Raw genomic sequence first — 60948 nt, 5'->3', positions numbered from 1 at the left:
AAACTATTGTTGCTATATCAATGAGGACCCCCAAAATGATATGCATTTGGCCACGGACCCCCATCTCAAAATATGTTGTTCCAGGGACCCCCAGAAGTAAAGATTTGAGTTACAAATGTTCGCTTTAAATAATATATATATTCAAAGATCTGCACAAATTTTCACGATTTTTCAAAAATAGCAGATCTATGCACTCAGTGCCGTGCTTGTAGATTTTTGCTATTTTTGAATAACCAAAGTATAACATAATGGTTTAAGTGGTTACCCAGAGTGACTGGTCCAATAAGGATCAACCTCTTAACTTCAAAGATGAACAACACTCTACTGATCAGAAGTCAGCATGTTAAAAAACTTGATGATTCCACATGGATTGTATGATTCAATGACAAATTAACTAAATAGTGTTCATCCTCTCTTTCTACCAGGGTTCATCAGCAGAGACCAGAGTCTCCTGTACCCAGCTGTGTCTCCATGGAGAGTGACTGGTCTAAGGATGAACCTCTTTACTTCAAAGATGGACACCACTCTACTGAACAAAGGTTTGAATGTACCAGGCAGATGATTGAAACAGTGGTGAATGTCTGGTCTATAGATCAGTAGGCTATATCAACTTTAAAGAATAGTCATCAAAAAAGTATTAGATTATTTAATATTAACAGAAGAACACATAAATATCCGTTGCGTTCATTATGTGTTTCAATGAGGGTCTATATCATGAGAAATTAATATAATATTGTTTTATCATAACAGCGTTCATATTTGGACATTTTAAAGTGACAAACAAGATTGACCAAATGAAGCAGACTAAAGAGATCACATCATTTAAATGTTTTTTTTCTCTTTTTTAATCAAACAGCACAGAGTTGGAGGTGAAAAATTGAGTACCATCTGTTGAGTCTGTTTTTCTCTAACAAGACACTTCAGAGTGCAGTATATTGTGTTTATGCCATGGCCATACAAATACAAATAGTAACAGGACATGAAGCAACTGAACAATGTGGTTGTAATGACTAATGGATCAATTGCAATAATTGTGTGTGTGTGTGTGTGTGTGTGTGTGTGTGTGTGTGTGTGTGTGTGTGTGTGTGTGTGTGTGTGTGTGTGTGTGTGTGTGTGTGTGTGTGAGTGAGTGAGTGAGTGAGTGAGTGAGTGAGTGAGTGAGTGAGTGAGTGAGTGAGTGAGTGAGTGAGTGAGGTGATAGTGATAATGCACTATGGCTGCGGGTACATGGACCATCATGTATTCATTCAGAATGAATTCATTCCGAATGAACTCATTCCGAATAGAGGAATCCGTTCCACTTACCTGTTTACATGGGACCTGAATAAAAGTATTCCTCGTTTACATGACCAAAGCATTCATTCGGAATATAACTTTTGACATGCGCAAAGTGGTTCCCGCCTACGCCCGGGCATGGACCAGGGGCCACTACCCGGAGCAGAGCTTCCCCTGGTGGGCATGGGGAGGAGGCAATAGCCCCCTTGTGTCTCCGCGGCGGAGGTCTGTCGGTCGTAGGCAGGCCGGTAAGCAACGCACCGACTCCTGGCCAGGCAGCGTTGTATGCGGTGCAAGCCTAAGTTCAGACCAGTTTCTTTTTTTGTATTGGTACCAGACACGGTAAAACGTAGGCTAGCCTATACGATTTGTCACATTTCTCATGTAGGTACGATGATGTCATCGCGCATTCTCACATGGTCATTATAATAATAAATAATAATACATAAACACCGGACCGCTCATGGTCATTATAATAATAAATGGAGAGAGAGAGAGAGAGCAACACTTACAGTCTATGAAACAAGGCACGCTCATTTATGGCAAAAGTACAAAAGTATTCATTTGGCATCAAAATATACTTAAGTAGAAAGAATAAGCTACTCATTATGCCGAGTGTCACGTTTTTCTTGTATTATTATGAAAAAGCTTTGAAACATGCTGTAACTCATTCACTGTGACGAAAACCCTCTTTCTGCGCCGAGTAGCGCGCGGAGCGCACACGGGTTGAATGCGGGGTCTGTCGCCCTAAAACACAATCGCCCGGGTCAAAATCCAGCGACCATGGAGCAGTCGTGGATGGCCCGCTCAAAAGGTGCGTGGGGCGGGGTGTTTTGAGAACCGTTCCGGCTGCCCATGTAATGAATTGATGAAGTAAAACTCATCTGTTTGCGCTGCAGCTGCGCCCTAATAATGTTGTTTTCATTTATTTTTGTTCACGTATGCTATTAAAATAATGCAGCTATTGCAGTATTGGGCCTTAACATGTGATTAAAATGTATATGTATTTGGCCCCTCATATATAAAATAAATACAAATAATAAAATAAAATCTGATTTAAAATTGAAACTTGCAGCTGATCAATGCGTTTCTGTGTTTACGTGTGGACAGGGATTTAAAAATCTTTGTCATGTGGCCAGGGATTCTTTTTAAAAACTGAGGACTAAAATACCTGTTTAGAAAAAGGCTTATTAAATGACGCTATAGAATAGAATAATACATTTTATCCCGCAGGAGCGAGCGCTTCTCAGCACCAACCGTGGCCGAATTAGAGATTTGATAGGTCATTTTTGGACAATTCTGACAGCACTACTAAGCACGGACATGCGCAAATAAAATGCATGTATTCCAAACAGAGAGGAGCGTTCGGAATAAAGTGTTTACATGGTCAATTCCGATTGGTATATCCCGATTCAAACGGTCTATACCACCCCTCCATTCGGGTCAGACTGGAATGGAATATTCTATTCCAATTGAGGTGTTTACATGAGCATTTCTATTCTGACTGAATTCATCCATTCATTCATTCCGAATAGAAGTGTATTCATTCCGAATGAAACTGTCCATGTACCCGCAGCCATTGAGGTGTCCATTTTGCAAGGGATAACCAATGTGGAGCAGGTCTTTATTGAGAAATAAACCCTGACAGGGTGATTAGACCCCGATGCGTAGCGGAGGGTTTTTCAATATTAAGCTGTAAATGACAATATTGTATAGAGGTCATTGTTAAACAAGACCAGGAGACCTGGTTCTGCCAGACCCAGAATGAAGTCCTAGTATGTAACACACCTACAGTACAAACCACTTTATAACTGAAGTTCATGATGTCATGAATAGTTTGTGACGAAAGGGGACGTCACAAATTTTTTTTTGGCTGGGGCCGGAGGACAAATGGCCCATGCCCATGTATGGACGAAACAGGTACAAAGCCTCATGGTACAAAGCCTCCATACATGGAGGAAACAGGTACAAAACATGCACTACGTCACGGCTAAGACGGACTTCACATGACGTGTCAGCCTGTGTATACCCATGTATGGACGAAAGGGGGACAGACTTTTTTTGGCTGGGGCCGGAGGACAAATGGCCCCTGCCCATGTATGGACGAAACAGATACCCATGTATGGACGAAAGGGGGACAGGCTTTTTTGGCTGGGGCCGGAGGACAAATGGCCCCTGCCCATGTATGGACGAAACAGATACAAAGCCTCATATAAGCCCGACCCCTTGGGTCTGGCAAAAATAACAGACCACTGAATACAGTGATTGACCAATCAGAATCAAGCACTCAACCAAGCCGTGTGATAATAGAAAATAATGGCTGAGTTGGAGGTGAAAATTTGAGTTCCATCTGTTGAGTCTGTTTTTCTCTAACAAGACACTTCAGAGTGCAGTATTGTGTTTATACCATGGCCACGAAAAAAAAAAGACTAAGGACCCTATCTCCATCCTCGCCCGTGTCGCGGATGTGGCAACATTTGTTTGTTGCGCGCACATGTTTTGATCATTTTGACGTTGCATACATCCCGGAAGTGAAAGTGCGAGCTGAAATTTTGCAGAAACTTTATGATTTTTAGAAGTGGAGACACATGTGAAGGTGGAAAAGAAAGTATTATCTACTTTTGCATGAGCGATTTTTGTAGCAAGTTGGGAGAGAATTGGACCACTGCTTAGGCCGTGAGTTTTGGGTCCAGGAAAGGGCCCCTCTCTCTGATTGTGTGGCAGGGATGTTGCAGATGTATTTCAATTAATACTGCGCATATGTTTCTATTTTAAATAAGTTCTATCACCAGTTTTAAGTAGAGGGGTTCTGTATCATAAGAATCTACTTGTGTGAATCTTCCATCCTTGGATGAGAAATAGCTGTTGACGTCACTGTTTGTTTTTGATGTTCCAGGTTGACTGTATGAGACAGTTTTTAGTTTCTATCATTTTTAGATTGCTAATATAAGAGATTTGTGACTGGTTGCTTTTGATTTGACATGACTTATATGATTCAATAAACATAAACTAAATGCTGTTCCTCATTTTTCTACCAGGGTTTATCAGCAGAGACCGGACTCTCCTGTACCCAGCTGTGTCTCCATGAAGAGTGACTGGTCCAAGGATCTACCTATTACCTTCAAAGATGAACAGGACTCTACTGATCAGAGGTCAGCACGTTAAAACACATGGATGATTCCACATGGATTGTATGATTCAATGACAAATTAACCAAATATTGTACATCCTCTCTTTCTACCAGGGTTCATCAGCAGAGACCAGACTCTCCTGTACCCAGCTGTGTCTCCATGAAAAGTGACTGTTCCAAGGGTCGACTTATTAACTTTAAAGATGGACACCACTCTACTGATCAAAGGTTTGACATTAGCAGACAAATTATTGAAACAGTAACTTAGTCATCAGTTGATCATGATTTTAAAATAGTGTTATTCCTGTTCAACGCATTCTCACACTAAAAGTATTAACAACATTGGATAAATTGGAGCACCGTTTTTTTCCCTCTTAATTTCCTGAAAAGTAACAGTTTCAGACATACTAGATTTCCTCCCGGCAGTAACAGTCTGTTGTATCCCCGGGTGCATAAAAATAAAAAGTAACAGGACATTAAGCAACTGGACAATATGGTTGTAATGACTAATGAATCAATTGCAATAATTGTATGTGTGTGTGTGTGTGTGTGTGTGTGTGTGTGTGTGTGTGTGTGTGTGTGTGTGTGTGTGTGTGTGTGTGTGTGTGCGCAGTGATAATGCAAAATGAGGTGTACATCTTGAAAGGGATAATCAATGGGGCGCAGGTCTTTATTGAGAAATAAACCCTGACAGGGTGATTAGACCCCGACCCCGTCATTTACATTAAGCTGTAAATGACATTGTTTGTTTGTTTACATAGCCGCCATTTTGGATACAGCAGAAAATCAAGTAGCACGAGTAAAAAATGTGAAAAATGTAGTTCTATCTGTTGAGCCTGTTTTTCTCTAACAAGACACGTCAGAGTGCAGTATTGTGTTTATACCATGGCCACTTAAAAGAAAAAAAAGACTAAGGACCCTATCTCCATGGAGATTATGTTGCAGATTTATTTCAATTAATACTGCGCATATGTTTCCATTTTAAAATAAGTTCTATCACCAGTTTGAAGTAAGAATCTACTTGTGTGAATCTTCCATCCTTGGATGTAGTCCAGTACCTGGCCGGTAGACCTGTTTGCAATTTGGTGTTGGGGGAATTTCTCACCTAAACTGAGTCAGTGGGTCCCTAGACATGAAAAATCACGGAGGTGCTTGTCCGCCAGAGTGGCACGAATGGCGCAATGGCCAAATCAAGAATGGCCGCCATCGACTATGATCCAAAAAATCCAACTTTTTTGTTTTTGAGTGTTTAAACACATGTAATACCTCCATTTAGACTAATTGTGGTGTGTGGAATTCATTTCTGATATTGTTATGACCATTTTGGGTGATTTTGACCTTGAAAGGTCATGGTCAAGGTCATTTTGTTATTCTGAAGACCTTGGCCATAACCTGGCCATTGTTAGGAGTAAAAACAGGTGCAATAAGTCTTATCCAACTAATTCTGACATTTAGAATTCCTTTCTGGTATTGTTTGACCATTAAGGATCATCTTGTCATTGAAATGTCAATATCAATATCATTATTCAATAACTCGATTCTTTTATTGTACTTTTTCCTTTTTTTTCCTCTTTTTTTTTTTAACAAAAGACATGAACCTGACATTTTTTCCAATTCTAAATACCCCCCTTTGATTTTTATTTGAATTGGGTGCTTTAATTAGAAAATAAGACATGAAAATAAAATTGATATACAAATAAAATCAAGACAAAAATCAAATTAAAAATTTTCTCATACAGTGCAGCATATGTGTGCATGCAGGTTAGTGTGATGGGTTTTTCCATGAAGGTTTTTCCTGTTTTCCATGGCAGAATATAATGCACGGAACTCCAGCAGCACGGCAGCCACATCGCAGAGTGTCACACTTGCCTGCACACTTGCATACTGTGAGCAGACTCGGTGGTAAGGGCTTCAGACATTTGGATGGCAGGAGTGTACCAAAGTGCTCCTCCCATCCATGTTCCATTGCCTCTAGTCTTGCCTCAGGTTCCTTGGCCGTCACAAGCAGGTGGCAAGCCCTATGCACCAGAAAAGCACCTCGTTTGATGTGACCTCTGATCACACTACTTGTGGGAGGGAGAGCATCAATTCCAGCACTGGCACTGGTATAGCTTTCTACCCTGAGGTCATCAAACGTCTCAGCAGTTGTACTTGACCTAGCCCCTGCCCAGACACGTACCAAGTACTTCTCTGCCAATGCTGTGTCTTGTTCTGTCAAGGTGTCTGCCTCTCCAAAGTTTGTTAAATATTGTACTGGGTCAGAAGTCATAGCTGCATGTTTGGTCCCCACCTTGCTCATGCAGTCTTCTCCAGTCAGGATATGTGCCTTGATCACTGTCTTGGCTAGTGGTGCTCCAAGATGAGAGACTGCTTGATGCAGTGGAAGCATGCGCCGCTTCTCACCAGTGCCATACTGCTGCCAGATCTCCTTCATCCCCAGTGCTTGGAAGTATGGGGTGTAGTACAGCAGTAATGCGAAGGTGTCTGTATCATTGGAGACTATGATAACTCTCTTGCTCTGTTTCACACGAACAGCCCACTCCACATGCACCACCAGTCTGGTATCAGCCTCCTCAATCCAGTTCAAGAGGTCTGGGATCTCTTCACCACCAGCTGCCTTTGCTGGGAGCACCTCATCTTCAGAGACAACAGAGCTGACAATGATGGTAGTATTGCGACAGGCTCGACTGCACACCATATCCCAAACTAGCAGCTGGAGATTCTGCTTGTTCTCCTCAGATGCCCAGAACTTGTCAAGTTGCTGAGGGATAGGTGTGTCTCTGTTCATGCCAATGATGTCGATTCCTGTTCTTGAGTCTGTGCGCCGCATGCGCTCCCCTTCCTTTAGAGACATCTCAATGTAGGAATCAAGTATGAGATGGATGAACTCTGGCTCTTCACAGAGGGATAATGTTGAGCTGATGATGGCGTTGATGACAGCACCTAAAGTAGGGAATCGTGCAAGTGGCATCTGCCGTATTTTCGACATGAAGTCTACCACAACATGAGTGGCAAGAGTAGACTTTGGACTCCATTGGGTGAGGTCAAGTTCAGGCTCAATTTCACTGACAAGTTTTGACTTGTTGACATGAGCTGGAAGGTCACCTTCAAACAGGGGAGATGCTGAGAGCACATCATGAGTTAGTACCTGCCGGATGTTCATGCCCCGCTCCTTAGCAATGTCCATACTCCTATGTGCCTCGGCCATGTCTTTGGATGAGACTAACTTCTGCTCCTTCAGAATGGTTGTTGGTGTCTTCTTAGGTTGCTCGTTGAACTGCGGTAGCTTCCGCTTTGGTATGGTTGTGCTCATTTTCTTGGTCTTCTCAACTAACCTTTCCTGTCTGTATGAGCAGTAGACACGCTCCCCATTTGTGAGACAGTTGAGCAAGCGTGGAGCGACCCCTCGGTCAACAGCTTGTTGACCTGATCACATGCTCCACAATCAGCATCCCAGTGAGAGCCCGGACATAATGGCTGCCGTTTAACACTGACTCTATCACACCAGGTCCAAACACGGCACACTCAACCAGTGCGTCATCCGGGCCAGAACCTCGAAGCAGTTTTCCCTGGCATCTGAGCAGAACACGGGTCCAATGGAAAGGGCCCATGCAGAGAAAAAGATCCTTCAATTGTTCTGTCTCGTGCAGGTAAATATCTGCAGCCGGGGCGAACACGCCTTCATCGCACCATATCGCCATTGATGTCTGATTTAATTGTCTGCGAACACTCTGGAAGTTGGTGAGGCAATGCCTGACGGTAGCACGATCAGTGATGGGTCTTGGTATGACAGGGAGGAAGCCAACACGCATCATCGGCACCACAGCAGATGAGACAAGTGTGTGCACAGCGGCCCATATCAGAGTGTCTCCTGCTGATGCACCACAGCGGATCAAACTGATCAAGAATTCTCGCTTTGCAGATACACTTCGGGCAGTTGGCATGTCGAGTAATGTTGCTTGCTTGTTTTCAGGGTGCAGCAGCATGTCTGGTGGCAGGGCAGGTCGAACTACTGGCTTAGCATGGGGAGGTACCTCTTGACAAGGCAACTTTGTTCGCAAGATTGGATCAGCATGGCTTAATCCTGTACTTGACACTGGAGGCTTATGAAGGGGTCTGCTCACTGTGGCGTCTTGGAACAGTACTAATGCTGTGTAGTGTGAACCCTCTGTGCCGGAGAGTGATGATTTATCAGCATAATCTGAGTTGTCCATGCCTGCCATAGTATAATCCTCCCTTGTGAAAGTACTTGGTATGGGTGTCTCTCCATCTTCAGAGCATTTCACAGCATAGCTAGCGAGAAGGCTTCGGGCAGATCTGATGGTCTGGTATGAAAAAAAATACAATAAAAGGGACAGTAAAGTACAAAATCGTAATTGAATTATTGAAAAATGACATTGACATTGATATTTCAATGACAAGATGATCCTTAATGGTCAAAACAATATCAGAAATGAATTCTAAATGTCAGAATTAGTTGGATAAGACTCATTGCACCTGTTTTTACTCCTAACAATGGCCAAGTTATGGCCAAGGTCTTCAGAATAACAAAATGACCATGACCATGACCTTTCAAGGTCAACATCACCCAAAATGGTCATAACAATATCAGAAATGAATTCCACACACCACAATTAGTCTAGATGGAGGTATTACATGTGTTTAAACACTCAAAAACAAAAAAGTTGGATTTTCATCATAGTCGATGGCGGCCATTTTTGATTTGGCCATTGCGCCATTCGTGCCACACATGACAAGCACCTCCGTGATTTGTCATGTTTAGGGACCCACTGACTCAGTTCAGGTGAGAAATTCCCCCAACACCAAATTGCAAACAGGTCTACAGGCCAGGTACAGGATCAATGAGAAATAGCTGTTGACGTCACTGTTTACAACTGGATGTTCCAGGTTGACTGTATGAGACAGTTTTTAGTTTCTATCATTTTTAGATTGCTAATATAAGAGATTTGTGACTGGTTGCTTTTGATTTGACATGACTTATATGATTCAATAAACATAAACTAAATGCTGTTCCTCATTTTTCTACCAGGGTTTATCAGCAGAGACCGGACTCTCCTGTACCCAGCTGTGTCTCCATGAAGAGTGACTGGTCCAAGGATCTACCTATTACCTTCAAAGATGAACACGACTCTACTGATCAGAGGTCAGCACGTTAAAACACATGGATGATTCCACATGGATTGTATGATTCAATGACAAATTAACCAAATATTGTACATCCTCTCTTTCTACCAGGGTTCATCAGCAGAGACCAGACTCTCCTGTACCCAGCTGTGTCTCCATGAAAAGTGACTGTTCCAAGGGTCGACTTATTAACTTTAAAGATGGACACCACTCTACTGATCAAAGGTTTGACATTAGCAGACAGATTATTGAAACAGTAACTTAGTCATCAGTTGATCATGATTTTAAAATAGTGTTATTCCTGTTCAACGCATTCTCACACTAAAAGTATTAACAACATTGGATAAATTGGAGCACCGTTTTTTTTCCTCTTAATTTCCTGAAAAGTAACAGTTTCAGACATACTAGATTTCCTCCCGGCAGTAACAATCTGTTGTATCCCCGGGTGCATAAAAATAAAAAGTAACAGGACATTAAGCAACTGGACAATATAAATTGCAATAATTGTATGTGTGTGTGTGTGTGTGTGTGTGTGTGTGTGTGTGTGTGTGTGTGTGTGTGTGTGTGGTGTGTGTGTGGTGTGTGTGTGGTGTGTGTGTGTGTGTGTGTGTGTGTGTGTGTGTGTGTGTGTGTGTGTGTGTGTGTGTGTGTGTGTGTGGTGGGGGGGGGTATGTATGTACAGAGCAGTTACAGAACAGCAGTGATAATGCAAAATGAGGTGTACATTTTGAAAGGGATGATCAATGGGGCGCAGGTCTTTATTGAGAAATAAACCCTGACAGGGTGATTAGACCCCGACGCGTAGAGGAGGGTTCTTCAATTTTAAGCTGTAAATGACATTGTTTGTTTGTTTACATAGCCGCCATTTTGGATACGGCAGAAAATCAAGTAGCACGAGTTAAAAATGTGAAAAATGTAGTTCTATCTGTTGAGCCTGTTTTTCTCTAACAAGACACGTCAGAGTGCAGTATTGTGTTTATACCATGGCCACTTAAAAGGAAAAAAAGACTAAGGACCCTATCTCCATGGAGATTATGTTGCAGATTTATTTCAATTAATACTGCGCATATGTTTCCATTTTAAAATAAGTTCTATCACCAGTTTGAAGTAGAGGGGTTCTGTATCACTAAGAATCTACTTGTGTGAATCTTCCATCCTTGGATGAGAAATAGCTGTTGACGTCACTGTTTACAACTGGATGTTCCAGGTTGACTGTATGAGACAGTTTTTAGTTTCTATCATTTTTAGATGGCTAATATAAGAGATTTGTGACTGGTTGCTTTTGATTTGACATGACTTATGATTCAATAAACATAAACTAAATGCTGTTCATCCTTTTTCTACCAGGGTTCATCAGCAGAGACCAGACTCTCCTGTACCCAGCTGTCTCTCCATGAAGAGTGACCGGTCCATGGGTCGTCCTATTACCTTCAAAGATAAACACGACTCTACTGATCAGAGGTCAGAAATAAAACAACATGAGTAACATGAGTTACGGTAGTTGTTCTTAGACTCTAATCAGCAGAGGTCAGAGGTCATGAGATTTTTTGATTGATTGTCAGGCCCTTCCCAGTGCTGTATAGGCACTATTAATAACTTTAATAACTTACAATAACTTTTCTTGGTTGGTTATTTTAATAATTCCACCACTGTCTGAAGGAAGATTTTACAAAATAAAAAAAATTAATTCGGGCAAATAATTTTCCATGTCAAGTACTCATTCAATTCTTGAAAATAGCCTTTCTCTGCCTGGAAACTTAGCTTGCTATAATGGAAGCCATTAATATTGCATTCATTTAAAACAAATCACTGATGATGCGTTTTTTTTAACTGTCCACAGCCCTCCTTTGAGAGACAGACTGAGTATAGACAGAAATAGTACCATATTATAATGAGCATTATTGAGGACCAATTTACGAAGATTGGTTGAAAATGGCTGAATTGGTCCTTTAACTATCTTGATCTATCAGAAAGAGTGGTGGGGGAATCAACTTTTAGCAAGTTGGCAACAAGTTGATAGCAACAAGGTTTTGTAAGAGAGACTTGGATGTAGTCTCTCTCATTTTAAACTTTGCAGATCTCTGCCAGCCCTGGTTGCCTATAAGCAGGGTTGTGTCAGATGTGGGTTGCAGCCATCAGGGCTCAAGGAAGCTGTGGGGGGAAATAGAGTTTGTACGACACAGACTGTTGTGGCGGTCCTATATGGGCAGAAGTGAAAGCTGTTTTGGAGTTGAGCTCCATAGAGGCCCCTCAACATGGAATTTCAAGTGGGGTATGATTCGATGTTTCGTTCATGATATAGGCATCTTTTGTAAGAAATCGTAGTATTAAAAAGTGTGTTTTGAAGAAAACACAAAATGGTGGAAAATCTTGTCAGGCGGAAATGGGCCTGTCCTATATAGTTGTGTTATGTTCAAAGGAACCCAGGTGAAAGAAATGTGATTGTATGACATATGGTTCAAGAGTTATACACCAACACATGAAGCGGTCTGTTATAGTGCCACCATGAGGCCGAATTGAAAATAAAATTGGAATCGAGGTTCACGCAGATCGGTCTAGTGGTGTCCGACATTAGCTGCTCACAGATGCACACATACAGTAGATGGAGAGACGGACGGACGGACAGGGGCGAAAATAAACCCCAGACCATGGCCATTACCGTATGGCAGAGATAAATATGTATCTTCCAATCATGTATTTATTTTCTTTCTTTTTTCTAGGATAAAGAGTGCTAATATGAAAGAGGTTCATAGAAAAGTGGCTGTGGATTCCACAAGGATTGTAACATTTGTTAAAAATAAACTAAATAGTTCATCTCTCTTTTTACCAGGGTTCATAAGCAGAGACCAGAGTCCACTATACCCAGCTGTGTCTCCATTAAGAGTGACTGGTCCATGGGTAAACCTATTAACTTCAAAGATGACCACTCTACTGATCAAAGGTCAGAATATAAAACAGACAACAACAACACCAAAACATGTGATTTAGTTATCAGACTCCACTAAGTTATCCACAGCTATTGACTTCAAATGGACATCACATCACTATTCTGAACAAAGGGGTGAATTTACTAGGCATAGCATTGAAACAGTAACAATTGTAACTGTGTGGTTTACAGGTCAGGATATACATTTTAAATAATCGTCTTAAAAAAATAAGTGAGATTGTAATTGTATAACCACTAACTAAACATGACTAAAGATTGTCTTTTCAACAGAAGGAGACAGATCCTTCCATTTTCTTCATTATGTGTTTCGATAAGGGTCTATCAAGAGAGAGTTAGAGAGAGTTTAGTTGTTCTCAGACTCTACTATGATTAGTCTGGTTCTTCATACTCTGTTTATTTATCACATCCAATAATCAGGGCAATGTTTACAGTGGGATTCAGCTTGTTTTTCTTCCACCAACCATTATGAAATAATGGACCTCATTCACGAAACGTGTGTACGACTAGATTTGATACTAAATCGCTCATGAGTGTCTCCACGAGCGTCTGATTCATCATTCTTATTCCTAGTTTAATTAGTTCTTTAGGTACACACAAACTCGTATGTAAAATGGTAAATTAAAGCAATAAGCCACTAGATATCGCAGTTTACCTCGTAATTTATAATTATAGTTCATCCTTTTTCTACCAGGGTTCATCAGCAGAGACCAGACTCTCCTGTACCCAGCTGTGTCTCCATGAAGAGTGACTGGTCCATGGGTCGTCCTATTACCTTCAAAGATGAACACGACTGTACTGATCAGAGGTCAGAAATAAAACAACATGAGTAACATGAGTTACGGTAGTTGTTTTTAGACTCTACTCAGCAGAGGTCAGAGGTCATGAGATTTTTTTATTGATTGTCAGGCCCTTCCCAGTGCTGTATTGGCACTATTAATAACTTTAATAACTTACAATAACTTTTCTTGGTTGGTTATTTTAATAATTCCACCATACTGTCTGAAGGAAGATTTTACAAAATAAATAAATTAATTCAGGCAAATAATTTTCCATGTCAAGTACTCATTCAACTCTTGAAAATAGCCTTTCTCTGCCTGGAAACTTAGCTTGCTATAATGGAAGCCATTAATATTGCATTCATTTAAAACAAATCACTGATGATGCAGGTTTTTTAACTGTCCACAGCCCTCCTTTGAGACACAGACTGAGTTGACAGAAATAGTACCATATTATAATGAGCATTATTGAGGACCAATTTACGAAGATTGGTTGAAAATGGGTGAATTGGTCCTTTAACTATCTTGATCTATCAGAAAGAGTGGTGGGGGAATTAACTTTTAGCAAGTTGGCAACAAGTTGATAGCAACAAGGTTTTGTAAGAGAGACTTGGATGTAGTCTCTCTCATTTTAAACTTTGCAGATCTCTGCCAGCCCTGGTTGTGTATAAGCAGGGTTGTGTCAGATGTGGGTTGCAGCCATCAGGGCTCAAGGAAGTTGTGGGGGGAAATAGAGTTTGTACGACAGACTGTTGTGGCGGCCCTATATGGGCAGAAGTAAAAGCTCCATAGAGCTCCATAGAGGCCCCTCAACATGGAATTTCAAGTGGGGTATGATTCGATGTTTCGTTCATGATATATGGCATCTTTTGTAAGAAATAGTAGTATTAAAAAGTGTGTTTTGAAGAAAACACAAAATGGTGGAAAATCTTGTCAGGCGGAAATGGGCCTGTCCTATATAGTTGTGTTATGATCAAAGGAACCCAGGTGAAAGAAATGTGATTGTATGACATATGGTTCAAGAGTTATACACCAACACATGAAGCGGTCTGTTATAGTGCCACCATGAGGCCGAATTGAAAATAAAATTGGAATAGAGGTTCACGCAGATCGGTCTAGTGGTGTCCGACATTAGCTGCTCACAGATGCACACATAGATAGAGAGACCCCAGACCTTGGCCATTACCGTATGGCAGAGATAAATATGTATCTTCCAATCATGTATTTCTTTTCTTTATTTTTTCTAGGATAAAGAGTGCTAATATGAAAGAGGTTCATAGAAAAGTGGCTTTGGATTCCACAAGGATTGTAACATTTGTTAAAAATAAACTAAATAGTTCATCTTTCTTTTTACCAGGGTTCATAAGCAGAGACCAGAGTCCCCTATACCCAGTTGTGTCTCCATTAAGAGTGACTGGTCCATGGGTAAACCTATTAACTTCAAAGATGACCACTCTACTGATCAAAGGTCAGAATATAAAACAGACAACAACAACACCAACACCAAAACATGTGATTTAGTTATCAGACTCCACTAAGTTATCCACAGCTATTGACTTCAAATGGACATCACATCACTATTCTGAACAAAGGGGTGAATTTACTAGGCATAGCATTGAAACAGTAACAATTGTAACTGTGTGGTTTACAGGTCAGGATATACATTTTAAATAATCGTCTTAAAAAAATAAGTGAGATTGTAATTGTATAACCATTAACTAAACATGACTAAAGATTGTCTTCTCAACAGAAGGAGACAGATCCATCCATTGTCTTCATTATGTGTTTCGATCACTATCAAGAGAGAGTTAGAGAGTTTAGTTGTTCTCAGACTCTACTATGATTAGTCTGGTTCTTCATACTCTGTTTATTTATCACATCCAATAATCAGGGCATGTTTACAGTGGGATTCAGCTTGTTTTTCTTCCACCAACCATTATGAAATAATGGACCTCATTCACGAAACGTGTGTACGACTAGATTTGATACTAAATCGCTCATATGAGTGTCTCCACGAGCGTCTGATTCATCATTCTCATTCGTAGTTGAATTAGTTATTTAGGTACACACAAACTTGTATGTAAATGGTAAATTAAAGCAATAAGCCACTAGATATCGCAGTTTACCTCGTATTTTATAATGGCACGAGTGCCTCCGACCCTCTCAGACATTATAAAATAGAGGTAAACTGAGACCTTGTGTGGCTTATTGCTTTTCTAAAATCATAGACATGTCCCAATTAAAACAGTTCTTAATAATTCACTACAAGAACAATTTCTACAAGAACGTAGTTCCCGGCTACCAGGACGAGCAACTTCCTCCTGACAGAGACTAGTTCCTGTTTACTCAGCCAGTCCGTGTTAGACTTTCAACTTTTCCCAAACCTTCACATAGAGAAACAAAACGTAATTGTTAGATCTCGTTGTTACTAAAATATTAAATAGAAATGTATATTTGATTAAATACAGATTTAGCTACTACTCTGTGAACTTCCTGTGTAAACTGTTAGACAAGCTACTAGCCGAGACTCAAGAACAGATGGTTTGCGAGGGATGGGGAGCGCTTGTTTTCTTTACAAGCCCCGCCCGAAGCCCCTCAGTCACTCGCAGTCCTACACGGGTGGTGCTTAAAGGTTTCATGACATTCAGTTTTACAACGCATTAAAAGTATTTATCATGTTCCTTCAAACGTGTGTTAAAAGTTTTAACTGAATAATCCACTCCAGTGATCCATGGCAGGATTTTTTCTCTCTGATTTCTAAAGCCTTTTCAACTGCAATGAAAAAAGTAATCTTTGCCATTCATGGCCAATCACAGATTACTTTTCAGCCTAATTATTCAGAAAACCCCAGACCACAGAAAATCCACTGAATGTTCAAAGTTCTGTTTTTTTGGGTCTAATTGAGGTCATAAAACCCCCCAAAAAACACAAAAAATAAAAAAAGGGAATTAATGTCATAGAACCTTTAGACGCCTGCACGGGCAGGGCTTGTAAGGAAAACAAGTGCTCCCCATCTCTCATCCAGCTACAGATCAAAGCAGTAGATTATAGTTTTAGTATGTCTACTAAACGGAAACCAGCCAATCAGAATCAAGGATTGGGACTAATGGGTGCATTTATATAACGCCCTTATCCAAAGCGCTTTACAATGTGCATTACATTCACCCATTTACCACGCAAGGCACCAACCAGCAGTTAGGGGTCTTGCTCAAGGAAACTTCAGCACTAACCCAGGGGGAGCCAAGGATCAAAACGGGGAACCTTCAGATTCCAAGAGGGCTGCTCTACCTCCCCATGTATGTGTATGTGGCAAGAAACATTGGTGATGGCATGAATACTTTAGAATGACTTATTCTTAATGCAAAATCAGTTACAGTATAGTGCCAAACCTCAAGCAAAATTTTACTGTGCCCAACTTTTGTCAAAACAAAGAAAATAATAGAAAAAGATTTGTGTGAAGATGCTTATCTTTAAAGTAAGGATGAATTGTGTGTAAAGTTTAAGAGCTGAATATAATTATTATGTCCCTTGTGTGTTTCCTGTTTCTGCCAGTGAGAACAAACACCAAAACAATTTTGGTGACGTGTTTACAATATCGTGTCTTATTAGACTGCAGACGTCACATTATTTATGTTTTAATTTCCAATAGCAGTTATGAAACTTATTGTAGAATGCCATATAAAGACAATTCATAGACTTACCAGGAACATGCATCTGTGTCCATTCCCAATGCAGGACAGCAGATGGAATATTTAGGATGGTAATGCATGAATATGTTATATGTATGATGTTAATGCATTTCCCCTCAGTGATTTATAAAGCTCTTATCCATAATCCATATTGAATACCAGTGTTACAGTGTTCTGCATGACATCATCATTTTCACCACAACAGTGGTGAGCAAATATTCTGTAGAACAATTGGCTATTATATTAATAGGCCATTATAATATCCTGCTATGCTTTATTATTTGGTCCCGTAACCTTGCCCCTTAAAGGGATTGTAGGCGATTCAGAGATAAACAAAGAAAAAACTCCAGCAGTTCGTTTCCCCGACCACCAGGGGGTGACGCACGGAGGACTTCCATAGAGTTAAGGAGACTTCTAAACGGGCCATGCCGAATATAGGTTACTTCATTCGGATACAATTCGCGGAACTGCCCGCCCCTGCCGGTTCTCTGAATTTTTATTTTTAAATAGGCTCTTTCATGACAAATTGACCACATATATGAAGTTAAACAACTAAATTCTATCCTAACGCTATCTGAAAAGTAAATTATGTGCCTCAAAAACTAAGTTTGAGAGCATTTTAAAACCGAAAGTAAAAAGTTGACACGGACGCGCACGGACGCGCACATGCGTGCGTTCATTTACGGCCCGCCACAAACATAAACAGTAGGGAAATACGGATTTCAGAAAGAGGACTGTGTTTCAATGCAGGAAAACACCCCAGCATCATTATATAGTGGCTGATAGAGGGGAAAAAATGCAAAATATATATATAGAGATATTTTTCAAATTTAGGCTTAATGTTGCCAACAATCCCTTTAAAGTAAAACTATCTTCTCATTTAGGCTACAAATTAGAGCAAAAGCAATTTTTTTTTTCACTTTTGCAAAAGTTCAGTTTATAGTCCATCACTTGCCAAAAACGCCAGCTAACCTATAATCATGTACCTGCCCTACGCTACAAGCTGACAAGACGTTGTGATGTGTTTGCCAGCTTGTACTGTAGATCTGCTCTTTTGGACAAGGGACACTGTTGTACTATTGCTGTCCTCTTCTTTGAACATTGGCCTTCCACATGCTTTCTATGGTGTTAAATGGGGCATGGAACAATTCAAATGATTCGAACATGAACACACATTAGATTTATGAACAGGTGGAATTCATCATTTGATACACCTGTGCTGTGCACAAATCAGTGTGTGTGTGTGTGTGTGTGTGTGTGTGTGTGTGTGTGTGTGTGTGTGTGTGTGTGTGTGTGTGTGTGTGTGTGTGTGTGTGTGTGTGTGTGTGTGTGTGTGTGTGTGTGTGTGCGTGCGTGCGTGCGTGCGTGTGTGTGTGTGCGCGCGTGTGCGTGTGTGTGTGTGCGTCTGACGTTTCCTCCACAGGGACCACCGGGATAGATCCCAGGTTTTCATTGGTGAGGAGCTGGCTGACACTCTAGAGAGCAGTAAGAAAGCCTTTATTCACAGCTTTAATATGATGTAGGGCGATACTAAAGTCTGTATTGACAGCTTTAACATGATGGAGAGCATTAAGAAAGACTTTATTCACAGCTTTACGTATAGATATTTCTACAAGGAGATTTCTACCATTCCAAGCAATTCACACACTGTAAAACTGCAGATTGACACTTAGTATTGAGGGTTAATTATTTTTCATGAAAGGATAGGTTTTACACTATGTAACACCTGTATAACAATTATACATTATTAACTTTTTTCCCCAAATTAGATAAATAGATTCTGCATTAAAAAAAAAAACTTGAATGGAAGAGTTTCCATGATAAATGGGACTGAATCCTGTCATGGTTTAATGGCATTGTAGTGGACAGTCAAATATGCTGTTCAGACTGTGTGCTAACGTTTCTCAACATCAGTCTGAATCAGACCAGAAATATAATTCTGTCATTTTAACAAAGTCATCAATTATTATCAAAATTGAACAGCCCTGGTATTAAAAACAGTTGTTAAAACAATAATGTATATAATCTTCAAAGGGAAGACTGTTTCATAGTTCAGTGGCTACGTGCAACATCACCATGCAGTTTTAAAGTAGTATTGCCAAACTTTCTCACCAAGCACAATATGGTGTTTTTACCCCAAATGGCTTAAATGTCAGTGCTTAATGGAAATACTATATAAACATAAATATGAAAATTAGGATATTTATATGTCCCTCTTTACCTGTTTAAATCATGAATGTGCGACTGTAGACTATTTATTAACTATGTTGAATTCACAAATTATTATCATTATTATTATTATTATTATTTAACACTTGACACCTGACGTGGCACAAATGAACAGACAGTTGAGTCCCCCCTGATCCAAGCAGTGAAGCCCGACAACGCATTCCACCGGGGATTATTTCTTATATCATGAGGGAATAATCTTTGTCAAACTATACAAATAACACCAAGGTGCATGTTATGATTGCAATACATTTTACATTTTAGAATTTTAGAATTTGTGACTGTACCTGCCGTGCGCCCTGGGCTGGGAGACGTCGGCATCAGGTGCAAAATGAAAATTATATACATCTTATAGCCTACTGTAGGTCTTAAAGCTGCAACTTTCCTCTTCTACCCCGCCATTTTCACCATTGAGCTAATACGTAGCTCAATGGCGTAAATGTAATATTGACCATCAGAGACACATTCTAAATCTCTCAATAGAAGAGCAGGGAGACAAAATACAACCACCCCAATGGTATAAGTTATAATGTATTAATATATTTACATATAGTGCCGCTTTAATAGAGCCAGATGTCGAGATATCTGAATGACTGTTAAAGCTTTAAGCTTATAAAATTTTTAAAAAAAGCATCTAAGCATCTAAGAAAAATACAAAATCGAAAAAAAAACACTTTGAACATTTTTGAACAATTCCACCAAGTGTTTGAGGTGCCTGTTTCACCCACTTCCGGGGGGCGGAGCCAAAATCCGAGCCCAAAGTATTTGTTCGTAGACCCCCACTTAGCACTTAGGCACTTTTCATTTAACATTGGGTTTGCCATCATTAATGTTTGTGACATCAGAAACATTTCCATTCTGAGATCGCCTGTTCAGACACGCCCATTCTGGAAATCCATGAAATGAGAAGGAATGACTGAATTTAAAAAAAAAATTTTTTGGGGTACAAGAGACACTGGGGACCCCAAAAAATACAAAAAACCAAGAAAAAAGTGATTTTCATGGTGTAGACCCTTTAAATGGGTGACTTATCAAGCATCTAACCTAATATGCTGAGGTGCTCACCTGTATAGCGGCCCAGCGAAACTGCACATATCCCTCCCCTAAGCTCGCCGCTTGGGTCGGGAGCTTCAGAAACCTCTTCCTCGTAGAGGCGGGACATCACATCGGCATGCAGGATTGCCTTTCCGGGCCGATGCTCCACCTTGAAGTGGTAGTCTTGTAGATCGAGTGACTCGGTCATTGCGGTCTTTGTTGGTGGCCATCCACTTCAGAAGCGCGTGATCGGTGACCAACGTGAACTTTCGGGTACTAGCACAGGTGGTGGATCACCTATTTCACTGCGAGACACTCCTCCGTCGATGATTAATGGTGATTTTTTCCCCAGGGGAACGGTATTTTAATGACGTCGCGTGCATGAGCATGCGCATGCAAGAGCATGTGCATGCGCGAGCGCGCGCATGCAACTCTTCACACTGCCTCTTGTAACAGACAGAGCTTCGTAATTGGTCTCTCAAGGGTGCTGGTTTTAGTCTGCATACTGACACGACGCACAGCTCCCCTGGAATTTGGCGTGGTCTTAAGTATTCTTCCCATCATCCATGAATTCCTAGGAGCGGAGTCATCCACAATCAAAATGATGTCTACAGGTTGTAAATTCCTTCTTACTGCCGACCATTTCTCACTCATGGGTCCATCTTGACCAGAACAGATCAGAAAGGTACTGAATTTGTCTCCATCTCCGTCTCGCGTACAGATCTTCTCTCTTGAAAACACCTGGAGGCACATTTGGTTGTGTCTTCAATAACAACATCGTCCATGGTCTACTGCTTCAGCACTGATCTTAGAATCTTCCTTACCGTTCGGATCTGCCTTTCCCATACCCCTCCATGGTGGGAAGCAGCTGGTGGATTGAATGACCACCTGTTTCCCTTCTTCATCATCACATCCTGTATCTTGGACTGGTCCAGCTCCTTAATAGCTTCACACAGCTCCCTCTCCACTCCGCCAACATTTTTACCATTATCTGAACAAATTAAAGCCACCTGTCCTCTTCTGTTGATGAAGCGATTCATACACAAATCGGTATCCAGAGAGTGGGCTACTTCCATAAGAACTGCTCTGATTATAAAGTAAGTAGTAATCCACCCCTACTTTCGTGAAGGGGGGTTTGTCAGGCAGCAAACGCTCTCCAACTTTTGCATTCAATCATCTGCACACTGTGCATTCTGAGACAATTCTTCTCACTGCAGAGTTAGCTTTAGGAATCCAATACTTCTGCCGCAACTTTGCGAGCATGTGATTCCTACCACAATGCCCAACCTCCTGATGGATGTGTCGAAGGATGAGAGTAGCAACTCTCTGGTGCTTTGAAAGGATGGCGGGGTGCCATGGCCTCTTCTGGCATAGCAGACTTACTCAACCGTCCACCTACTCACAACACTCCATCCTGCAGAATCGGGTCCAACTTGTAAAGTGGGCTACTTTTCTTGACATTAGGCTTCTTTGCAAAGCTTTGATTTCCTCTGGGTATGAATGCAAAGGTTGAAGAGAATTAGGTATTTTTCAGCTATGTTTCAGATCTTAAATTGTGACCGGCTTCTTTCCCAACATTGTTCTATGTTTCTCCATCTGTACGTCACTTGCTTTACATGGTCATTTTCAGAGTGACTGATGGTAGCTTGTAGCTCTTTCCTTATGCCACTTAGGTGCAGCAGCAATTCCCCTAGCCGGAGAAACCATGCCACTGCTTTCTTCAGCTGATGCCAGCTTGAGTAGTGATCAATTAGCTTACTTAATGTAGCAGTGTTCTCATCTGTGGTAAGAAGACTGACTACAGCTGACCTTTTGATCTCAATGTCATCTTCCTGAACATGACTTGACTGATCTGGTCTGTCTGGCCAATCACTTTTGTCTGGCACAATGTTTTGGCTTTCAAGCCTCTTGAAGCTTGATCTGCTGGGTTAACTGAGGTGTTTACTTATACCTCCACTGGGCGGGTGTAGTAGCCTCACGGATGATCGAGATTCGGTTGGAGACAAAAGACTTGAAGCGAGCCGTATCATTCTCGATGTACTTCAGTACAGTGGTACTATCTGTCCAGAAGACAGGAGGGGTTGGGGGGGGGGGGTCATCTGTCTAACAGGAAAATGGTACTACCTCCTCTTTTGTCCTTCAGAAAGGTGAGTTTTTAGGGCTGTTTTAAATGAGCCCAGCGAACTGCATTTCTATTCCAACTATTCCAAACCTGGGTGGCAGTGCTGTAGAAGGAGAATGTGCCCATGTTTGTTTTATGGTGGGTGGTACCAGATTGGTGTTAACGCTCCCTCTAGTTAGTGACTGTGGGTGTCACTAACTTTTTGGAGGTATTTCGACAGATATGTGGGTATGGGGGGCATTTCGGGCAAATTAGCATTTACAATTTTGAAGACCAATCCCATTTTTTGTTGTTTAACCCTGTCTTCTACCCTGAGCCAGCCTAGGCTGGCAAAATTAGTGGGAAAGAGGTGGGTCATGGGCCCCAGTCCGAGGAGTAGTCGAGTCGGTTTGTTTTGGGAGGTTTGAAGCTTTGTCTTCAGTGACATTGAGGTGTTGGAGTACCAAGAGGTGCAAGCATAGTTAAAAAAAGGCTGAATATGGGCCCCTGAGAGGGTCCTGCGGGCATTCTTGTTGACAAAAGAGAAAACTTTGCCCATAAATCTGGTTCTCTGGTTTACTCTTTTGACCACCTTTGTAGCCATGCTTTCACCTGTCAGGTATTTGTCAAGAATACATCCCAAATAGGTAATCTCTTGTTTGCTAGAGATGATTGTGTCGTCGACATTTACATTCATCTTAATGAGGGAATGTTTGGTCCCTAGTTACTATTGTAACTCTCTTCTTACTGGCCTCCCGGCATGTGCACTTAAGCCTCTCCAAATGATCCAGAATGCCGCAGCACGATGTCTCCCCCCTTCTCCGCTCCCTCCATTGGCTCCCAGTTACTGCCCGTACATAGTACAAAACACTAATGTTGGCCTACAAAGCAACCAAAGGTATGGCACCTCCATATCTTCAAACGCCTGATCCAACCCTACAACCCCTCCCGCTCTCTCAGATCAGCTAACACAGGGAAGCTGTCAGAACCTTTGCTAAAACACCTGGGACAACGCTCCACACGTCCCAGACTCTTCTCCCTTCTGGCTGCAAACTATGGAATGAACTCCCCATTGCAATTAGAACTGCAGACTCACTCCCAATCTTCTGCCGTAATCTGAAGACTCCACCTCAGCCCGTAGGACTTGCCCTAGCCTTGACGACCTTGCAGGCTTATGCAAAGGCTAAAATGTAACTTATATAGCACGTTATGTAGACAGATTGTAACAATCGCCCTTTTACATTCAAGGGACAATTATTAACTAAAGGAAATACAACAGGATCGGCAGGTTTTGAGCTTAAAATACTTTATATATTAAACCCCAAAATAAATAACTCAAATGGTGGACAAATAATACACCTCCGGTTTATACTAGGTTTCTGTCCCTGTATCTCTTTCCCTAATAAAATAAATAAACAAGCAAACAAACAAATAAATCAAAAACAAACAATAATCACTTTACACGCTCTTCCCCAACCCAAACAAACCCCACTGTCTTTTGTAACCCCGCGGATCACAGTTCAAATATAAACAATAAACAACCACGCACACGCAAGTAATTCAGAAGTCCGCTACGGCACAAACGCTATTTAATTAAATAATAAATAGTCCCCGTGACGGTCCTCTTCCTTATCGCGCTTCCGTGTTCAATAATCCAAATGAAAAGTATCTTCCGCGCGCAGCGGTGTAAACAATAACTAAGTTTCGGGGTACCCCTATGATTCGTAATCCACAAAGAAATATGACGCTCGGTTTGGTCTCACCGGCCTCGGCTCCTCATGACTCCAATCCCGACCAGCGTGTCGATCCCAGAACCGCAGCGCTCGAGTCCCACGGCACGGCAGCAACGGCAGGTCCGCTGGGCTCGAATGATCTTTGTTGGTGGCTGCAGTTTACTATATTAAGTTTAAACTTGGTTGCTTTAAACTGTATAACTGGCGCCTCGGAGGCCTCCGCTTTACACCCGTCCTCGCTGGTACACGGTTTGTTTGATCTCCCCTCCCCCCGTGTCACACCCTCTATTAGCAAAGTGGCACAAATCATTCAATCACCCACTGAATCAGACCCATTACCCCTCACGTGAATAGGAAATGTTCATATCTCTCAGAGTGTCCAACATGTCACATATCAATCAGATATAATAACGTGCATAAGTACATCAGATGTTACATATCAAACAGATATAATAACACCCCTAGATCAAGCAGATAAATATAATAAATATAATTTGCATTTGTCACAAGATGCCAGGTCATTGTTGACCTGGCATCCTATAGTGTGTACAGTTTCAATGTACAGGCTGATGATAGGTTATTGGTTTACGTATGTATTAGTTATTATAAGATTATTGGATAACTTATGTGTTACTTTCAGTGGCGTAGCGGAGGGGTAGCAAGCGACGCACCGCAGGGGGCCCATTTACCGCACCATACCCAGCACCATCTCCATTGCCTTTTGCGAAATCCCCCCCCCCCCCGTCCTTGCGGGGGACTGCCCATAAGTCCGACATCCCATTACTCCGACTACGTGGCTTCCGCGTCCGGTTAGGGTTAGGGTTAGTAACCGTCGGAATAATGCGCCGTCGGAACAATGATATGGACCCGTCCTTGCATCGGGGCCCTGTGATTTTGCGCTACGCCACTGGTTACGTTATTATTAAATTACTATTTCTATGCATATGATGTATTATCTTTTGTTGTCCTTGCTTACTGCAAGTCGCTTTGGATTAAGAGCGTCTGCTAAATGCCTAAATTGTCAATTGTAAAAATGTAATCTTTGTAGATCCAAACCCTACAGACTTGAGGCATCTTTCCCAGCGAAAGCCTGAGAGTTGCTCAAGGTCGGATAACCACTTCATCCATCTTTTTGCCTTCTCCCCCTGGATTTCTTCATCCCAGCCTTTTTTCTCTCCACACATATCTCTTAGTAAAAGCTTCGCAGGCAGTACAAAGGGGGCCAGAAAAGGGAGGGGTTTGACCACGGAGACAATCCCTCGCCTTGTGGCTTATCTTGTGGCTGCATCTTGAACTGGAACATATCTGATTCAGTGCACCACTGGATACTACGAGCTCTCTCCATTGGAAGCTGGTTATGGCTCATGTCTACATTTTCTATCTTCTTCTGGGATAGATGACAAGACAACTCTGCTGTTGCTGATCCACTTTGTCAGGCGGAAAACTTCACTGTTACACAAGGCACTGAGGTCCCTTGCCAGGGCAACAGCATGACCTTCTAAGGACACAGACTTCAAGCAGTCATCAACATAGAAGTTTTTGAGGACTGTGTCCACCACTTCTGGTGTTGATTCGCTCCTTCTGTCTCCAGCTGTTCTTCTTAGGGCATATGATGCACAACTGGGAGACGATGTGGCTCCTAACAGGTGCACAGTCATTCTGTAGTCTTCTACGGGTTGACTCAGGTCACCATCCGGCCACCGTAGAAAACGTAATTGATCAGCATCTTTCTCTGGAACCCTGACCTGAGAACATCGCTTCTATGTCGGCCATCATAGTGACAGGCTCCTCTCTGAACCTTGTCAGGACGCCAATGAGGGTGTTAATGAGATCAGGTCCCTGAAGCAGCTGATCGTTCAGTGATGTTCCTTGGAACCTTGCAGTGCAGTCAAAGACTACCCTGATCTTGTTTTTCTTTGTATGGTAAACCCAATGGTGTGGTATATATTGACTCACCTATTGTGTCACATTTTGGGAGAGCTGACAAGTTGCTTGTGTGCTCATTTTCATCTTTCTTTGGCCAAACTGAAGCAAAACTTTGGCTGTGACTGGGCCTTGAGCACGGTCATGTCTATCAGTTTATTATACGGCTGGACATACATTTCCAGAGCAAATACAAACAAACATCTGGATTGCTCCACTGCAATCAACCTGTGGAGAAGGCAAGAAGCACACTTGCTAAGCACTAGTACCTGCTGATACTTGTAAATATATTTCAACAAGTGGATTTGAATATTGACCTGGGAGCCAATGTGAGAAAAATTTGAACTGTCTACTACAACAGTGCACACAACCCGCTAAAAACAATCCACTTCCTGTTTTCCACTGCACCAGCTGATCACAGTAAAATCAGTTTTTCTAAATAGTCTGATTAGTGTTACGATGTTGTTCCCCTGGTTTATTAAAAATCATTAACCATGAAATCACATTAGAATGACCAACCTTTATTAGAGGGAAGAACTTTTTTTCTTTCTTCTACTTCTGTGGAAACTTAAAATAAGGAATTTCACACCTTCATTCACGCAAAGTAATGTGCAACAGTATTATAGTCTCTGAATAGTGTACATCGTGTATCTCATTATTCAAATTAGTTTTTGTCTCTTTGTGTTCTTTATTATGTTTTATCTTTTTATTTAATTAATTGTGTAAAATGTGTTTTATTATTACAGATTACTCTGGTCTTTAAAAAAGTAATAACACTCAGAGTTGCTGTAGCAATACTGGAAATACTGATGGGCAGTGGCCATGGATGGCTACAGGAGTAGACCCATGATCCATAATATGCACTCATTGATGTCCTCTGTTTTTTTTTTGTAATTTAGAAACTCTTCCTGCTGTGTATCAACTGCAACTCAAGTCTAATCTGAAGAAGAAGTTTGAGTGTTTGTTGGAGTGGATAACAAAACAAAGAAACCCAACACCTCTGAATAAGATATTCACAGAGCTCTACATCACAGATGGAGCGATTAGAGAGATCCATAATGAACATGAGTACAAACATATTGAAAGAGCATCCAGGAAACCAGCCAAACCAGAAACGCCAATCAAACTTGAAGACATCTTTGAACCTTTACCTGGACAAGATGAAGATATCAGGACAGTGATGACGATGGGAGTGGCTGGCATTGGTAAAACAGTCCTAACTCAGAAATACACTTTGGACTGGGCAGAAGACAAGGCCAACCACAATATCCACGTTGTGTTTCCATTCACTTTCCGCAAGCTGAATTTGCTGAATAAGAACAATTACAGCTTGGTGGAACTTCTTCATCACTATTTTGGCGAAACCAAGGAAGCAGATATCTGCAACTACAAGTCCCAAGTTGTGTTCATCCTGGATGGTTTAGATGAATGGAGGTCTCCTCTATACTTTGATGACGTTTGGATCTGGACTGATGTCACAAAGCGAACCTCACTGGACGTGCTTCTGACAAACCTCATCATGGGAAATCTCCTTCCCTCTGCTCGCATCTGGATAACCACACGACCTGCAGCATCCAATCAGATCCCTTCTGAGTACATTAACAGGGTGACACATGTGAGAGGGTTCACTGACCCCCAGAAGGAACAGTACTTCATCAAGAGATTCAGTAATGAGAACAAGGCCAGCATAATCACCTCACACATCAAGACATCACAAAGCCTCGACACCATGTGCCACATCCCAGTCTTCTGTTGGATCACTGCTGAGGTTCTGGAAGACATGTTGACAACAGAGGGAAAAGGAGCACTGCCAAAATCCCTGACTGAGATGTACATCCACTTCATGATAGTTCAGTCAAAACAAAAGCATGTCAAGTATACTGACACAACTCAGACACATTCTGACAAGAATCCAGAGAATAGTCAGGCCATTTTGTCGCTAGGGAAACTGGCATTTGAGCAGCTGGAGGAAGGCAACCTCATCTTCTATGAAGCAGACCTGACAGAGGGTGGCATTGATATCAGAGATGCATCTGTTTACTCAGGAGTGTTCACACAGATCTTTAGAGAAGAGTGTGGGTTGCATGAGGACAAGGTGTACAGCTTTGTCCATCTGAGTGTTCAAGAGTTTCTGGCTGCTCTTTATGTCTTTCACTCATTCAACAACATACTATCCAAACCATTTTTTGCAGAATCAAATGTTTACTTCTACCAGCGTGCTGTAGACAAGGCTTTAGAGAGTCCAAATGGACACCTGGACTTGTTCCTCCGTTTCCTGCTGGGCCTTTCTTTGGAGACCAATCAAATGATCTTACAGAGATTGTTGGAACAGACAGAAAGTATGACACGGATTAGTCAGGAAATAGTTGAGTACATCAAGAAGAAGATCAGGGAGAATCCCTCTGCAGAGAGAAGCATCAATCTGTTCCACTGTCTGAATGAGCTGAATGATTACTCTCTACAGACAGAGATCCAACACTACCTAAACTCAGGAAGTCTCCTGACAGACACACTTTCTCCTACTCAGTGGTCAGCCCTGGTCTTCATATTGCTATCCTCAGGGGATGAGGAGCTGGGAGTGTTTGACCTGAGGAAATACTCTGCCTCCGAGGAAGCTTTTCTGAGGCTGCTGCCAGTGGCCAAAGCCTCTAATAAAGCTATGTAGGTTGACTGTTAACTGAATATAATGTATCTCATATATTATGATCTTTCAGAAAAAATGTTAATACAAATCCATTGATTTTACCACAAATGTTTCTTCAGACTGAGTGGCTGTAACCTCTCAGAAACCTGCTGTAAGGAGTTGTCATCAGTTCTAAGCTCAAATTCTTCCAGTCTGAGACACATAGACATGAGTAGAAATGATCTGCAGGATTCAGGATTGGAGCTGCTCATTGATGGACTGCGGAGTCCGCACTGTAGGCTGGAGACACTTGGGTCAGTATTCCTGATTCTGTTAACCTGGTGAACCTATACATCTGGCTTAGAGACATGGAGTTTACCTTTTTACATTTACTCAATTCATCCAGCATATTCTGATTGGTTTGTCAAGTTGTCAACAGGACAACTTGACAAACAAACATCAACAGGAAGTACAAAGACAATACAGTTTCAACTGGTATATGAACAGCTTCATATTACAGTGCCCCCCTTTTGTATTTTTTCCCTTTTTTGATTCATTAAGTGCCTTAAAACCACAATAATTATTCTTAAACTACTTCAGCTCATTCAAGAAAGTCAAGGACCTTGGTCAAACCTAAACTAATGTAAACAGCACTTACCAATAATTTAATTAACATGTAAACATTTTTTAAGTTAATTTACTGTATATATTGAATACAATATTATTTATTTTACAGGAAAGATTAATAGAACATTCTAACATATTGATTGTATCACCAATGTTTCTTCAGGCTGAGTGATTGTAACCTCTCAGGGAGATGCTGTAAAATGTTAGCATTAGTTCTCAGCTCCGACACCTCTAGTTTGAGAGAACTAGACTTGAGCGACAATGATCTGCAGGATGCAGGAGTAATGCAGCTCATTTGTGGACTGAGGAGTACAAACTGCTGTCTGGAGACACTCAGGTCAGTATTCCTGAACGTATTCATTCACCTAGTGAACATTTACCTGGCTTAAAGACTTGGCGTTTACCTCAATTAACTCAATTAATTTAGGATATTCTGATTGATCTGTCGTCAATTGCTAATATTTACAGGAAAAACAAAGACAATTTAAAGGGAAACTAGGTAACTTTTCTGATCTGTGTGTGTACACACACTCCCCCCCCTCCCCTCTCTGACAGGTATCAAAGTGATCCCTTGTCAAAAATCCAATAGGATTTCAATAGAAAAAATCAAATTAAAAATTCTGTAACATTTTGGAACAAATCTTATTGGATTTTTTCTTATAGGAGTATTATCCTATAAAGATAAATCCAATAGGATTGTTCCAAAATCTTATAGGATTTTACACTAAATACAACGTTTGCATTAACAATACATCTTCAGAATAACTACACACTAGTTACGCTGTGAAATTTTCATAATTATTTGAATAATAACAACTCTGTGCTTACTCATACTTTCCTTGACATAAGGAACACCGATGAATGATCTCATTTACCGAATGGTGCTCGTAATAGCAATCTGTATCTGTTTTTATTGTTGTATAGTAATGATCCATAAAAGTTTGCCCTAAAGTATCTGTAATGTGGTGATACATTTTAGGCAGCTTCAGAGGAGGATCTTCTGAGGCTGCTGCCATATGCCAAAGTCCCCAATAGAGTTCTCTAGGTGAATGGATAAATTGTATGTCATCTTTCTTTAACAGGAAAGAAATTCTAACATTCCATTGATATTATCATAATATTTCTTCAGGCTGAGAGGTTGTAAACTCTCAAAGACATGCATTGAGGAGTTATCATCAGTTGTCTGCTCCAACTCCTCAAGTCTGAGATACATGGATCTGAGTCACAATAATCCGCAGAAACTGTATTCTGTTGGACTGGGGAGTCCACACTGTAGACTGGAGGTTCTAAGGTCAGTATCCCTGAACTATTTCAACAGCTGAATATTTGTACGTATATTAGCTTAAATAGACTTTAAATTTACCCTGAAAAACATTATTTGTTTTTATTTGTTTTTACAATCTTCACCAAATTACTTAAACCTGAGGGATACACCATATCATGAATGCAATGTCCTATAATTTTAAGAAAAGAATGATTACAAACTAATTTTATGATCCATGTGTGTGTGTGTGTGTGTGTGTGTGTGTGTGTGTGTGTGTGTGTGTGTGTGTGTGTGTGTGTGTAGGTTGTCAGACTGTCTGTCAGGATTGACGCTGCTCTCTGATGGACGGAACGACCCACACTGCAGACTGGAGACTCTCCGGTAAAGAGAGACTTGCGGCCACTCAGTGCCAATATGTCCCAGTACATTTAGAGTAGAGAAATCATGCTATGAACTTATATAGTATTGTTTAATGTTTAAACTGTAACAGTATAAATCATAATCATTGTTAGTATTATCAAAGAGAATATGCAGGCCTGACGTTGTCTCTCCTCCTCTCCCAGTGTCGACCATGGATGTGGAGGAGTGTACAGGCTGAAATCAGGTTTAAGGAAGTGTAAGTGTGTATTCTGTTTTATTCCTGAAATCAAAGCAGGTCACATTAAGCTATTTAGATGGTCATACATAAGCATGTGATATTATCTAATTAATGATAATAATCATAGTCCAACATGGACAATGATGTCAATTTAAAAACGTGACTAGGGTTGCCAACTCCCAGAAATTAAAATAACGGACACCTTCTGGGGCAAAACCTACAAAATGCTTGGAGCTCTATACATTTTGGCACAGTTATACCTATAAGACACAATACAAACACAACAGGCCTTTCACCTGCATTACTGCATTATTACCAGGGGTGCACGTAACTTTTTTGGTCTAGTTCTCAGGGGAGCACCTGGTGATGTTGCTTGGTATGCACCCTAAAAAGTTGCAGAATTTGTTTTATGTAAAAATAGGTCTTTGTGACCAAATAGAAAGCTACAATGCAAGTGTTTCAGTGCTGATTTAGAGCAAATTACATAGTTAAGTGCAACAGAGCCATATGAATAAGTTTTGCACATTTAAAAGCAATAAATCCGTTGAGAGAACTATGGCGGCAGACTGCTTATTTTAATTGATAAAAATCCATTAGACTGCAGACTGAACGTGTGTGTAAGACTACAGTTCTGAACGCAAGCTACTGTGTCAAAGAGATATGCGTGCACATCCAGAAGTCGATGGTGCAAGACAAAATAAATAACAGCAAGGAAAATAGAGAAAAGACGCCCGTTGTGTAACTGATAATTGCACAGAAAGCGTTTTATTGGAGCTATAGCTCTGTGCGGACGTCTTTCCTTTACCACAACGACGTTACTTCAGCCAGCATGAGCGAGATGAAATTAAGTTACAACTCACCTAGCTGCGGAGGCTCAAAGAGTTTAACACACTTCTAAAGTGTGTACATGTTTAGGTCACAGGAGTGTGGTTTTCGCATCGTAAATATGGCCAAAATCTTGCGTTTAATCCACATGGGTTCTTATTTACTTTTGAACAGCATCACGACAGCTTTTCGTGACAGTTTGGTTTCCTAATAACTGACGCTATAAATAAATAGTTGGTACTGGTGGCGATACGCAAGATCGCTTCTTTTCATTTGATTTGCCGCGCAACATTTCTTTTCACCACGCATGCGCACTTGCACACCAGTTATGTGCACCCTTGATTATTGTGGGCTTGCTGCAGCAGCAGCGAGCACACTATAGATGTTCTCACTATTTATTTACTATTCTCCCCAAAACTTTGGCACAAAGATTTTGGTGCATCCCAACTCCTTCATACTTTCACCTAGAAACTCCATTCACAATTTAAAAAATTCAGCTTACTGTGGACACACATGCCTGAACGTTTTACTTAGAAATGTTTTGTCGTTTTTTAGATTTTTAACTTTTAAAACTTAAGTGATAAAACTTTGGACCCTCCCTTTTCCTTCATACTTTCACCTAGAAACTCGATTCACCTTACTGTGGACGCTGGAGATTTTTACTTTTTACAGTTTTCGAAATATTTAACTTTAAGCACCCAATGCATTTCCATTGGGTTTTGCTAGTGGAGAGAGAGAATGACACAGGAGGAATGACCCATGTTTTTGTAAAGTCACTGCGGCCGCAATTTTTACACTACAGATATTTCTTTTACATCACCGAGTTCGCACAGATTCATTTTGAGTTAAGACCTATAATATCAACCCATGCCCTTCTGCACTGTAGCAATTAGTGCACCTGGGGCTGCTTTCATGCTTAGGCTGTCAAAGTGGTGCAAAGTAACTAAATACATTTACTCAAGTACTATACTATAATAATAATGTAGAGCGCTTACAAATCATAGTAGGCCTACAACTTTGAGGTACTTTTACTTTACTTTCCATTTTTGTTACTTCTACTCCCCTACAATTACAGCTTTAGTTACATCTTACTTTGCATATTCTATTATTAATACAAAACATACAGTAACCACATACAGGCGATCTACAATGTGACGCGGTATGAGCTTGTAGATGTGCTATTTTTTTAAAATCTGAGCACTTTTACTTTGGTACTCAAAGTATATTTTGGAGCCAATACTTTGGTACATTTCAAGCTCCACGCACGCACACACGCAAAGTGTGTCCCGAATCAGTTCAATATGGGACATGTCTTTTTATTCCAAATAATGGACGATTCCGTATTTTACAGGACGGTTGGCAACCCTAGACATGACCCAAAACTATTAAATAAATAGTAAATAGTTCTTCCAGTTACTATCATTAATGATGTCTTTATCATTATTATTATTATTATTATTATTATTATTATTATTATTATTATTATTATTATTATTATTATTATTTGATTTTAAAATGGTGCTGTATTGTATGTTGTTCTCCCATCAGATGTCTGTGAACTCACACTGGACCCAAACACAGTAAACAAAATACTTGTTCTGTCTGAGAACAACAGAAAGGTGACACATGTTAAAGAGAATCAGTCATATCCTGATCATCCAGACAGATTTGACTCCTGGCGACAGGTTCTATGTAGAGAGGGTCTGACTGGATGCTGTTACTGGGAGGTAGAGTGGAGCGGACTGGTTTCTATAGCAGTGACATACAGAGAAATCCATCGCAGAGGAAAGGCTGATGATTGTCTATTTGGACTAAATGACAAGTCCTGGGCTCTGGAATGTGACAGTGTTCAGATTGGTAGAGGTTACACTGTCCGTCACAATGGGAAGAGAACTCTCCTCCCTTTCATTTTCTCCTCCAAGAGAGTAGGAGTGTATTTGGACTGGTCTGCTGGCTCTCTGTCCTTCTTCAGAGTCTCCAATGGCAAACTTACACACCTATACACCTTCAAGTCCACATTCACTGAACCCCTTTGCTGTGGGTTTGGGTTTGGTGTGGCTTTCCATCACGGCTCAGTGTCTCTGTGTTAGGTAGATTAGGTTCATTAGCATCATGTGACCTAAACGTACATTGCAAAGATAAGATAAGGCCTTTATTGATCCCTTGAGGAAATTCAGTCGCCAAAGGCAGCACAACAGTTACAGTGCAAATGTAATGTAGATACAGCAGGGTAAAAGAAGGCCCCTCACAACCAACTTGTGCACATGGCTACCAAAGATAAAAACTAGAGGTTTACATCTGTAGCCTACAGCTGAGAGATTGTCTGCTCTGCTCTATGATATTTTAGCACTTTGGTTGGAAAGGCTTCCTCTAAGCTGAAAATAAAAGTGATTGATAATGAGTTAAAGTAGCATACTTTGATAGTGATTCTTGCTTGGTGATATCATGACATGCCCCATTACTTACGACCTTCAGGGCATAGGGTATACAATAAGGCTTGTTATCTATACCTCATAATGTACACAGACAGACACACAACCAAAGTGCACACATATAAAGATTTCTCTGAGCAGAACTATCAGAAATTGAACGCTAGAGACACCCGTTATGTAATGCATGATATCATGCCATGATGATTCATGCGTGTGAGTCTGGGTGATAGTGCAGGGACCAGCTGAAAAAGAGCACACATGCTCACTGCTCAGCATGCATAACCTGGGTAAATAAAGGTAAAAAAAAAAGCCATAGAACTCTTATCATATTTGTTAATGCATAATATGTCAAAATGAAACTGAAAACTGGACTTAGAGACAATTCTCGTGGAAAGACCGAGTAAAAAGCCACTGATTTTGTAGCCTCCATAGTCTCAGTAAATGTTGAATTGTATTACATGAATAATATGTGTTTCCGGGAGATGTTATTATGTGTTGCATTTAAGCAGGTGAACAGGATAGCTGTAGCTGACCTGTAACCAAACATCATTCATACTCAGTATCTGTACTTGGTGGCTGTGTGTTTCTGGATTTAACCAAATAAAATAATTTAAAGAAACTTTTGTAAGCAACGTTCAGCCCTAACAGCAAAATGTCTTAGCCATCTCATGTTAATCATAGAGGATTTATTATTATTCATTTTATTGTATTTTTATTGTATTTTTGTAATACAATCTAAATCAGAATAATGTATTTGGATTATTATTATTTTACGGTGCTCTGACTTAGACAGTCTGAGACAGTCCGTGGGAGGGTGTGACTTTGATCTTTTATGATTCTGCAAGCTTTACTGACTCAAGGTCAACCATACAGGTCTTGGATGGAGGGAAGGTCGTTTCTGTTGTCACTGATCTTCAGGTCAATTATTATATGAATATATCATGGCACAGAAACACAACTGTCATGTTATGAGCGTCAGGACTTATGGCACATTTACAATGACCTCTTCTCATAATGACTCATTATCTATATCAGAATGTGCACAGACAGGGAGTTGTAGCAACCAAAGTACACACGTATACGTACAGATTGTTCTGAGCCAACCTATTGGAACATGTATGCCAGAGCCACCCCTTACAGGTATAACAAAACAAAAATATGTTAATATTTGGTTAGCAATGTAGGGCTATCGTCAAAATGAAACTGAAATCAAATTGTTTTAGCTCATTTAGTCTCCAGGCGGCTGGACCAAGAGACAATTGTTGTGGGCACAGGGACCAGGCACTGATTGTGTTCTAGTCTCATTCAGGTTGGTGGAAAAGATCATTATTTTGGTATTCGTCATGTAAATACTTTAGTATATTTCCTGTGTAGTCATGTGGCAAAATTTCTGGATCAATAATGTGATTCGTTAACATCGCTTTAAAAGAATATTGAATTATCTAGGGGGAAAAAATCGAATCGCTGGGGTCAGTGCTACGGATAAATAATGCTAGTATTCATAAGTACAGGTTTGTAGTTTAGTAGCGATATTGTTGCATTCTGAAGCCTTCATAGTTTCAGTAAATATAGAATTGTATAGGCCTACATTAATAACTCAGGGAGATTATACGATGTATTGCATTTCAGCAGGTTAACAGAGCAAATGAAATGGTAGTTCACATGTTATACTTTTATTGGTCACCAAACATCATTCATAATTGTGTCTGTTTTTGGTGGCTGTGTGTTCCTGGAGTTAAATTAAAAAGCAATGTTCAGCCAGCTAACAGTATTAGCCTGGCAAAAAAAATAGACAGTATAATGGACATAACAGTAGGCCCTATAGTGGATTTGGAAAGGTTGAGAAGGTAAGTGGACCTTGAAGTGCTTTGTTTTCTCTTTTGGGTCTTGAGCTAAAACGTTTGGGAACCACAAATGGAAGTCCATAGGTCAAAAAAAATATCCATTACACGCGCGTGCGCGTGTGTGCACGCGTGTGTGTGGGTGTTATTCAGTTACACACCTCCTCCACCAGGTGGCAAACGCATAGGGCAAACGGCAACAGTGCCTGGATTCTTTCCTGCGCATGCTTGAAATACCTTGACCCGGAAGTAAATGCGTGTTGTTTATTTTCAGTAGCCGTTATGCGCTCTCTGTGGTTAGCGTAATGGTGGAATTGTTGATCTACGTGCCTTTACACACACGTATATTACAGTAGGAACAGACTCAGAGAGCTTTACACATTATATAAGTATATTACAATATGAACAGAGAGCTTGGTGAAAATGTCTCATAAAGGAGGTAAAATGAGTCAAATGGAGTCTGTACGGCTGAAGATAAATGAACACATGACGTCGGTGGGAGAGGAGATATTGTGTGTTTTGGAAAAACAGCGTGGTGTTGATGTTTGTAGTGTGAAGCTTAATGTCAGAGTGTTTGTGTTGGAGCGCCTCAGTGCGGCTGCAGAGTTCATGTGCAACCTCTTCCAGAGAGAGATGGAGACACTAGAAACTCTGCTGGAGACACAAAACAAACTGCTGGACGTGATGCTACAGCCACACATCAAACTACACAGAGCAGGTTGGTTCATGCTTCATGTCAAACACATGTTTACATACGTTCAACACAAGCTTAAAGGGATATTTCACTTTCAAAAAAACTTTCGGTCATTTTATCGACTACTCAGCCTTTTGTGAGCCCCCCAGACCGTTTTTAAGTTGCTTGATTCAGTATTTAGATATTTGATATTCATTTTATCAGACACGCCCCCTTCCTATACAAACCCATTATAACTTCAAACTCCATTTTTAACATGTTAGATTCATCAAAAACACCCGTCCTTGGTTCTGGTGACTCACCCTGCCCTCCTAATACGCGAGGGGGCCGTGTTTTTTCGATTACTTTTTTCATTTATTTTATAAATTTTGTTTGTTGTATTACATTTTTTACATTTTCCAAAAGAAATATTAAAAATAAATGAAAAAAGTATTCGAAAAAACACGGCCCCCTCGCGTATCAGGAGGGCAGGATGATTCACCAGAACCAAGGACGGGTGTTTTTGATGAATCTAACATGTTAAAAATGGAGTTTGAAGTTATAATGGGTTTGTATAGGAAGGGGGCGTGTCTGATAAAATGAATATCAAATGTCTAAATACTGAATCAAGCAACTTAAAAACAGTCTGGGGGGCTGACATAAGCCTGAGTAGACGATACAATGACCCAAAGTTTTTTTGAAAGTGAAATATCCCTTTAATAGCTCACCCATTCTTGAGAATTGGGACAAATTGTGTCCTACCAAAACCTTTCAAATTATTACTTATTAACACACTAATTAAAAAAAATGTTGGGTGAAAATATATTCTTAAAGGATGTATTTAGATGAATTTTATACGATCTACACAATGTTTTGGTCTGGTTCCCTTTTTTTTTTACTTCCACTCTTCCAGAAAACACCCTTGTCTCAGATAAAGATTCCCAAACATTTTCTTTTTTTTGTTTTGTTAAAAGCATAAAAGAACTAACCATGTGTATTGATAACATAGGTGTGAAAGTGTACTATTAATATCGTCTTTGTTTAAAAACACAATATTTTGTCAACTCCGTCAGACTCCGTCAGATGTCAACTTTAGTGTTGTCAAAAATCTTAAAAAAAATTAAATCGATATGACTAAATGCAAAATGTATCGGTGTCTGAGACCTGATGAAGTGACAAATTGCTGTCACTGCTGTTGGCGGCCAATCAGAGACAGGCGGGTCTTTGCGTAACTCGTTTGCATTATGGATATACGCCTATAGAACGGATGTCACCAGTTACAATTTAGAATAGAAACGAGGGACGCTTCCCCGTTAGCTATCATCAGGCAGCAGAGTTTCACACGCACAGACACAGAGCGTGTAGGACAGTGGTTCTCAAAGTGCGGTCCGGAACCCCCAGGGGTCCCCAGCTAAATAAGAGATAAATAAGAGATATGATCAGTTAAATTCACTTTCTTTACATTATACATTTTTACAATATAAACTGGGGTTCCAGAGATAGAAATGCCAGTTCGTAGCCTAATGCATGTCAAACTGGAGGACCTTAAAAACTTCTCTCATGGGGGCCCTTGGCATATCTTTTCAAATGGGGGTCCACGGGCTAATAAGTGTCAATTTGGCGGTCCTTGACATTAACAAGTTTGAGAACCACTGGTGTAGGACACACACACACACACGCACGCACGCACGCACGCACACACACACGTGATATGTCTCTTATATTACTAGAGATAAGATGAGAATCAATCTGTAATATACTGTAAACAACACATTCACAGCCTTTGATCAAAATGTATCAAATGTTAATGCCCTCAGTGTTGTTGCAATTCAATACCTCACAAAAAAAGGCGATATTTGTCTTATATTAGCAGAGACAAGATGAGAATCAATCTGTAATATACAGTAAACAACACACTCACAGCCTTTGATTAAAACAAATGTATATATATATATATTCAGAATTTGTTTTACCCCCGTGGTATCGAAAATGGTATCGATATTTTGCAAGATATCATATCAAAGTTTTGTAGTAGTAATAATAATATATAGTTGTATTTGTACCAAATATCAAAGTGCTACATATTAAAACTAAAACTAAAATAATAATAATGAAACAGTGAAATGAATAAAATTCAGATCAAAGTTCAGGTATACACAGTTAAGAAAAAAACACATGGCATCACTGAGTCCATCTAGGCAAATGCCTTGTTAAAAACAAAGGTTTTTAGTTCCCTTTAGTCCCCCTCAACTCTGTCAGATATGCCATTTCATGGAGTTGACATATAAAAGAAAAGGGTGTGGGAGGTTGGCCCATTACATGGCTTAATAGTCAATTTTGATCATATAAAATATATTTTCCTGGCATAATTGAACAATTTAAAAAAATAAAAATAAAAGAATTGTCCCAATTCTTAAGAATGGGTGATCTACAAGTAGCTAAGCTGCAAGTTAGTTAGCTGCTAGCTGAACTACACTTTGACTTGTGGTGCTTATTTGACCTCTTCTGTCCTCCTCCTGTCTGTGTGTAAAGAGGTTTACTCTGAACATGAGGAGAAGAGGAGCCCCAGTCTGGTCCAGGAGGAAACACAACCTCCACAGATTGAACAGGAAGAGGAGGCTGATGTGTCAACATTGACATTACTACATAGGAAGACCAGGTGCAACATTGGCTCAGGTAAAAAATGATAATAAGCCATAGAAACATAATAGACTGAACTTGAGAGAAGGTAGACCATGCAATTAAATTGGGAACAGTTGAGTAGAGTTCTGAGGGATTGTAGATATTAAAATGCATCTTATTAATATGTTGCTTGTAATGGCAGATTTCAAACTCTTGTAAAAAATGCAGTCATCAAGACAAAAGTTTGCCAATTTCCCTGCGTCATCTACACAACAGAAATAATTTTAGTATTCTAAATAGTCTACAGCTTTTCATCTGGCGTGTTGGTTTTGCCGGGTCTGGAACCAAACTTGCGACCATCTGTATCCCAGGCGTCCTCTCTACGCATTCAGCTACAACCCTGTTTAAGTGTGCTGAAAACCATAACGTTTTGCCTTCTGTCATGCACCATGCACCTGTTTCACTGGGACATGATTCACAAAATTTAAAGTAAATACTGTCAAAACGCCATTTCATGTTGTCTTCAAAAAGCGGACATGCATTAATTAATCAAGTCATGATTTCTGTGCAGCAATTTAAATTAAGCCTGAATAAGCTGAGGTTTGAATAGGGGACCTTCTGACTGATAGGTAGACAGTCTACCTTCTGAGATACTGAAATCCCAGAATTAAAACTGAGACAAAAGGAGCTCGTGCACAACAGTTGTTTTCTTTTCCTTTTTTAATTAAGTCATGCCCTCAATGATCCCAGGAGAGGAACGGATTTAAGTGATTTTCAGAATACTCAAAATGGCAGAAAATGTAAGGGCAGAGCTTAATGGTCAAAGAGACAGTGTTCCTCGTGAGTAGAGGAACATGTGTAAGCAAGTTTCATGGCCATAGGCCAAACGAGGCATGATTTACGCCTGGTCAAAGTTCACATTTTCAAATGATTGCATCTGCAGTAAAGGAAAGGAAGTTATGTTAAATGATTCTTTGGTTAAGAGTGTCTGCTAAATGCCTAAAAGTAAAATTCAGGCTCTAGACTATACCCACTTCTCCAGATCAGTTTATGTTAGGAAAGCTATGATGATACTGTGATGCTCTCACTATGTCGCTCCACCATCTCACTACAGATCTATGATGTTACTTTGATGCTCTCCACCATCTCTCACTACAGATCTGTGATGTTACTTTGATGCTCTCACATTGTCGCTCCACCATCTCTCACTACAGATCTGAGCACGTCGTCTTCGGCGTTGGCACCTGGGGTGGGGCGTCGGACCTCTGTCCTCCTCTCCAAGAAAAACACTAAAACGTCGGGACCAGCCAAGCGGCCTGGGCGCCCCCCCAAGAACGGGGACCTGGCCCACGTGGGGATGGGCGTGAGTCCCAGTCCCATAGGCCCCCCACAGCCGCCCCCGTTGCCCCCTCCCAAGAAGAGGAAGAGGCCTCGAAGCCCCCACAGCACGTCCAGCTCTGAGAGCGACAGCAACAATGACCACCTCCTACTGGGTAAAGACAACATCACCTTAATAATCAGGGGTGCACATAACTTTTTTGGTCTAGTTCTCAGAAGAGCACCTGGAGTTGTTACTTGGTGCTCGAGAAAAAAAGTCAATGTTGTATCGTTTTTCGCCGTTTTTCTTTTCTTCACGCTTTTATCCGCCAGGTTGGGACGTTCACGGCATATTTTGCACCATTACACAGCCGCTGCTAGCTGCGTGCAGCGTGCTGCGAGTCGCGCAGCGTATCTGTGTGCAGCGGCGGACTGGCCATTTGGCGTACCCGGTGGGCCAGTCGGTCATTTCAGGGTCACGTGGCCCAATTATTAGTTACGTTAATGTTTGGGCTGAGATGCTTTCCAGCAGGGGCCTCAGTGCGGCTGCAGAGTTCATGTGCAGGGCTGGGCTGAAACAGTGAAACGCCCCCCCCCCCCGTTGACAAAACGGCCCGGGGGGTGGGGGGCCGGTCCGAACCAAAATGCCAGGGCTGAATTTTGGTCCCAGTCCGGCCCTGTCTGTGTGTCACGATGCGAGGCAACACACAGTACAATCATGTGCAGCATGCGTCCCCTCCCCCTGCGCCTAATGGATGTACATGGGGCCGACGCATGCTTTAGCGTGATTGTGTGAGTGTGGCTTCAGGAAGTAAATTCCTAGCCTCGATCTCCAAGCTTTTATTTCTTAGTTTTGCTAAAAAATAAAAGCTTGGAAATTCCTGTCCCAGCTGTTGGTAGTACGCAAAAGCGCCTCGCGTCGTCTGATGTGCCGCGCATTATTTATTTTGGGTGCGCATGCGCACCTGCGCACCAGTTATGTACACCCCTGTTTACAATAATAATTTAGAATCCTGCAGGCAAAATTCTGTTTTCAGCTTCACGCAGCTGATTGCTGCCCAAGTGCCCAAGACCTGAGTGCAGGGAGGGAGCAGCAGTTAGGGAGCAGCAGTTAGGGGTTAATTGTCTTGCTCAGGGACCCGACACCTTGCCGGGCCGGTATTCAAACCTGGGACCTTCTATTTCCCAGACGACCCCTCTATACATTCAGCTATGGCTATTGTATGTAATATTGCTTTAATACAACGGTTGTGGTATGAACTTATTTATCAAGTAATGGGTGACAGGATTTATTGATTATGATTTTACGGGTTGGTTCAGATTCTATTACCGCGGGACCGGGTCTGTTAATCATAACACCCGAGCGAACCAAGAAGACCCGTACTCGGCGCTGATCAGGAGGAGAGAAACGCAGCTGGGCAAAGCTCGATTTGTGCTACGCCGCCTGACTGTGCGCGCATCGAAAATAGTAGACAGACAAGCTCTCAACGCAACGCGTTGCGACGCGTTGTGATCTTGTACGTCTGAAACTTTTCGACGTGCAGCACCATCGTACGACGAATAAGCTGATCTATCAGATAACTGCAGCACACAACAGGGGGGGGGGGGGGGAATCATGGTTGCTTTCATTGTATCTTTCCCTAGACTCCCTGCACCTCACTGTGTGTAAAGAGGAGGTTTCCTCTGAAGAGGAGAGGAGCTCCAGTCTGGTCCAGGAGGAACCAGAGCCTCCACACATTAAAGAGGAGCAGGAGGAGCTACTTCAAAGACCAGAAGAGTTTGATAGGCCAATGCTGACAGCAGGGGAAAGTGAAGATGATGATGGTGAAAACAGAGACACAGAGCCTGTAGCCAGCACCTCAACTGAACACATGAAAACACAGGAAACTCACTCCATGCAGACTCACACAGGGAAGAAAAGGTTAAGTTGTGCAGTGTGTTTTAAAACGTATAGTCGCAAGGGAAATTTGAACAAGCACATGAAGACTCACACAGAGGAAAGGCCCTTTGCTTGTGAAGTGTGTAATAAAGGCTTCATACACTTGTGGAATCTAAAAACACACTGGAAGACCCATACAGGCGAAAAGCCATTTACTTGTACAGTTTGTGGCCGCGGTTGTATTCAAAAATATGATCTAAAAATGCACATGCGGACTCATACAGGGGAAAAGCCCTTTACTTGTGAAGTCTGTAACAAAAGCTTTAGTCAATTGTGTCATCTAAAACCACACATGAAGACTCATACAGGGGAAAAACCCTTTATTTGTACAGTTTGTGGCCACGGCTTTATTGGCCAGAGCAATCTAAAAATACACATGAGGAGTCATACGGGGGAACGGCCATTTACTTGTACAGTTTGTGACCACGGCTTTTCCCAAAAGGGTGATCTGAAAAAACACATGATGACTCATACAGGAGAAAAGCCATTGACTTGTACAGTTTGTAGCAAAGGCATTCGTGACAACGATCAGCTAAAAGTACACATGAGAACTCATACAGGAGAAAAGCCCCTTTCTTGTGACATTTGTAGCAAAAGCTTTTGTCAATCGAGTAATCTAAAAAGACACATGAGGACTATACATACAGAGGAGGAAGAGCTTTAGCTGCAGTTTGTGGCAAATGAGTTGATAAATTATATCATACACATGTATGATCTAGTGCTGGTCCTTATGACAAATCAAATCAATATCACGTTTGCCTCGATTATTTACTATTAATGAACGATTATTTAAAAAGCAACTAAATAATCAGAGTAGCAGATCTACAAGCTCACAATGAGCCGTGATGCGAACAAAACAAAAAAAATTACAGAGTTAAGGGGTTAAAGGAACACTTTACCATTTTCAACCTATCTTCATATAATTAGTCCTCACTAATGCTCAATATAAATAATGCTCATTTCTGTCTATTCACTCTGTGTCTCAGAGGACGGCTGTGGACAGTTCAGAAACCTGCCTACCAGTGACATCATCGATAGTTTGGTCTTTTTTTGTAACACGTAGACCCGCAAGTTTTGTGTTTATTTTCAGCGTTATGGTGGAATTGGGATCCTCAACATGTTGGTGTATGTATATCTGTGTGTAGAAGTAGAACCATATTCTGGGGCTAATAAGCCACAGAGTATGGTGAAGCATTATATGTATATCTGTGTGTAGAACTAGAGTATGCTTCACCATACTCTGTGACCGCAGTATATGGTTCTACCATATTCTGCGGTCATTAAGCCACATAGTATGGTGAAGCATAGAAACAAATTGTATTTAGTGAAACTCATCTAATTTCCTTTTGCTCTCTGTTCTTGGACAGTCTCTTGCTTAGATTTGTTAATTTGTCCATTCTTTTCAGTTTCATTAAAGCAATGTTTGAAACTTATTTCGTTTTGTTTTGAACCTTTTGTTACTTTTCAAATAGGGTAGGCAAAATAAGCTTCAGCTTCAGCCTGCCCTTTTTTGGGCTACTAACAACATTGTTAGTAGACTTAAACTGTAATGTATTGTATGTACCTATACAGTATATATATATGTTCTGTTAAATGGACCGAAATAAACAACTAACGTAGGAACAGAGAGCTTGGAGCTTTTTTCCCTTTATTTTCCCCTTTTCTCCCCAATTTAGTTGTTATGCTAATGAATTCCTCCCCACACACATGTGTGTTGTCACTGCTCTTATATCCTACTGACTCATCTGCCAGTGAGGAGCCCCACCAGGAGGACGTAGAGCCTTCGTCCTACTCCTCCCGCCCAACACTCCCTGCTGACAGGTGCTGCCCCATACCGGCCCTATAGGATTACATGCAATGACAATAGAGTACAGAAGTCCTGACGTCACTCGTTCATCCCCTGGGTTGCGGAAGTAATTTCTCTATGGAGAATAACATTGGGTCATCTTAGAATCGTCTCGTATAAGAATTGTGGTCCAAAAATAAACAAACTGTCCCGGCGATATTATCAGGGAGGAGGTTCTGTATCGTTTATAATAGTCAGTCACTCATATTTGATAAAGTCTATTTCTGGCGAAAATGTAACTAATTTGGCTGCAGTAACATTAGCGTTTTCTCACCGTCAGTTGATGCTTCATCTCCTTAAGAGTCAAACCGCCGGGGTCATTTGTTTATTTTTGGAACACAGTTCTTATTTGACGCGATATTAAACAAGTCTATGGGAATTCTGAATGGGGGAAATAAACCGCAACCCAGGTAGGATGAGTAAATTACATCAGATTTCGGTGCTCTATTATCACTCTTTCCGCCCGGCTTCCCTCCCCCAAACACGAGCTAATTGTGTTCCCATAACCTCTGCGTTGGTGGGCAGGTAATGTTTGGATATTTCAAACAAGATTTCAACCTTTACTAAAAATATATATATAATATCAATCCAAGAAAATGTATTTACCTGGTGTACATTTTGCAATATTGCTATCCCAAAGATAAATAATACTGTTTAAATGAGGTGATTTAAGAGTGTAATTGATGTTGAATTAGGAATTAAATAAGGTGGCTAGCTATACGATTCTACCTCCACTGTAATCCACATTCACTTCGATCTTACTTCTATTTAATGTGTATCACTTTAATAAGGATTTGATAAAATGTCTAAAAACATTGTACTTATGATCTTATATTTCATTTAATTTCAAACCTTTATTTATTCTAAGGACATTGTGGTTGCCCGTATTTGCAGTGTTGTTGAGATACATCACAGTACAGTTTCATTTTCACATCAATATCCATATCAATGATAAAACAAAACAGAAACGAAACAAAACAAAGTTTCCCCTATCATGTGATACAAGACACATTTTAAAGCAGTTGCAGACACTTGGTAGGTCTGCAATCAAAGATTTAAATTGACCATATGTTATGAGGGAACAGATCTTTAATATAAGCTGTAGGTCATTCCAAGTGGTTGGGGCACTAAAACAAAAGTCTGTTTTCCCCAGTTCAGTCTTTACTTTGGGGACCTTTAGCGTGAGCCAGCCACTAGATCGTATCCTATAGCCTATGTTACAGGATTCCAATTCAGCAGAGATTTAATATACAATGGTAAAGTCCCATCAATTGCCTTAAAAATAAACAGGTACCAGTGTTTGTTTTGCCTGTTGGCCAAGGAAGGCCAACCCACTCTATCATACAGGATGATAGTGTTATAATGTTCACCAGATACAAATCGCAGAGCAGAATGATAAATTGTATCCAAGGGCTTGAGGACAGAAGGAGCAGCATTCCCATAAATGACATCTCCATAGTCCAACACAGAAAGAAAGACTGCTTCAATAACCCTTTTCCTATATGCCATTGGGAAACTAGCTTTGTTCCTGTAAAAAAAAAAGTCAATCTTATATGATTGACTGTTGAGCTCACTCGCTCAACAGACCGAGTGAGCAAAGATAACAGAATAACAAAAAAGAAGGGGAAAAAACGAATTGACCCTATTCTGAAATAAGGGCCTAAACAGATTGAGGAGGCATGCATTTCTCTCTCTCTCTCTCTCTCTCTCTCTCTCTCTCTCTCTCTCTCTCTCTCTCTCTCTCTCTCTCTCTGGGCACATTTTGTCAAATCTAAAATAGCAATAGCAGACCTACACTTGTAGATCGACTATTTTTGAATAGATGACGTATAAAATAGGGCTTTAACTATATGTTTTGCAATAATATAATAATATAAATCTGCAAAGTAACTAAAAGCTACCAAATATGTAGTATGTTTGATAGTTATGTTTGATAATATCACAATTTAACATTTTAATAAAAAAATACATGTATGTTAACCACACTTCACTGTCCAATAGTCAACAAGGATACGTGAACATCTATTTCTTCACATTCTAACACTACAGTGTTGAGTCATGGTTGACTCAGACTTCAGCTGCCCTCTTGTGGCTTCAAGGTGAAACTACATCACTCCTGTTTCACTGGTATCCATAACAACAGTCCAATAAATAAATCCAGGATATAAAATACATTATGAAAGGAATTATTTGATATATCATCACTGTCGTGTGGAGACCTTGTATGTCCCAAACTGTTACTTTTGATTGATTGATTGTGTAACTGCCATAATGGGTTGTAATTTGTTATATTTTTCATTATCTATTGTAATATCATTTATTTGTCCTAAACTTGGGTTTACCATGTATTTGTTGCACCGTAAGGTCTAATTGTCTTGATCAAGCCGGAACGCTTTATAAGTTGTAGTTTCATGCAGATTCACAAGCGTGTTACACTGATACACTTCCGCTCACTAAGGAGCGTATTGTTTGAGCGTGTGCGGGACGGAATAAGGTACTTGTCTTTGCTTTATAAATGTGTACATTTACGTTCCTATCATGTGTCTTCTTTATGTTGATAAGATGTATTTTTGTTCCAGTTGTGCGTTGCTGTTGTCGTGACCATGGATTCTCACCCATTCCCTTTGGTTTATGTGCAGTCAGCTAGTGTTTTTGTGTTTCAGTCATGTGTTTGTTACATTCATGTTGTTTATACTTTAATGTTCCATTATTTATGTGCATGTATTGTTTATGCTTTGTTTTGTACAGTTTTACGTTGTTGGATTGTTTGCCAGTAAGAGTGCAATAAATCTACCAGTATGAAGAACAACCTGAGTCGTTTATGGGACCAAAGGCAGTGATAGTAAAACTCGATTGCAGAAGAAGTAAAACTCGATCTGCAGAAGAAGTAAGACTCGATCTGCAGAAGAAGTAAAACTCGATGCCAGAAGTACAACTCGTCGCAAGAAGTACAACTCGAGTGCAAGATCGATCCACGCAGTTCGACCGGACTGCAAAGAATCCACGGCAGTCAACCTCGGCACCCGGAAATCCACGGCTATCAAACTTGCTGCAACAAGGCAGTCAAGCACAACAACACAGCCTGCGCGGAGTCTACAGCCTGCCCTGCAGCCACTTCGAAGCCGCGAGGAGCCGTGCCGAACGCAAGAGTTTCGACACGCACTCGCAGCTCAACTCGGAGCTGCACGGTGGTCCGGTGGACACCTTCTGGCCTGCCCAACGAACACTAAGCCAACCCGCCACGTTAAAGACTCCGCAGTTCATTCGTTTGTTCAAAGGTATGTACACTAAGAAGAGTGTTTTGAAAGGTGACATACAAAGACTGAACTATTAAGGAACTGTGTGGGAGAGAAAAGAAGAGAGGAAAAAAAATAACTTTGTGAAGAAGAAAAATGCTACTATAGTGCATTCAATGAACTGGTAAAGACACTGCTTTCATTTGAAGAAGATAGTGACAGCTTTCTGTTTTAGCAGCCTATTCGTTTTAGGTAAACGCTTTTGTTATGCAAATGATGGACATTGCAAATGGTCATTGATCTAATCCTAAGGACATTTGTTATGCATGGTTCCAAGTTTGTGCCCACTTTAAGTGCTGCTCAATTTGTATGAACAAGGTTTGCAAATCTTTAAAAGGGTTTGATTGAAATACAGTGGCTTAAATCAGAAATTATGTTTTTTACTTGTAGCTTACTGTTTCAATTTCGTTGTGCACAAGTGAAAGTTGTTAATTAAAATGTCGCAAATAACTGAGCCTAATGTGCAAATTACAGTTAAAGAGAACAAAGATGCAGGAACTGCTACAGAGACACAATTATTAGAATCTTGCAGCTCTGAATTGTTGGACAACTTGTATTGTGTTTATGAACAGTGGAAGGCTCAAGCAAGGGCAACTAAAAAGGCTGTTATAAACAAGGCTTCTGTTCACATCTTACAAGGACACATTAGTTCAATTGAACAGAAGGTAGCTGTACTGAACAGTGTTTATGATGCCTACAGGAGACTTGATGGTTCAGATCCTGACATGTGTCACAAATTGGACATATCCATACTAGTGACAAGACAGGTTGTGTATAATGTAAAGGTTCAAATTCAAAGATCAGAGAAACTAATTCGACCAGAGGACAGCTCTGTTTCAAACACAACCGCTATTGTTTCTCTGCAAGCCTCCAACAGTTCAGACAGATTCCAAAACTCTTTTACAGATCCAAAGCAATGTCACTTAATACAATCTGAAAATAATCATGCAGAGCATGCTTTGAAATGCTTAACAGCAGTTGTGCTCAAAGTTTCAAATTTGACTGGCCCAGACCTTTCATGGAAAGGAGAGCAGTTACCCATAGGAGAAGTTATAGTGGAAAAGGTCACTGATAATGATCCAGAACTTCACAAGGCCAAGGTGTACAACCCAGAGGCAAAAGAAGAAAAGGCCCAGGTGTACAATACAAATGCAAAGGAAGAAGGGACATTACTAGACCTAAAAAGGTTCTCTGGTTGGGAAAGAGCTGCCCTTGCAGGTCTGAGGTGCCATGCTCAACAAATTAAGGGTCTTACACTTAAGAAAAGTGAAGCCACAAGTGTTGAGCAAAGAAGGGAAGCAGAGCAGAGTAAGGCATTCAGAGAAATCAAGCGTGTAAAGCGACGTAAAGACGTCCAGCCTAAAGGTAAAACAAAGAAGCTGCACAAGCTAAATCAATTTGTTGAGAAGTACAGTGTGCTCAGGGTGGGAGGACATGTAACTAAATATTTTTGAACTGGGTTTTGAAGTAGTTTGACAGGTACATGGGTGTCTCTACCCTGAGCCATCCCACCTAGCAAAATGAGCAGGGGTTAGATGAGTTGTAGATGAAAGGCCAAGCATGCAGCCTTACCAGTTTGTTTTGGGATGTCTGAAGCCTTGTTTTTGAGGCCTTTGTGTGGTGCTATGCATAGTCAAAGTGATATTGGATGAGTCCTCCAGTCCTAGAGTCCTCAGTGTATTCCTACTGACCAGTGAGGAGATCCTGTACAAAAATTGTTGACTTTTTTGATGACTTTTAGTTGCTTGCCATCTTTTCTATTCCAGAAAATAGAAAGCCGTGTTCCAATGGATCCAATGTAGTTATTATGTAGTCACAAGCTGATCTTGTTAATACTTTATAAGATCTCACAACACAACGCGTCACGTTGTGGGCTTGTAGTAGATCGGCAATTTTTTCAACTTTTGTGTGACACTGTAGTAGTATATGATGAAGTGGGGGGGGGCATAAAAAGTCTATGTATCTATCTCTCCCACTCAACCATCCATCTATTTGTTACACACCTCCTCCACCAGGCGGCGAAATGCAACAGTGCCTGGATCCATTGCTGCGCATGCTTGAAATCCGTTGACCCAGAAGTAAATGCGTGTTGTATATTTTCCGTAGCCGTTAAGCGTAATTGTGGAACTATTGATCTTTATATATGATTATATATTAAGTATATTACAGTAGGAACAGAGAGCTTTACACATTATATAAGTATATTACAGTAGGAACAGAGAGCTTGGTGAAAATGTCTCATAAAGGAGGTAAAATGGGTCAAATGGAGTCTGTACTGCTGTCGATAAATGAACACATGACGTCGGTGGGAGAGGAGATATTGTGTGTTTTGGGAAAAACAGCGTGGTGTTGATGTTTGTAGTGTGAAGCTTAATGTCAGAGTGTTTGTGTTGGAGCGCCTCAGTGCGGCTGCAGAGTTCATGTGCAACCTCTTCCAGAGAGAGATGGAGACACTAGAAACTCTGCTGGAGACACAAAACAAACTGCTGGACGTGATGCTACAGCCACACATCAAACTACACAGAGCAGGTTGGTTCATGCTTCATGTCAAATACATGTTTACATAATTATATTCAACATAAGCTTAATAGCTCACCCATTCTTCAGAATTGGGACAAATCATGTCCTACTAAAACCTTTCAAATGATTATTTATTAACACACTCATTTAAAAAAAAATGTTGGGTGAAAATATATTCTTAAAGGATTTATTTAGATGAATTTTATACGATCTATTCAATGTTTTGGTCTGGTTCCCTTTTTTTTTACTTCCACTCTTCCAGAAAACACCCTTGTCTCAGATAAGGATTCACAAACTTTTTGTTTGTTTGTTAAAAGCATAAAAAAACTAACCATGTGTATTGATAATGATGATAATATGGGTGTGAAAGTGTACTATTAATATGTAGCACTTTTATATTTGGTACAAATACAAATAATATTACAAATAAAATGTATTATTATAGTTGACTAGTGTTGTCACAATACTGAATTTCTAACTTTGATATGATATCTTGCAAAATATCGATATTCGATACTATATATTCGATATTTTTGATACCACGGGGGTAAAACAAAATCTGAATATATATATATATATATATATATATATATATATATATATATATATATATATATGTGTTTTAATCAAAGTCTGTGAGTGTGTTGTTTACTGTATATTACAGATTGATTATCTTTTCTCTGCTAATATAAGACAAATATCACCTTTTTTTTGTGGGGTATTGAATTGCAACAACACTGAGGGCATTAACATCCTATAATACAATCCGCAGATTTGCCCATGCGCGGACGTGAAATGTTTGTCAAAAACTGCGCACTGCATATGCGTGGACGTAGCGAAACCTAAACCAACACCACGCAGCCGCTTTTGTAATCTCCCCACAACAACAACACACGCGACCACTTCGCTTCAACCCCCGCCGTTGCTTTCACTTTGCTCATGTCTCTCTATCACACCACACTCACGCCAATCTGGAAACCCAGCGCCAAATGAAAAGGAAAAACAGCGCCCTCTGCTGTTTTTGACTATCTCAGTTGGCTCTGGGAGGAAGAAAACGTAGCAACCGGGCGCAAGGAAACCAGGGTTTTGGTCTGCCTTCAGCGCATCACTTCCGGTGGTGCGACTATGTTTTCATTCCCACTAACAATATTTCTACACGGAACACTAACACCACTTCTCCCAGAGAACATGGATCGTTTTGGTTATAAGCCCACTTGTTTCTATGATGAAAGAGCAAGTTAAAATGTGAATATCTTTCCGTGGTTTTGTCTGCTCCGCGGACGCTATTGTTAAAGTAGTTTCGGTTTGTTTCGAGTGGGGAAGGATCGACGGACACGTGAATCCCGATTTTGGAACCCCAAAATAAGCGAGCCGTCGCTAGAGCCCCGTGCGCGGCTAGGGGGCCGGGCGCCCGGACCTCTAGTTTGATACATTTTGATCAAAGGCTGTGAGTGTGTTGTTTACAGTATATTACAGATTGATTCTCATCGTGTGTGTGTGTGTGTGTGTGTGTGTGTGTGTCCTACACCAGTGGTTCTCAAACTTGTTAATGTGAAGGACTGCCAAATTGACACTTATTAGCCCACGGACCCCCATTTGAAAAGATATGCCAAGGGCCCCCATGAGAGAAGATTTGTAAGGCTCTAGCAGTGATTTTCAACCATTTTAATTTCAAGGTCCTCCAGTTTGACATGCATTAGGCTATGAACCCCAATTAATGGTATTTCTATCTCTGGAACCCCAATTTATATGGTAAACTTCATAATGTAAAGAAAGTTAATTTAAGTGATCAGATCTCTTATCTATCATTTAGCTGGGGACCCCTGGGGGTTCCGGACCCCACTTTGAGAACCACTGTCCTACACACTCTGTGTCTGTGCGTGTGAAACTCTGCTGCCTGATGATGGCTAACGGGGAAGCGTCCCTCGTTTCTAACTTTCTATTCCAAATTGTAGCTGGTGACATCCGTTCTATAGGCGTATATCCATAATGCAAACGAGTTACGCAAAGACCCGCTCTGGGAAACGCCCCGCCTGCCTCTGATTGGCCGCCAACAGCAGTGACAGCAATTTGTCACTTCATCAGGTCTCAGAGACGGATACATTTTGCATTTAGTCATATTTATCGAAAGATTTTTGACAACACTAAAGTTGACATCTGTCGGAGTCTGTTGACAAAATGTGTTTTTAAACAAAGTGATATTAAAACTAAAACTAAAATAATAATAATAAAACAGTGCAATTTATAAAATTCAGATCAAAGTTCAGCTATACTGTACACAGTTAAGAAAAAAACACATGGCATTACTGAGTCCATCTAGGCAAATGCCTTGTTAAAAGTAAAGGTTTTTAGTTCCCTTTAGTCTCCCTCAACTCCGTCAGATATGCCATTTCATGGAGTTGACATATAAAAGAAAAAACTGTGGGAGGTTGGCCCATTACATGGCTTAATAGTCATCTTTTAAAATATATTTTCCTGGCATAATTGAATAATGTTAATAAAAATAAATAAAGGTTTTGTCCCAATTCTCAAGAATGGGTGATCTACAAGTAGCTAAGCTGCAAGTTAGTTAGCTGCTAGCTGAACTACACTTTGACTTGTGGTGCTTATTTGACCTATTCTGTCCTCCTCCTGTCTGTGTGTAAAGAGCTCGTTTCATCTGAACATGAGGAGAAGAGGAGCCCCAGTCTGGTCCAGGAGGAACCACAACCTCCACAGAGTGAACAAGAACAGGAAGAGGAGGCTGATGTCTCAACATTGACATTACTACATAAGAAGACCAGGTGCAACACTGGCTCAGGTAGGATTTTATATATGTGTGCGTGCGTGCGTGTGTGCGTGCGTGTGTATATATATATATATGTCACAGTACGTTTGGAGAACCAGTACGATTGAAGACAGAGCGCTCGTTTTTAGGCACGGGGCTCCTTCGGGGCGAGGCGGGGCTTTTCGAGACAGGGTTTATTAGCGAGGCTCGCGAGGAGGAGAAGGAGGACGCGGCGCTGCGAGGCGGGGGTTTATTACGCGAGGCTTGCGAGGAAGAGGAGCCTCCTCCTCCTCCTCGCGTAATAAACCGTCCCGTCCTCTCCTTCTCTCCTCCTCCTCCGAGGAGGAGAAGGAGAGCGCGGAGAGGCGGGGCTTTGATGCGCCGACGCGGACCTGTCTTTTGTTGTTCCCCCCCACATAGCAACCAGGAAGCTACGCTAGGGGAACCATAATATCTATGAGGGGAACGCTGAACACGCGTTCACACGCACACGCTTGTCCATGACGGAGGCGCGCCGACTTGTGGAGCTTGAGGCCGAGGAAGCGCGCCCTCGCGCCTCCAGGCGCGAGTGCCCGCGCTGACCGGCCGATGCTCTACTAGTCGACTCAGCGCCGTTTGAGTTGTAAACCGATAGGGACAGAATAGTTCTTTTCATGGATCACTGTGTGTGTGTGTGTGTGTGTGTGTGTGTGTGTGTCAGGGAGAAAGTAAAACAAAAGCCAGAACACAATAAAAGTATCTAAACAGTCCTGCTTTCAATAAACCAAAAAAAGCATGAGCGCGTGCGCGTGTGTGTGTGTGTGTGACTGTGTGTGTGTGTGGCCATATATGTTTGTGCACAAGCCTGGCTTGTGGCTCCCTCTAGTGCTGGGTGGGTGGTAAAAACGAGCGCGCTTTCTTCAATCGTACTGGTTCTCCAATCATACTGTAACATATATATATATATATATATATATATATATATGTATAACGCATTCAGCTACAATCCTGTTTAAGTGTGCTGAAAACCATAACGTTTTGCCTTCTGTCATGCACCAAGCACCTGTTTCGCGGACGTGCATTAATGAATGAAGTTATGATTCCTATGGCTTATTACACCCCTGCCCGACCACTTCGGTCTGCCGCCTCAGGGCGACTGGTTGCCTCGTCGCTCAGTGGTCCTTCTGGCCGATCTACACGGTCACAGCTTTTTTTCTGTTCTGGCCCCACAGAGATGGAATGAACTCTCCACTGATGTCATGACAGCAGAGTCACTGCCCATCTTTCGTCGCAGGCTGAAAGCCCACCTCTTCAGGAAACACTTGCCTACTTGTTAACTAGTTGTACAATCTCTTGTTTTATTGTTTTATTGGATCTTGTTTATTCCATACACTTACTTGTTTAGCTCTTGCTCATTTGATTTTCCTATTTGTCTCGTCTGTTTATGAAAGTAACCCCTGCTCTAGTAGTAGCTGATATATTGCGCTTTTACCTTAGCGCTAGGTATACTCTTAGTTGCTTGTTTTAGAAGAGAATTCACTTAAGACGAGTGATTAGTAGTTTCGTTCCCTACCTATCTGCTGTAAAGGAAAGGAAGGTATGTTAAATTATTCTTTGGTTAAGAGCATCTGCTAAATGCCTAAAAAGTTAAATTCAGGCTCTAGACTATACCCACTTCTCCAGACACCACTTCACCACTTGTATCAGTTGTAGGGGTGGGACGATATATCGATATCGCGATATATCGCGATACTTTCTCCCGCGATAAATAATCGATATACTGCCGAAAAATATCGAATTTTTTTCCTTTTTTTCCACGTTTGTGATACGTTGTTTTTCCGACTCTGTATTTGTGTAATGATGATTTTGAACTGTTTGGTGCTATTTTATGTGTTTATGAATTGAATACAAGGACTATCGTGATATATCGTTGGTGAAATTTCATGCAATATATCGTGATATCGCAATATATCGAATATCATGATATTATTGTTATCGAGGGCCTAATATCGCCACAGATATCGTATCGTGAGATACCCATATCGTCCCACCCCTAATCAGTTGTTGTTAGGAAATGTTAGTACAACTATGATGTTACTATGATGCTTTCACAACGTTGCTCCACCATCTCTCACTACAGATCTATGATGTTACTGTGATGCTCTCACAACATCGCTCCACCATTTCTCACTACAGATCTGAGCACGTTGTGTGATCTGAGCACGTTGTGAACGGCCGGACAAGCCAAGCAACCTGGGCGCCCCCCCAAGAACGGGGACCTGGCCCATGTGGGGACAGGCGTGAGTCCCAGTCCCATAGGCCCCCCACAGCTGCCCCCGTTGTCCCCTCCCAAGCAGAGGAAGAGGCCTCGAAGCCCCCACAGCACGTCCAGCTCTGAGAGCGACAGCAACAACGACCACCTCCTACTGGGTTAAGAAGACCACATCACCTTAATAATAATAATTTAGATTTTTTTATCCTGCAGGCAAAATTCAGTTTTCGGCTTCACCCAGCTGATTGCTGCCCAAGTGCCCAAGACCACCTGAGTGATCTTGTACGTCTGAAATGTTTTGACGTGCAACACCATCGTACGACGAATAAGCTGATCTATCAGATAACTGCAGCACACAGCAGGCTGTTGGGAATAGCAGGGTGTTGAGTGAACCAAAACGTGAGCTTGTGGGATTTTTTGGCTGAACTGTGGTGGGAATCGCTGAACACACAGTCAAAACATTAAATGGCTATGATTATGGCAGACTTTTTGCAATGATACATACAGTATGTCAATTGGTTTCCGTCAATCGCATGATTATGACTTGGGGTGAAAAAAAATCATGGTTGCTTTCATTGTATCTTTCCCTAGACTCCCTGCACCTCCCTGTGTGTAAAGAGGAGGTTTCCTCTGAAGAGGAGAGGAGCCCCAGTCTGGTCCTAGAGGAACCAGAGCCTCCACACATTAAAGAGGAGCAGGAGGAGCTACTTCAAAGACCAGAAGAGGTTGATGGCCCAATGCTGACATTACTAGCAGGGGAAAGTGAAGATGATGATGGTGAAAACAGAGACACAGAGCCTGTAGCCAGCAGCTCAACTGAACACATGAAAACACAAGAAACTCACTCCATGCAGACTCACACAGGGAAGAAAAGGTTAAGTTGTGCAGTGTGTTTTAAAACGTATAGTCGCAAGGGAAATTTGAACAAGCACATGAAGACCCACACAGAGGAAAGGCCCTTTGCTTGTGAAGTGTGTAATAAAGGCTTTATACACTTGTGGAATCTAAAAACACACTGGAAGACCCATACAGGCGAAAAGCCATTTACTTGTGACGTTTGTAGCAAAAGCTTTTGTCAATCGAGTAATCTACAAAGACACATGAGGACTCTACACACAGAGGAGGAAGACCTTTAGCAGCAGTTTGTGACAAACGCTTTGGTCCAAATGCATATAGATTCATCATACGCAGAGAAAAGCTGTTAGTTAAACAGAAACAAATGCTTTTGTCAAAGGAGCATATGCCTTGATAAATTATATCAGACACATGTATGATCTAGGGCTGGGCCTCGATTAATGAACGATTATTTAAAAAGCTAAACTAAATCAGAGTAGCAGATCTACAAGCTCACGTGAGCCGTGATGCATTTTTGTACAACAAAATAAGTTACACAGTTAAGGGGTTAAAGGAACATATAATTGGTCCTCGCTAATGCGCCTTATAGGATGGCACCATTTCTGTCTACTCACTCTGTCTCAGAGGAGGGCTGTGGGCAGTTCAGAAACCTGCCTACCAGTGACGTCATCGATAGACATGTTTGGTATTTTTTTGTAACACGTAGACCCGGAAGATATGTGTTTATTTTCAGCGTTACGGTGGAATTGGGATCCTCAACGTGTGTATGCATATCTGTGTGTAGAACTAGAACCATATTCTGCGGCCAATAAGCCACAGAGTATGATGAAGCATTATATGTATATCTGTGTGTAGATCTAGAACCGTATGCTGCGGCCAATAAGCCACAGAGTATGATGAAGCTTTATAATGTATATCTGTGTGTAGAACTAGAACCATATTCTGGGGTCATTAAGCCACAGAGTGTAGCATAGAAACAAATTGTATTTAGTGAAACTCATCTAATTTCCTTTTGCTCTCTGTTCTTGGACAGTCTCTTGCTTAGATTTATTCATTTATCCATTATTTTCAGTTTCATTAAACCAATGTTTGAAACTTATTTCGTTTTGTTTTGAACCTTTTTGTTACTTTTAAAATAGGGTAGGCAAAATAAGCCTCAGCTTCAGCCTACACCTTTTTGGGCTACTAACAATAGTATCCTTAAACTGTCATGTATATACCTACACTACAGTATATATATCTGTTCTGTTAAATGGACCGAAATAAATAACTAATGTTGGAACAGAGCTTGGAGCTTTTTTCCCTTTATTTTCCCCTTTTCTCCCCAATTTAGTTGTTATGCCAATTAATTCTTCCCCACACACATGTGTGTTGTCACTGCTGTTGTATCCTGCTGACTCATCTGCCAGTGAGGAGCCCCCACCAGGAGGACGTAGAGCCTTCGTCCTACTCCTCCCGCCAACACTCCCTGCTGACAGGTGCCGCCCCATACTGGCCCTATAGGATTACATGCAATGACAATTATCACTCTTCCCTCCCCCGAACACGAGCTAATTGTGTTCGTATAGATGCTCCACAAAGCTGAATGCACCACGGTGGATTCAAACCCATAACCTCTGCGGTGGTGGGCAGGTAATGTTTGGATATTTAAAACAAATTTTCAACCTTTACTAAAAAAATATAACATCAATCCAAGAAAACTATTTTACCTGGTGTACATTTTGCAATACTGCTATCCCAAAGATAAATAATAATACTGTTGAAATGAGGTGATTTTTGAGAGTGTAATTGATGTTGAATTAGGGATTAAATAAGGTGGCTAGCTACGATTCTACCTCCACTGTAATCCACATTCACTTCGATCTTACTTCAATTTAATGTTTATCGCTTTTACAAGGATTTTATAGTCTAAAAACATTGTACTTATGATCTTATATTTCATTTCATTTCATTTCAAACCTTTATTTATTCTAAGGACATTGTGGTTGCCCTCATTTGCAGTGTTGTCGAGATACATCACAGTACAGTTTCATTTTCACATCAATATTCATATCAATGATAAAACAAAACCAAACAGAAACAAAACAATAACAGAAAGTTTCCCCTATCATGTGATACAAGACAAATTTTAAAGCAGTTGCAGACACTTGTGGGTAGGTCTGCAATCAAAGATTTAAGGGAACAGATCTTAAATTTAAGCTGTAAGTCATTCCAAATGGTTGGGGCACTAAAACCATGTGGTTTTATGCTGTTCAGACCTGATCAAATAAATGTAGATCCAATCTGGATAGGACAACAATGTGATTTGGGCTGCCAGTCTGAACAGGGCCTTTTAGTGAGCAGAGAGACCAAGGATGGAGAAAACAGAACAGCTTCATTACGTTGAAGGAAGTGATGTTGTAGAAAGCTCATTTACTAAAATGAAATGTATAGGTTAATCAAATATCAAATATGTGGGCCCCTCCTCTGTATTTAGATATTTACAGCAGTGGTTCTCGCTGGGTTTGAGGCCTTGACAAGGCCCTTCAGGTTCCCCCCAGGCTGGGGGTCCCTGCTGGGGACCTCTCAAAGTGGACCCTTTGAGGACCACTGCTCCACCGTACAAAGCCGGGCTTTGTACGGTGAAAGAGCAGATCTACACTTGTAGATCAACTATTTTTGAATAGATGACGTATAAAATAGGGCTTCACTATATGTTTTGTAATAATAATATAATAATAATACTACTAATAATAATAATAATAACAATAATTTAAATCTGCAAAGTAACTACTAAAAGCTACCAGATATGTAGACGCGTAGATATGTTTGATAGTTATGTTTGATAATATCACAATTTAACATTTTAATTAAAGCAATATATATATTAACCACACTTCACTGTCTAATAGTCAACAGGATACGTGAACATCTGTTTCTTCACATTCTACACTACAGTGTTGAGTCATGGTTGACTCAGACTTCAGCTGCCCTCTTGTGGCTTCAAGGTGCAACTACATCACTCCTGTTTCACTGGTATCCATAACAACAACAGTCCAATAAATAAATCCAGGATATAAAATACATTATGAAAGGAATTATTTAATATATCATCACTGTCGTGTGGAAACCTTGCATGTCCCAAACTGTTACTTTTGATTGATTGATTGATTGAATACTTTATTAACAGTTTGCTAAAAAAGCACAGAGGTGTACAGTTCCACACAAAAGGATGCTAAAAGGATTAAACCCAAGAAAGCACTATGGCTTGTTTCCATTGGGGTCCTGTGTATTCGATTCATCGAAACAGTTAAAGACAGACAATTATATACAATACAATGCAAAAATATATAAACGAGTAGTGGGGGGGGGGTACATGGGTGTCTTTGTGTTTGTGGTGTAGTGTATCTTGTAGACCAGGCCCATATTGCAAGGTGCTGTACTCTGTCCTCTACCCTGAGCCATCCCACCGTATGGCAAAATGAGCCTGGGTTAGATGAGTTGTAGGTGTGAGACCAAGCAGTAGCCTGACCAGTTTGTTTTGGGATGTTTGGAGCCTTGTTTTTAAGGCCTTTGTGGTGCTATGGTACCAAGAGGTGCATGCATAGAAGTGATATTGGATGAGTGCTCCTGTCCTGCTAGAGTCCTCAGCGTATTCCTACTGACCAGTGAAGAGATCCTGTAGCTCGTACAAAAATCTTGTTCTTCGGTTGACTTTTTTGATGACTTTAGTTGCCATCTTTTCTATTCCAGAAAATAAACCTGTGTTTATTTTCTAACCCTAACCCGTGTAGTTATTATTTAGTCACCAGCTGATCTTGTTAATACTTTATAATTACTCACAACACAACGTGTCGCAATGCCACGCGTTGTGGGCTTTGGGGGGGGGGGGGGGGGGCATAAGAAGTCTATGTATCTATCTCTCCCACCCAACCATCCATCTATTAGTTGTTAAACACTACTCACTTTCAAAACTGCCCTAAATATACACCTTCAGGAGGCTGCAATTCGAAGATGGCCCCTGTCTAAGTCTTAACCTACACCCCCCTCCCCCCCTCCTTCATTTTCCTCTTTTGTTTATATATATATATATATTTTTCTCTTTTCATACCAGTAACCTGAAAGCTGATTGTATGACATTCTGTATAGTAGTGTGTATATCTGTCTGTCTCTTATGTCATCATGATTTGTGTGCATGGGGTTCTCATCTTAAACAAGCTGCGTGCTTAATGAGAGTTCCAGTTTAGTAGACCTTGTATTGTGAATTTGTACTTCCATGTACTGTTATGTACTGTGATGTACTATTCTCATGTCTTACTAAATAAACTACATCAATCAATCAATCAAAGTTACACACATCCTCCACCAGGCGGCGAAAGGCAACAGTGCCTGGATCCATTGCTGCTCATGCTTGAAATACGTTGACCCGGAAGTAAATGCGTATTTTCAGCTGCTGTTAAGCGTAATGGTGGAATTATTGATCTTTATACATGATTATACAATAAGTATATTACAGTAGGAACAGAGAGCTTTACACATTATATAAGTATATTACAGTAGGAACAGAGAGCTTGGTGAAAATGTCTCATAAAGGAGGTAAAATGGGTCAAATGGAGTCTGTACTGCTGAAGATAAATGAACACATGACGTCGGTGGGAGAGGAGATATTGTGTGTTTTGGAAAAACATCG

At 40.9% G+C, this 60948-nt stretch overlaps 3 protein-coding genes across 3 annotated transcripts in view; all 3 read left to right on the top strand.

Annotated features, from left to right (window-relative positions):
* Positions 1-280: 280 nt before the first annotated feature.
* LOC308097637 (NACHT, LRR and PYD domains-containing protein 3-like) lies at positions 281-35080 on the top strand. The gene is made up of 18 exons (XM_080445557.1): positions 281-334; positions 426-539; positions 4314-4427; positions 4520-4633; positions 9456-9569; positions 9662-9775; positions 10898-11011; positions 12381-12491; positions 13189-13302; positions 14631-14741; positions 18386-18447; positions 26883-28644; positions 28747-28920; positions 29397-29570; positions 30363-30524; positions 30801-30878; positions 31061-31113; positions 33469-35080. Exons 2-18 carry the CDS (start codon positions 472-474, stop codon positions 34008-34010), a joined length of 3981 nt encoding a protein of 1326 aa, XP_080301683.1. The 5' UTR covers positions 281-334; positions 426-471; the 3' UTR covers positions 34011-35080.
* Positions 35081-36538: 1458 nt separating this feature from the next.
* LOC308097433 (peregrin-like) lies at positions 36539-44123 on the top strand (the record flags this gene model as incomplete). The annotated part of the gene is made up of 4 exons (XM_080445192.1): positions 36539-36911; positions 39399-39542; positions 40703-41082; positions 44112-44123. Exons 1-4 carry the CDS (start codon positions 36617-36619, stop codon positions 44121-44123), a joined length of 831 nt encoding a protein of 276 aa, XP_080301318.1. The 5' UTR covers positions 36539-36616.
* Positions 44124-60834: 16711 nt separating this feature from the next.
* LOC308097639 (uncharacterized protein) overlaps positions 60835-60948 on the top strand; it is a 23536-nt gene continuing 23422 nt past the window's right edge. The window contains exon 1 of the mRNA XM_080445560.1: positions 60835-60948. This exon is cut by the window's right edge and continues 122 nt beyond it. Coding sequence (XP_080301686.1) covers positions 60839-60948 — 110 coding nt within the window. The 5' untranslated portion in view covers positions 60835-60838.

This window comes from Gymnoscopelus braueri, assembly GCF_963280865.1.
Source record: "Gymnoscopelus braueri genome assembly, chromosome: 12".
NCBI classification, from domain to species: domain Eukaryota; kingdom Metazoa; phylum Chordata; class Actinopteri; order Myctophiformes; family Myctophidae; genus Gymnoscopelus; species Gymnoscopelus braueri.
This window is presented reverse-complemented; position numbering and strand designations above follow the sequence as displayed.

Excerpts from the sequence above, each read along its gene's own strand:
- LOC308097637 (XM_080445557.1), top strand. The coding sequence starts at position 472 with ATGGAGAGTGACTGGTCTAAGGATGAACCTCTTTACTTCAAAGATGGA. Across the intron at positions 4,634-9,455 it reads CACCACTCTACTGATCAAAG|GGTTTATCAGCAGAGACCGG; the intron begins GTTTGACATTAG and ends TTTTTCTACCAG. Across the intron at positions 9,570-9,661 it reads CACGACTCTACTGATCAGAG|GGTTCATCAGCAGAGACCAG; the intron begins GTCAGCACGTTA and ends TCTTTCTACCAG.